The sequence below is a fragment of the Triturus cristatus genome, chromosome 6, assembly GCF_964204655.1.
Source record: "Triturus cristatus chromosome 6, aTriCri1.1, whole genome shotgun sequence".
NCBI classification, from domain to species: domain Eukaryota; kingdom Metazoa; phylum Chordata; class Amphibia; order Caudata; family Salamandridae; genus Triturus; species Triturus cristatus.
The window spans coordinates 565,309,387-565,381,475 of NC_140589.1; positions in this window are offsets into that span (position 1 = coordinate 565,309,387).

Consider the following 72,089-nt stretch of genomic DNA (forward strand, 5'->3'; position numbering starts at 1 on the left):
CTAATAAGTATATACAACACACATACATTGTTTTCTAATTATAAGTGAGTTAATGTTACTGTGTCACTGCTCATTTTTAGGTCTTGCCTAGGCAGCGCTTGCGCTGTCTCTTCGAGACATGCTGTATTGAGGTATAGATTTGAAGCTGCATCTTCTCTCTGCCCCTATTTTGCATTGGCTTTTGTGACTGTCCTTTGTAAATGTTGGGCTTTGATTTGTTAATAGGCTTATTAGTTCCTCCTTAGTACCTCCCTGTCTCCTGTTGTTACCTCCCATCAGGACTGGCCCTCTTACATGTGTCCCTGCACTCTATATTCCATTAATAGGTTGGATGCACTATTTACTTAATTCCCGTCTTGCTGAAACAGGCTCGACAGAGCGCATAGAAATGGTGCCCTTCTCGTTTGTACTTGCAGCAGCGCGCCATGCAGCTATCGCTTTAATAATGCTTGCCTCTTACTTTAAGTACACTAGTGGAACACCAGCTTCGAGGCCAGTGGTCCGTTGTTTTGCGCCCTCCCAGCCGGCTTTGGCAATGGCGGCTGTGTTTATATTTGAATCACGCTTTCACTTTAACAATAGCTGCCTCCCCACCCAGCTAGTGCTCTGTGGGGTGACAGCTATTGTTAAAGTGAAAGTGTGATGCAAATATAAACAAGCGGCTACCTTTGCGCAATGGCGACAGTCTTCACTTTAAGGCGAGAGTACTGTGGGCGGCAGCTACTGTTGAAGTGAAAGCTCGCATGGCACGCTACAAATACAAACATACGGCTGCTCTTGCTGAAACCTTCATAAACTGTGATACGGGGAAGACGGTTCGGATAAATTCTTTCAAATAGGATGCGCTGTATCCAATCAACTCTGACCGGAGACACCACAAAATGGCTGGGTGAGGCAGTATGTGCGTTACTCTGCAGCCGTGTCAGAGGTTCCTCACACAGTGCTCATCAGGGGGATAGTGTAGAAATGTGCTGAGTCAGGGGCTGTGGGAGACGGCTGCTGCTAAGGTCAGCAATATTGCAGAGCAGTGGTGAAACTCTGCTATTCACACGTTTCACCCACCCGTGCCTACAGCTGGCTTTCCTGCTTTGTGGACTATCCATGTGCAGTGCTACTGATGTTAGGAAGATGTTGTTTGCTCTTCCTAATTGCTGTTAACGGCGGCACTTTGTTCCTGCCTAATTTCATCCATGGTGGTCTGTGTGAACCAGATACAAGCACGTAGAGTCCTCCTCTTGAACAACAATCCAGATCGAAATATTGTATGTGCTACAAAATAATAACTAAATAGATAAATAGCAAATTACTGTTTGGGAGAACAACTTCCACATATTTAATGGCAGATTGCAGGTGTGGTATGGCAGGCTCTTACCAACTCTATTCAAACAAGGCGTTATGAGCTCCTTTATTACCCTATAATTTGCAGCCTTTGCATTAAATTTCATGAAAAACCCTCCTGGCCCACTCCGTTGAAACATTCACATTCCTTTGCAAACCATTTGTTGACAAAATTGAAAAGATCCAGTGCAACATAGCCTAACTAGCCAAATATCAATGGACCCATCCACACACCCTTCAGACATTTGAATCAGTTATCGACCATCAACAATCTCACCAACATCACTTCATGCCAGAAAGCATCTTCATACAAGAATGATAACCTACTATCATCAATCAAGACTTTCTCATTAAATTCTATAACACCTGTGCTTTGTATTAGTGATGTCGCCGTATTTCAAGGCATCTTTCTGTCTTCCAAGATAAAGTGTTAAATCAAATCCCTTGGAAAAAAATAGTCTTCTAGATCAAGCCAATCTCAGCTTTACTGTCCCATCACCCTTTTACTAATCCAACGAAACATATTTGAAAAGGCTGTCACTCTCCAGTCCCAGTCATTCATAGACAAGTATATCTACCTGCAGAACTTGCAGTCTCCTACAGCAGTGACAATGGGAGACTCTAATCAGCTGACGACAGCCCTCAAACAGTAAACAAGTGGAATTATTGGACATTTCTACATCCTTTAACATGTTAAATTACAAAATACTACTCTTTACCATTACCCTCTTAAAACGCATCCAGCCACATAGAGATGTTTGCATAAAGCACGCTATACAAATGCTGTGATGGAAAAGGGGAGAATGGTTGGTAAGATAAATATTCCAGACGTATTTCTCTTTGACAATGCCTCTTTGTCCACCTGGAGACCTCCAGTGTTGAATGACGAGCACAATATTTCTCAGTTTGCAGTTGAGAGATGAGCCTGTCAAAAGCCTATAAGTTTGAAAAAAGAGCCTAATTTATATGTTGTCAGTATGTATACTCCATCGCAATGGCGACAGAGTGTAGATCCCGCTAACGTAATGGTCGCTCCCCAAGTGTTAGATGCGGATGGACCATAGGTTTGGCTATGGCAGTGACTCCACTGTCACCGCCGTAGCCAAACCGATCTGAATGCCCGACGGATTAAGGGCCGTCCGAGAAATGGTTATATGTTCTCCCATCCAATCAGGATGGGCAGACATACAGCAATTTTTGTTACTGTCCGTCACCACCAAGCAAACCCTGACGGTGAGGGTCAATAACATTTAAATTATGCCTCCTTCTCCTTTGGAGATGACTCCCATGGCAGGGAGGGCATTACATTTTAATTTTTAAAAAGAAAATCCTGTTTCAGGATTTATTTTCTAAAAATAAAAAATGAAAACTGTTTGGTGCAGGGCTGCGTCATGCTGATGCAGCCCTGCACCAAAGAGCGAAATGTATTGTCAGGAATCGCCATGACACCGGTTCTGTGACAATGCATTTTAAATGATCGCCTGCCTGTTAGTCATTTATAAATTTGGTGGGCGTTCCCTCCGCCATGGGTATTTACTCAGTTTATCTGGTCCAAAATGCAGAAAAAAATCAATTTGCACCATTTTTTCTACTTGTATAAATCCATGTTTCTATAATACAGTTTTGCACTTTCGACTAACTGATTTCACACGATTTAGTAGTGCTTACTCCAAAAAAAATACAAGATATTTATATTTCAGATGTGAAAGTTGAGACATGGATTGAGGCTAAAACAGTTTGCTAAATTTTCTTTTTGTTATATATGTATCAAAGGAGAGTACAAATCTGTTTGATGTATTTTTTTTTTAGGTCTCGCCTGAGACAACGCTTTAGCGCTGCTCTGGCGAGACTTATAGTAAGCGACTTTTCTGAAGTGGAAACGAGTGCATTTCAGGCCGCCAACTACAGTGCATGTGCTCCGGGCGCGCGCACCATTTGGCAGCCTGAAAGCATTTGTTTTCTTTCAGTTTCGCGGCCGCTTTGATGTTTGATCGCGATTGCGATCACTTTCAGTTTCGCGGCCACTTGTTCTTGTTTTCACACTTACCGTCTGTATGGTGGAGCCAACAACATAATGATTAAAATGCGCACCCCGTGTTCGCACATTGTCAAAGCTGGCGGGTTTTGCCTTTAAAGGGGCACTGCTGTGTTTTGACTTCTGAAAAGGTTTACAAATCTCCTTTAACCCCTTCAGCGCTGCGCGGATTCCCCCGCGGTGCTGAAGGGTTCGAGCGCGGGCGGGGCCATGACGGAACGGTTCCGTCATGAGCACAGCTCAACCGATGCTCATGACGGAATCGTTCCGTCATGAGCATGGAAGGGGTTAAAAGCATACGTCGTTTGTTTGTTGTGCGTCTTCCACTTTATAAAACAAACCTATTCTAGTTAGTATCCTTCCCATTCTAATTCTTCTCGCTAGTGCTAATATCTCGACATATACTTCACGTTTTGTCTTCTTATGGTCACACAAAAACAGTTCCATAATTCTGACATCTTACTCTGTTGTCAGGGCTACTGTGCAAGAGCGCCATCTACTGGACACAGACATATTTTAGGAGCTCTTCATTTGTGCAAAACCGAACTTGAGTTGGGACTAGTTTACATAAAATGTTCACCGGGCAAATGTGAATTCGTTTTGGTAACTCTTATAATGAAAACATTTTAGCATGTTTGAGGCTACATCGACTTTCTCTGTTTCTTAATAATACAACATACGTGGAATTACTTTGCTTCGTGATTTTGAAAGCAAGGTATTCGTAAACCATTGCTTTTTCCGTTCACTCTGGTGCAAGAATCTATATGTAGGGCAGACTTTACTAACATTTAGCATATGCAATTGGCACTTAAACATAGCCACCATACTTCTGTAGATTATATTTTAAATGACCAAAACATTCATGGATGCAGCTTTTTTCTTTGTAAATAGTGACAAAAATGATTACAATCGCGCCAGGCGGGTACTCGCAAGCATCCGTGCTATTTCTCAATGCACTGTCCCTTCAACTCAGGCTGTGGAAATTGTCAACTTAGAAAGATATGGAAACGAAAACATTTTATGCTCTCACTCTGCTGCTCGGCTCTTTCTTTGTGCATCTCCTGTCTTCCCCCTCATAAAGTTGGTACTAAACATAAATTTGTAGACCAGCCGGCAGGCTTTTAGTCACAGCCTTTGGTTTATGGTGCAATAAGACTGGAAATTGTCGTTTTCGTGTTTTGGACATTATTTGCCACGAAACAGCAATACTAAGGGGGTAAGGCTGGTGACAGGGTTAGAGTTTAACATTGTCGTTTTCGTGTTTTGGACATTATTTGCCACGAAACAGCAATACTAAGGGGGTAAGGCTGGTGACAGGGTTAGAGTTTAACATATTTGGCTCAAAACGGCAGAAGCTTTGGTTTTGCAGTTACTAGTATTGTATTTTACCATCTACCGTGCAGTTAATGGTGCATTTATTTCTACTAGTCACTCTCAATTATTTGTCGGCTCTAGTCACCTGACCTGGGTGAAAGGGCTGCACGTGCTCTTCTCCTGGGAAAAGAGGCTGGACTCACTCTGAGAGCCCTGGTAATAGTAAACGAACGATCTGTGTTGTTGCTGAGGACTCCCTGCTCTGTTCTGCTTGTCTTGAAGAATGTGCTTCCTTGAGATAAGCACAAGTTTTATGGGGTCCCTTTGCTCGACCGAATAATTCCTTGTCTTTGCTTTTGAAGTGTAGTGGGGGCGGGGGGTTTATGACCCCTCTATCCCTTTGCTTAGCAAACTTTTTGCAGGCATGAGCTGCATCTGATGTCGCGTTAGAAGTTCTAGAGCCCAGATATTTACTCTTTGCGATAAACAAACAAGCATTTGCAATGCAATAGGTCTCGCATTTATACGAGTTTGAGCTATTGGCATTGTAAATGACAATGCTTTTTATTTAAGTTTGTTTTTTTTAAAACATAAATAAAAGGCACTGTCATTTACAATGCCAATAGCTCAAACTCGTATAAATGCGAGACCTATTGCATTGCAAATGCTTGTTTTAATTGTTAATGGACCAAGGTTTTTTTGGTAAACATCCAATCGCATCTATAAAATGGAGTACATCATATAACGGGCTAGCAATGGTTCCACAACCCACTGACACCATTTTTGCACAGTATCACTGATTTTTTTGCAATATATCTTATATCTTAAACAGTGGTACACAAACATACAACTTCCTGAAGTTGGGAAGTTTTGTCATTCTATGGCTTCTCCCATGTGCCAAACTCCAAGAAAGAAGTTATGGCCGTCATACTTTACCAAAATCTTTTTTCCATGTGAGAATCTTTCTGCACAAGTTTGTTTGCTTTGCTTCTTCTCTCATAAACCTTACTTTTTGAATAATGTTTCACTTGCTACTTTAACCTTTGCTGAGTTTGTAAAGAAATACTCCTATCTATTAAAAGAACAAGCATTTGCAATGCACTAGGTCTCGCATTTACGCTAGTTTGAGCTATTGGCATTGTAAATAGCAATGCCTTTTATTTATGTTTTGGTTTTTAAAACAAATACAATGCATTGTCATTTACAATGCCAATAGAGTAAACTCACGTAAATGCGAGACCTATTTCATTGCAAATGCTTGTTAATTGTTACTATGAGCCAGCAGTTCATTCACTTCACAGTAGACTCTAAATACAGACAAAGATATGTTTCCTACCATTGTCAGACTTATTGCCAGATCCATAATATTTTAAGGACCAACTAGCAGCATCAAATGCTAGACTTCTATATATTCACCATTGACCAGAATACTGGCTCCTGGGTTTGCCTGCAAACCTCTTTGACTTTCCTGGTCCATCTACACCTGGATGACCAATCATGGTTGAGTAGCTCATGAGAAGTGTTGTGATGGTTTAAACAAGATACCGTTTAACTTCATCATGATCTATTCATAATAAAGATAGAATGTCCAGCCAGGCATTTAACTTTGAAAAATATATAACGATTTAGAATTTGAAATTTCTGACAAATTAAAAATGAAGGCAAAAGTTGAAAAGTGGTTGTCAAATACAAACTTGTTAGGTTTTAAATTCAAATGTTAGTGTTGCGACCAGTGAACTTTTTTAAGCACTGCTTTTGTCTCAGTCAGCATTCTCAGCGATTGACCTTGACACTATTGCTTATGATACACTGATACTTCAGTATATGACACTCTTATCTGTTTTATGTCTTTTATGGCGTTAAGCCAAAATAAAGTTTGTATAAAGACAACGGATACTCTTTATTAAGAGATCTGTTGAGCTCCATTACTGAATACTGGTCTAAAGCTAGTATAAATTCCCCCACCAAAAGATACACATTTTTTGACAAATAAAGTCAAATGTCAAAACTGTACAGTTACATCTGCATTAAAAGATAAATGTTACATTTAGTGTGAGTTCCTTTATAGTTATGGTCTGTTGCAACATCTCATATCTAGTACTGGCTTAGCAGTCTAAGCTAACTACCAGAAGTCCACTAAGAATTTAACATCACCCTCATAACTGTGCTGCCCTCACCAAAAGCAAGCCCCTATAAATTCAACGTGTGATAAATGAAAGCTGTTTTAACACAAACACATGTACAATTTGAATTTGTTAGAAAATGTACAATATAAATAGGCTTGTGCTGCTTTTGACATGGTGGACTGCTAGGTACGTAAAAGAGTGCAATTCTAGTACATGCAAAACAATGCAGTGCTGTACAAAAAGGCAGAGGGAGGGTTACATAATAAGAGAGGAGGCACATGTGAGGAGATTCTAGAGGTCTGGTTAATTGATTGTGAGTGGTCAGTGCTGAGTTGTTATTGTGTAGCAAGATGCTGTGAAAAGAAGAGTGTTCATTTAATTCCCAAAATGGAGGTTGCTTGCTGGATCTGGACCATGATCTTGTTCAGGGCTGGACTGACCGTAGCGGGGTTCGCGCGTTTCCCCGGGAGGCTGGAAGGGTGATGGTCGGTTTTGCAGCAGTGGGGGCTGGCTTTGTTACTGGGGTCCGGTTTTGCAGTGGTGCAGCAATATCGCCCCCCAGTGACAAAAGCACCAGTGCTTCACACTTGGACCAGCCCCTGGGTGAGGGTGGTGCAACAAAACCGCTAGGGCTGCATTTGAGTTCCCAGTCTGGCCCTTATCTTCTATATTCTTGGAGTCTAGCAGGGAAAATATGCTGCATTGTTTTCGTCTTCGTTCATCTCATAGTCTCTAATTTTGTACACCTCTGGGAGCTGTGGATGCAGCAAGATGTTTTTACTTTAAAGGACATGTCAGAAGTGGTGTTTTTTTAAAGTCCTTTGTGAATGATGCTGTTTCTCTTGCAGGTAATGAAAGGCAAGAGGAAGAGCCTATGGAGTTGCCTCAGTGGAAGTATCCTTCTGCCAAGTTTCTAGAGACCACTAATTAGATGGCAGTGTTGCATAGTGGACATTTCGAAGGGGGGCGAGGTGGAAAAGTGAGAAAACATATAGCGGACGAGGTGAAGTTAAGAGACACTTATCAGCAGGACTTTATCTGAATCATGGTGAAAGAGTTCTAGCGCTTGTAAGGCAGCCTCAAGTTTGCTTCCAGAAGAAAGGATTTTACTTATAGCAATAGTTGGAACGCTGCATTTTTCTTCTGGACACTGTTGGTCTTGAAACTGGGGAACGTGTCAAAATGGGAATTTAGCAACTTCCCAATATTGCCCAGTTGTTCTTCTGAGCCACCTATGTTCATATGTACTAAGATTCTGGTTGCACATTGCGACATTTTTCCCGACCGACCTATGTACTAATAAGTCAATTTACAAAATGCTGAATCATGGTGGGTCGTAGATCGACCAGCCTAATTAATAATAATAAGACAGAGCAAGTTTGTGACCCATTGTGATTGGCTACATTAATAGGGATGGCTACAGTAATAGGGATGGATGGTGGCCGGCAAGGGTCAACAGACCACCATCTTTCTGATTGCATTTGAAAACTGTTGTTTATTTAAAGCAGCTCTATTATGGAAATCGGTGTGCTTTCCAACTTTGCTAGTCAGTATCCATTTCTAAAGCTATTTTCGAAGTTAGTAAAACTTTACAGGCTCCTAAAATTACATAATTACATGAAAAGTACCTTTATAGAGGTCACAACCCTTTTGGTCTTTTGATTTTGTCTACCTGATTGTTTGTGACTCCTAAAAGGTCTAATACACCTGAAAACTAAGGAGAGCCAAAATGACATGTATTAGTTAAACTCTAGAGAAATTAGGGCAAAAATTGTTTTTATTTTTTGAGTTATTGGTAACAGCCATTGGTGGTTGCTGGAAACACAGCTCTTTAGATGGTAAACAGTGTGTAGAAACAAACGTTTCAAGTACAGTATTTGTGTGTCATCAACATATTGATGTAGCTTGATGTACTTGCTGGCTAGAGTGGCTCTGGCGGCCTCCATACAGAGGTTGAATATCACTAGAGAGATAATTGAGTTTTGGGGTATACTTGAGACCACGCTGATGGATTTTGATTTAGAGGTGCCCATCTGGATGAGCTGGGCTCTGAGAGTTCGATATGAATTACTTTGGTATGGAGCCTTTGAAGACAATTCTAGTGAAGAGAATCTGATCAGAGCCAAAAAATCAGGGAAACTGAGGTTGTCATTACCTGCAATTTGGTAGTTTACTTCTGATGGTGTCTGCCTGTGTGTGATTGGGTCATGATTTCTATCACTGTATGAGGTTGTTGGTCTGATTGTCTGATGTAGCTGGCTGTACGTTGATTGGCCAATCATTGATGTTCCCCATGAATGGAAGGTAAATGTTTGAGCAGTACTTGGGTAGGTAACCTGGATCTAAATCTGATTTTTGAAGACAGGCAGGATTGTTTGCAAAATTAAAGAAGTCTGGGAAGATGCTTTCTGTAAGCGAGGCATTGATGTTGATAAGACTATGCAGAGCATTATCACATGCCTCTTTTATAATGGATGTATGGACAATGTTGTCTCTGTAGGGTGTGACTTTTAGAGACTGGAGGAGACTTGCTATGTCATCTGAGGAGAGGGCGTTGAAGATAGTCCATTTGGTGCATTGCAATGATGGATTAAGGTGATCATGATGGATGGGTCCTAGTTGATGATGTGGTGCTTGATTTTGCTGATCTTGTTTCCAAAGATCTTGTTTATGGCAGTGCATTTCTCTGGCGTATGCTGAGGGAGATGAGCTGTCTGTGAGAGATCCTGTTTTATTTTTTAAGATATGTGCAGTATCTTCTCTTATAGTCAATTGAGTTCCTTGCAATTAGTGGTTTTAATCATTGTACTAGAGGATAATAGGTAGTTGAAGAAGGAAGTCTTAATGTTAGAGTTGTGCTGTCAGGTGGTGACATTGAGAGGTTTTGTTTAGTAGATTAGTAGGGAAGCTCTTGAATGATATTATCTGAAAGAAACACGTTAGTTAGATTCCTCACCTTAGAATATCCCCAGGCGTCAGACTGGATCCGGAAGATTTTTCGTCAGCAATACCCCTTGCGCGTCGCTAGGCGTCGTCTGCGGCTCCGCGTCCGTCGTCGGCGTCGTGCGCCGGGATGACGTCGTCGGAGTACTTAGACGCCGCCCTCGCGCGCTGACGTCAGTTCTTCTTTTTTCCGCGCCAGTAAGCGCAGATCCGGGAGAGCTACCCCTTTTAGTCTTTTTTGACTAAATCTTTTTTGATCATTTTTGATCCTTGTCTGTCGACATCTGGTGCCAGTAGGATGCCTGGGTTCAAGGCTTGCGAGGATTGTCATCGACTGATGTCGGTGACCGATCACCACCGCCGGTGCCTCTACTGCTTAGGCCCCGACCACGACGCGGAGTCGTGCAACGACTGTCAGGCCCTGACTTCGAATGCTAGGTGGGAGCGGTCCCGCAAGCTTCTCGAGCTTCGCCACTCGGCTCCGCGTCGTGCGCGATCCCGGTCCAGGAGGAGGTCCAAGGATCGCTCGCGGAGCCCTAGCCGACGCCATCGCTCGTCCGGCTCCAAGTCGTCGGGTAAGTCCAAACGCTCAAAGAAGTCCAAGAGGCGACATCGCTCTTCGGACTCCCCTCGCCGGTCGCGCGACTCGGCCGAGGGTCAGGGTGGTTCCACCCCCGCGGCTCCGGCGGAGCCGCAGGTGCCGCGTCCGCCCCCATACCTTCCGGTCCCTGGGGCTGACGCGGCGCCGGCGGAGATCAGTGCCTTCCTCTCGGCCATGAGGAGCCTGGCCCCGCCGTCGACGCCCGCTGGCGCGCCTTCGGGCCCCGCGGACTCGACTGGGCGACCTCGCGTGCCGGCGGCTCCGGCCCCGGCGCCGTCGACGACTCCGGTCTCGACGCCGCAGGTCCCCGCGGGGCCCTTGCCTGGGCCCCAGTCGACGCCGGTTGACCTAGTCACTCCTCCACCGGCGCCGACGCCTGAACCACCGACGCCGTCACCGGCGCCGCCGACGCCTGTGACGCCGACACCCCAGTTTAGCCCTCATCCGGACCCGACGCCGGCACGGCGTCCGCCGACGCCGCATCCGACGCCGCTTGAGTCCTACCATCTCTACAGTCCGGTTCCGATCATTCCTCCTGTTTATCAGGAATCGGAAGAAGGGGGCGACTGGGAGGGGTTCGAGGACCCTCTGGCTGTTCAGTCACAGCTTTCTCAGGACTGGGCAGATGAACTGGGGGAGGCCAGTGGGCTGGACACCTCGCCAGACACTGGATTCACTTCTCCTCCGACCGTGGCTTCGGAGGAGGGTGCAGCATTTTCTGTGGTGCTGCGCAAGGCGGCCGAGGCCCTTGGGCTCGAGTTGCCTGCCGTGGCTGTGAGGACTAACATCCTCACTGAGGTGCTTCAAACCTCAGCAAGCTCCACTGAGCCTCTGCTGCCGTTCAACGAGGCCCTCACTGACGTTCTGCAGGGCACCTGGTCCAAGCCCTCCACAGTTCCTCCTGTGGATAGGAACGTTGCCAGGCGCCACCGCCCTGCTCCGGGCGACCCCAGTTTCCTGTCCCAACACCCCACCCCCGAGAGTCTGGTTATCCAGGCCTCTACCTCCCAATCCTCCTTCCCGACCGCTCCGCCGGATCGGGATTCCAAGAGACTCGAGCAGTTTGGCAAGAAACTGTTTTCGTCCCTTAGTTTGGGCCTGCGGTCCTTAAATACCGCCTGTCTCTTGGACCGTTATTCCCATTCCCTGTGGGATACGGTGGAGGACGTGCTGCCCCTGTGTCCGGAGGAGGTCCGGACGCGTCTTACCCAGGCTTTGGCCGATGGGAGGGATGCAGCACGGCACGCCATACGATGTGGGCTTGACACCACGGACTCGCTGGGTCGGGCGATTTCGACCACGGTGGCGCTCCGCCGCCACGCCTGGATGCGGTCCACGTCATTTTCCGGGGATGTCCAGACCACCCTCATGGACATGCCCTTTGATGGCACTCGCCTGTTTGGTGAGAAGGCGGACAGTGCGCTGAACCGCTTTAAGGACTCCCGGGCTACGGCCAAGTCCTTGGGCCTCTCGGCTCCGCGGGCGCACACCTCCGCTTTTCGCCCCTTTCGTGGCCAAGGAAGGGGCGCCTCCTCACGTCCGCAAAGCCACCAGCCGCAGAACCAACCTGCGCGCGGTCGCGGACGTGGCTTCCGCCGTGGCGGAAATGGAGGCCGACGTGGTCAGCCCACTTCCACCCCTGCAGCATCCGCCTCAAAGCCCTCCTAGTCCGAGCTTTCAGGCCCATACCACGCCAGTGGGCGGCAGAGTTCGCCATCACCTGCTCCACTGGCGGTCCATAACATCGGACAGGTGGGTGCTGCAAATCGTCCGAAGGGGCTACTCCCTCCCCTTCGAGACGACCCCTCCAGCCATGCCACCGCAGCACCACCGTATCTCGGGGGATCATTTGCATCTTCTCCGCGAGGAAGTTTCGGCTCTCTTGGCCAAGGGGGCCGTCGAGCGCGTTCCGAGTCCAGAAGTAGGTCGTGGTTGTTATTACCACTACTTTCTGGTTCCCAAGAAGGGCAAAGGGGGCCTACGCCCTATCTTGGACCTCCGGAACGTCAATGCCTTCCTCCGAAAGGAAAGGTTCAAGATGCTCACGTTGGCTCAGGTTTTAGCTGCCCTAGACCCTGGAGACTGGATGGTAGCGTTGGACTTGCAGGACGCATATTTCCATATCCCCGTCCTGCCGGCCCACCGGCGTTACCTGCGGTTCACGGTGGGCCAAGAGCACTTTCAGTTTACCGTGCTCCCCTTCGGCCTCACCAGTGCCCCTCGGGTGTTCACGAAAGTGATGGCGGTGGTCGCAGCTCATCTGCGCAGATCAGGGGTTCCAGTCTTCCCCTATCTCGACGACTGGTTGTTGAAGGCGGGCTCGCCCCAGGCAGTCGTCTCCCACCTCCAGACTACGGCGGATCTCCTGCATTTGCTGGGGTTTTCCATCAACGTGCCGAAGTCACACTTGAGTCCCTCTCAGAAGCTCCTCTTCATCGGAGCGGTTCTCGATTCGGCGCAGTTCCGGGTCCATCCACCGGAACAGCGGGTCCGGGATATACGGGCCCTGATTCCCATCTTTCGGCCTCTATCCCGGGTTTCGGTCAGGCTAGTGTTGCGGCTTCTGGGGCTGATGGCTTCCTGCATCCTACTAGTGCATCACGCCAGGCGGCGCATGCGGGCTCTGCAGTGGGACCTGAAGTTTCAGTGGGCCCAGCATCACGGCAACCTGTCCGACCATGTCTTGATCTCGGAGGGCACTGCACAGCAGTTGCAGTGGTGGCTCACGGACCGCGAGTGGGTCAAGGGCAAGAGCCTCTCCCTTCCCCAACCAGAGCATGTCGTAGTGACGGATGCGTCCCTCCTGGGATGGGGTGGCCATATGGGAGAGGCGGAGATCAGAGGCCTCTGGTCTCCGGCGGAGTCTCGTCTCCACATCAACCTGTTGGAGTTGAGAGCGATCCGGCTTGCACTGAAAGCCTTCCTTCCCTCTGTCAGGGGAAGTGTCGTGCAGGTGTTCAACACCACCGCCATGTGGTACTGCAACAAACAGGGCGGGGTGGGCTCGTGGACCCTTTGTCAGGAGGCTCTGCGCCTCTGGACATGGCTGGAACACCAGGGCGTCACCCTGGTGGTTCAACATCTGGCGGGCTCTCTGTACGCCAGAGCAGACGAACTCAGCCGCCGGTGCATGATGGATCACGAATGGCGTCTGAACTCCGAAGTGGCGCAAGGCCTCTTTCAGCAGTGGGGAGAGCCTTGGTTAGATCTATTCGCCACCGAAGAGAACGCGCAATGTCAGCAGTTCTGCGCGTTGGAATTTCCAAGGCGGCACTCGCTCGGCGACGCTTTTCGTCACGAGTGGAGTTGCGGTCTGTTGTACGCCTTTCCGCCTATACCACTTCTGCCCAGAGTGCTGAAGAAGATCAGGCACGACCGGGCCCAAGTCATCTTGGTGGCTCCGGATTGGGCACGAAGATACTGGTATCCCGAGCTACTCAGTCTGTTGACCGATCCCCCGATACGTCTGCCCCTTCGGGAGGATCTTCTGTCGCAGCAGCAGGGGACGGTCCTCCACCCGAACCTGTCCAGCCTCCACCTCCATGCGTGGAGATTGAGCGGCGGCAGTTGATGCCATTTGACTTGCCTCCTGAAGTCTGTGATATCATTCTGGCAGCCAGGCGTCCCTCCACAAAGTCGGTATACGCCTGCCGGTGGAACAAATTTGTGGCATGGTGCACAGCAAAGGCTGTGGATCCCCTTTCCGCCCCTCTTTCTGAGGTTCTCCTCTTCCTTCTTTCTCTGGCCCAGCAGGGCTCTGCCCTGGGCACCCTGAAAGGTTATCTTGCTGCCATCTCCGCCTTCTTGCGGCTTCCTGATCAGCCTTCTCTTTTCAAGTCCCCTGTGGTTACACGCTTTCTCAAAGGCATTACACATACGTTCCCTCCTGTCCCTTTTGTAATGCCTCAGTGGGACTTGAATCTGGTCTTGACATTCCTGATGTGCGCTCCCTTCGAGCCTCTTCACAATTGCCCTCTTCGTCTTCTGACTCTTAAGACTGCTTTTCTGGTAGCCATCACCTCGGCTAGACGGGTGAGTGAGCTCCAGGCTTTATCTTCAAAGCCTCCTTTTCTATCTGTTCATCCGGACAAGGTTGTCCTTCGGCCTCGTCCCTCCTTTCTTCCTAAAGTGGTGACTCCTTTTCACCTTGGGCAGTCTGTCACCTTGCCCACCTTCTTTCCGCCTCCGCATCCTTCCAAAGAGGAAGAGAGGCTCCACCGTCTGGACCCAAAACGTGCGCTCTCCTTTTATCTGGACCGCACAAAACAGTTCCGGGTGGACGACCAGCTTTTTGTTGGCTACGTGGGCGCTAAGAAGGGGAAAGCTGTGCACAAACGGACCATCTCTCGGTGGGTCGTTTTGTGTATAAAACTTTGCTATTCCTTGGCTAAAAAAGACCCTCCTGTTGGGCTGCGCGCCCATTCTACTCGGGCCACTGCGGCTACTACTGCCTTGGGACGGGGAGTCCCTTTGCAGGACATCTGTCAGGCGGCGACGTGGGCCTCGCTACACACGTTTGCCAGGCATTATTGCCTTGACAGCCAAGTCCGGAGGGATGGCTTCTTTGGCCGTTCTGTCCTCCAGGACTTTCTGGTGTGATCTTGGTTCGCAGACCCACCACCGGGGATGGTATTGCTTGGGTATCTATTCTAAGGTGAGGAATCTAACTAACGTGTTTCTTTCAGATGAACAAGTTACTTACCTTCGGTAACGATGTATCTGTAAGAAACATTAGTTAGTTAGATTCCTCACCGACCCTCCCATCCTCCCCGTTCTGCGAACTGACATCTAGGGTTAAGGTTATCCTTTTCAGGCCCCTAGATTTTATTTTTGGCACCAGTGTCGGTCTTTGCATGGCTCTGCGTTCCTGGCGCGGAAGGCTATGTACAAGAACTGACGTCAGCGCGCGAGGGCGGCGTCTAAGTACTCCGACGTCATCCCGGCGCACGACGCCGACGACGGACGCGGAGCCGCAGACGACGCCTAGCGACGCGCAAGGGGTATTGCTGACGAAAAATCTTCCGGATCCAGTCTGACGCCTGGGGATATTCTAAGGTGAGGAATCTAACTAACTAATGTTTCTTACAGATACATCGTTACCGAAGGTAAGTAACTTGTTCTTCAGGAGCTTAGACACAACCTCTGTTGTCCATTGGGTGTGGGAGAGATGGAATGGAGGTTAAACATGATTGTTGCATGTTCTAACTAGTCCACTTGTGATTGAGAGTGATGGTATTTGGAACAGATGAAGTCAAACTTGATTTATTTGGGATGTGTTGGTAGTGTAATGTACTGGATGATGTTGGTGGGCTTCAGTAGTCAGTGGAACAAGGTTTTCACTGTCCTGATTAGAGGTTAAGGTCATCAAAGAAGATATTGATTTGTAAGGGGGAAGATTGTTGTAAGCATGTCGGGCATGTTGGTCAGGAGACCGGGGTTGTATCGGGAGGTCAGTAGATGATATGGAGACTTAGGGTCTAAGATGCTGCCAAAGGGAGGCCCCAAGACTAGAGCTAAAAGAAGCTGAAAGCTGGTTGTGAGATTCCAGAAGAAAAGCCCGAATGATTGATGGATCATTGCAATGCCCCCTTTTGCCTTGTTTGGTCTGTAGTGATATTCAGCGCTGTAGCATTGTGAGAGCAGGATGGCTAATCTTCTGGACAATCTCCCTTCAGTTGTATTATATTGGTTGGTTTCTTTTGGCCTCACTACTTCTCATGTTACATTTCACATTCACATTTGTTGTGTAACCAACATTAATATTGCAATTCTTCTGTGGATTTCACTACCACCACGTACTGATTATTCACAAATCTTGTTTCTCTTTCTTAAGTAGTGCTTTGAAGTTCCAATTCAACCGAGCCAAAGTTTCAGGTTGTCCCTGAAACACATACTCACTTTGCCCAAAAAGACGAGTGTGAAAACCCAGGGAACTTGTGTCAATGTCAACTGGGGGCCATGCATCTTTAAAAAGAGAACACACAATTATGTTCCTTCCCACAGATGAGGAATCGATGCACTTGTGTCTTTAGGTTTTGTCTAGCACAGGGCCTTTCACTGCCAAAGCCTCCAATTGATTTAAAAAAAAAAAATCTGGTTGTTGGTTCCTATCCCAGCTTGCTCCACAACTCCGGAATGATATTTCCCTGCGGATGAAATCCATTACGTGCCATTTATCTTTTAGGAAGGCGTTGAAGGCTTTTCATTCTGTGAATTGAACCTTGCGCACTTGCTGAAATGTTATTAGAAAAGTTGATTTTTAGCACAAACATACTTCTGTTGGTAAACGTGTGCTTAATACATTCATTCAGTACATTCCATTTCAAGACTGATCTTCCCATTTTCCTTATGTATACTTGACCTCTCTTTTCGATTACCCCAATAATTTCCTTACCCCACCCATCTTTTTGATATCTTATGTTATCTTCCATCCCTAGTGTTCTTATCTGCTTTCATCTCTGTTCTTGCTTGCTTTGATATCATATTCATCCTTTCACACCCTAATTACTGCAGCTCTGTCTTTCTCAATCTCCCTTCCTATTCTTATAACCATCTTCAAACTTACATGGTTCAGGACAGCTATAACCTTTATTGCTTTGCTGACATTCACTCTCTTCTAGTGGATACTTCAAACCTGCATATTCCTCATCTCTTGAATCTCATCCAGGCCCCAGACTGGATCCAAGCAAGTTTAGAAAGCTCTCCTGCACCAGTAGGTGGTATTGTAGTGCCTACCCTATTCTGATGGCTAGTTGATGTGATGTCACCAAGCTGTGTTTGGCGCTGTGATGTCAGCTTCACTTCTTTCCTGCTCCATTCACTGTGGGTTAGACCTTATTTTCCATTCCAAAATAATCCTGTACATTTTTCAGTCTTGCAGCACCTAGGGATAATGCCACCAAACAAGAGGTCAGATTGCCATTGGAGCTGTTCCGCCCTTTCCCAGCACCCTTCTTCAGGTTCACATGACATTTGTCCATGGAGTCTGCACTGTGAGTCTGCCTTGGGGTACCATCCTGCTCGCACTTGCTTTTCTTTGAAATCCATTGTGGGCCCGGAAGGACTTTAAAGCATTATTTGTCTGCATTACTAGGTATGGTGAAGGACATTTTTTCCAAGGAAATCTTCCTGCTCTAAGTGGCTTACCATGCAGAGGAATTTTCTTCATCTGCTGCATACCAAACCCACTCAAGGGACAGTTCTTTGAGTGAGCAGATTTGTTGTTCAACCCCAGTGATGTCTTCTGGACAATGTCCCACTCTGGTACACAAAAGCACAATATTGGTGCCCTGCTCTTTTCTGTCGCTTCACCTATCATTTCCAGCACCTGGTGCCAACCCTGCTGAGGTGGTGATTTTCACCCAGACTCTGTTTACTATGCTCTGCCTCCTCCTGTTCCTTCTGATGTGCCTTTTTGACCCCAAGGTGACTCACTCTACTTTAACCATGCATTGCTTAAGACTTCTTCTCCACTAATGGTATACTTCACCCATGAGCCAGATAAAGGCTTTGGCATCAGCAGATATTCTTTTGCCACTGATGGCATTGCCATCTACTTAATGTTTGGTTAGAGACTGGTGCCCTCTATGATGCTGTCTCTGACTCCATTCTCAGGACATATAGGGCACTATTCTTTTGAAACAGACAGATGTGGATTCGCTCTGTTCTTATCCAGACGCCGCAGAAGGTTTGCAGTTTGGGTCCCAGAACCTACATGGTCTTGTCTCCTTTTGTGCAGTTCTTCCTGATTACCACCCAACGATCCCTTCAATGGACTTTGCCTTCGAGGGCTAGGTTGAACAAGGCACCTGATGTGCTGGAATTGCCTCTAACCTTGACAGAGGTTACAACCAGCATTTCGAGTGAAATTCTGCAGACTGGTTTCCTATGTCAAAATTCCTATTGTCTTTTAATGAAATACTGTTTGACTCTGTCATATACATCTGGATGGGACTCAAGGTCACCCACCAGATCCTGGCGATCTGACTGATTTGTTCTCTCACCTGACCCCAGACGGTCTTGGGTTACTGACTCCCAAATTTATGAGTGTTAAGGCTGGTCCTTCGCCATCTTCCTCATCTGATGGGAAGTGTTTATAGATCGATTTGATGAAAATAAAATTATTTTGGCTCTTGTAGCACCAATTGCCTACTGGTGTGTCTTTCCAACTGTCTCCAGGCTGTGGCATGGTTGGTGATTTTTCGTTTGGTTGATCATAAGAGTGGTCACTTTGCTCTGTAGCGCATGGTTGTTTTAGGGGTTTTTAGACAACTATTTGATTGAATTGATTGGAAATTTCTAGAGTGAAACAAATGCCCATGGGCCTCAAGGCACTGTAGTCTTACTAGGCTTCTAGTCAGGAGGTGAAAACAGGAAACAGATGGGAAAAGATTCCCAGAATTACTAAAGTGTGAAGAGCTAAGTTTTTAACACCTTTCTAAAAAGGAAAATGTGGCTTTATGGAGGTAAGATAGAGGAGAAGATTGCTCCACAGCCTTGTAGCCGTGACCGAAAGGGCTCTACCTCCCATTTCTTCCTGAGGACTCTGGAAACGATCAAGTGATTGCGAGCTGCAGAGCTGAGATTCCTGGCTAGTACATACCATTGGAACATGGCTTTAATATATATAAGTAGAGGACTTTATGAACAATGTAGAGTGCCCTAAACGAAATGCGCTTTTCGGCCAAGAGCCAGTGCAGATCACAGGTCCTTTTGATGCCGACTGTCGCTTAGGTATATCCAGCAAGAGTCTAGCTGCTACATTCTGCACCTATAGCAACTTTGCAATGGTCGTCTTCTTGGCCTGGAGGTAGAGTGTGTTACAATGATCTATACTCGACGTCTTGAGTCTGTTCTTGAGACCAAGAAATTATTAGGCAGATCTATGGGCTCCTTGGTAGTCCTTTATAGACATGCCTGGTCAAATGCACTAGAAGTAACCTTTGATGGTTCTCACCACTTTAATGAGCAGACTTCCATAGTTTTAAACTACCAAATGACTTAAGTTACAATATTACTCTTCTGCTGCTCCTTGAGGGAGAGAGTAGACACAGTAAGTAACTTAACTGTCAAACACACAAAAGGTGATCGGAGGAATACTTGAAATTTGTCTAATCTGATCGAGACTTCTAGCCACAGATTACTACCATATGATATTCCCTAGGCGAAGAACTAGCTCTGGAGATTTTTAAGCAGTACTCCTTCGTGCCTGTAGGTGGCGTAGTTCATCTCGGCATTGTCTGCGCCAGAAGTGATGTCTCTATTGCCTATGTAGGCGCCACCCCAGCACCCTGACATCGGTTCTTTTATTCCCACGCCAGTCCCGCGCCAGTAAGCACAGATCTGGAGAGAGCTACCCCCAAGTAAATTTTTTACTGACTTTTGTTGAGGCTTTTTCTACATTTATATCTCCTATAAGTGACTCAAGATCTCTTTTGAGTGGGAAGCGCCCTGGTTAGATTTGTTCACCGGCGCAGAGTACGTACAATGTCAGCAGTTTTGCATGCTGGAGTTTCCAAAGTGTCTCTTATTCAGAGACGTTTTTAGTCTAAAGTGGAACTCCAGCCTCCTGTACACCTTTCCGCTGATGCCACTCCTGCCCAAAGTTCTCAAGAAGATGAAGAACAACCGGCCCAAGTCATTCTTGTGGCTCTGGATTGGGCAAGGAGAGTTTGGTATCCTGAACATGAGCATATGTCCTCCGATTGGGCTTCCCCTTCAAGAAGATCTTCTGTCTCAGCAACAGGAGAAGGGTTCTGCACCCAAACCTCAGCAATCTCCGCTTTCATGCTTCGAGATTGAGTGACAACAGATGACCGCTTTCGATCTTCTCCCAAAGTCTGTAATGTTATTCTGGCAGCCAGGCGGTACTGCACCAAGACAGAATATGCCTGCTGCTGGGGTACATTTGTGACATGGTGTGCATCCTTTTTGCACCCTTATCCAAAGTTCTTTTTTTTTTTTTTTTTCACAAGCCCAGCTGGGCTGTGCTTTGGGCATGGTTAAAGTTTCTATCTGCCATTTTGGCATTCTTGTGGTTGCCGAACCAACCTTCTCTGTGAAAGTCAACCGTTGTGATGAGGTTCCTGAAAGGGCTTAAACATGTGTTCCCCTCCATCAAAACCATTTATTATGCCCCAGTGGGATCTTATCCTGTTCCTTACCTTCCTCATGTGTGCGCCCTTTCAGCCGTTACACAACTGCCCACTTCGCTTGCTGACTACCAAACGTCCTTTTTACTGGCTGGTACAGCATCCAGGGGGGTCAGTGAACTGCAGGCCCTCCATGTACATCCTCGCTATACTACCTTTTACCCAGACAAGCTGGATCTGAGGACTTGTGCTTTCTTCCTTCCGAAGGTTGGGGCTCCCTCTCATGTAACCCAAAACACCACCTTGCCTACCTTTTTTGCTCTGCCTCACCTTTCTAAAGAAGGGAGAGACTCCACTGTCTGGACCCAAAAAGAGCATTCTAGGTTGACGATCAACTCTTTGTGAGTTATATGTTGAAGCTAAGAAAGGAAAGGCAGAGCAGAAATGGATCATCTCACAATGGATAATGCTCTGCATAGAGATGATCTACGAATTGGCAAAAAGCAACCCCATGAGAGCTTGCGCGCTCATTCAACCAGAGCCAAGGCTGCGAACATTGCGTTAGCTCGCTGAGTCCTTGTTTTGGACATCTGTCAGGCAGCGATATGGGCATCATTACACATGTTAATGAAGAACATGTCTAGATGGTCAGGTCTGTTGTGGCGGACGCTTCTCCCATTTGGTCCTGCAGGACTTTCAGATTTTTTTTTAATAACAGATATTATTGATATTTTTGGCCGTACATCATGGCTGGGATGGGCAATCACATACATCAAATTAGAATATGTTACAGAATAGTACATATTTTTCAAAACATCAGCAAAGGCATGAAGGAAAACTAAAAAGGCAACTCTAGCACAGGCAATGCCCCTCACCCCACCCGCTGGGAATATCTGTTGAGTTCATTCGGGTGGCAGGGTCTGCTAGTCGTGGGAATGTCTGTGGCCATATGAGTGTATTTCCTGTTCAATGGAGGATTCTAGGGATTGTGTGGAGGGCAGGACCATAACCCTGTATTTTACTCAGCGTGACCAGATCTTTTTATGTTTCTGTGGGCAGCCCAATGCCTTTAACCCTGCTATTTCTGTCCCCATACACTTGTCCATGGCACATTTCCAACCACCCACCGATGGTGGAGAGGTCCCCTTCCAGTGTTGAGCTACGTCCCGCTTGGCCAATGTGAGCACCAGGAATAAGAGGTATTGCTTATATCTGTTTCCCCCAATCCCATCTGTGCTATGTAAGAGGAACAATTTGTGATCCAGGGCAAGTTGCCAGGATAGGACCTGTTCTAGGCAGGAGGTTACCTTCCGCCAAAAGGGCTGAAGTCCCCTACAGCTCCGTACTGTATGTAGAAGGGTCTCCTCCTCTTCCCCACATCTGAGGCACGTGGGGGACGGAATAATACCCATATGCCAGAGGCGGGACCTCGTAGTATGCTCTATGGATATACTTAAACTGGACTAGGCGGTATTGTGTTGTGATAGTGGCACCACAAAGGCTTGCCAGGGCCTCTGTCCAGTCTGTGAGATCTGAAATGTCCGCTTCCCATGTCGTGTGTAATGTGCCTAATGTAGTTTGGTTATGCATGATTAGTGTTTGCTAAATGTGTCTAATTTTGTGGGCCCCCAGGTCTCCCATCAGCAAACACCCTTCCAGTGGGTGAAACTCTGGCAAATCCACCAGGGACCGGAGATGTGGTGTCAATGCATGCCTAAGCTGTATATATATATATATATATATAGAATTGGCTGCAGTGAAGATGATATTCTGTTTGTAGTTGTTGAATGGACTTAAGTACTGTCCCCTGCATTATGTCACCTAGTGTAGAGATCCCAGAGAAGTCCCGAAATCCTGTTAATGTGGCAACCTTTTGGAGGTAGGTTCCATGGCAGAGTGGGGTCATCTGCGTCAGTTGCCCTCCACAGTTCATCCCCTTAACTGTGCATCACCATAATTGTATTACCACTTGACACGCTGGAGGCAGGTGATCTAGGTTTGTCACACTATAAAGGAGGTCCAACAAAGTCTGGGAACTCGTCGTTTGACTGCAAACACCGGATCCGTCTGTGCACTATACCACCACTCATTAATGACGAGTAAGTGAGAGGCGGACTAGTAGGCGTATACGTCGGCTGCGGGGATTCCCCCACAATAGGTGGACTACGTGCAGGTCTCCAGAGCCACCGTGGTGGCGCCGCCCGCCCATAGAAAGTGGTTAAGCAGTGCATTGACCTGTTGGAACCACGATTGTGGGATAGCATAAGGGAAGTTTTGAAGTCGGTATAGCATTTGCAGTAGGGAGACCATTTTGAAAATGGCAGACCACCCAAATAAGGATAAGGGTAGAGGTGACCACACCTTTATCTCTTCTCGGAGACGTGGTAATACTGGATGAATACTATGTGACCAGGAGACAATAGTTCATGGCAAAATGAACACCCCCAGGTATTGGAATCTGCCCGTAGCATGGGTCAGTTAGGTCGCCCATGTTCCCCTCACCTGGTTTCCTCAGACTAGGAATAACACCGACTTCGCCAGGTTAGTTCCAAGTCCAGAGGTTTTCACAAATAAACAGAGTATCTGCAAGATTCGCGGGCCGGAAAAACCCAGGGTCTGTAAGGAAAAACAAGACTTCGTCCGCGTATAATGCAATCCTGTCGGATGCCTCCACGGACCATTCGTATCCCCGCACCAGGGGGTCCCACCTCACCTACATTGCTAGGGGCTCGTGTGAATAATAGCGGGGAAAGCGGGCATCCCTGTCTTGTGCCAGGTGGATTGGGAATCGATCTGAGTGTACCCCCGCCACCTGTACTGAGGCAGAGAGGTCTGTGTCGAGGAGATGAATATATGAGAGAAATTGTAGACTGAAATTGAGGGTTCGTAGGAGAAGTAGTTCTAGCTAAGTGTGTCTAATGGCTTATCAATATCGGCTAGTAAGAGGGCTGCAGGACGGGCGAGTTCTGGGGCCTTTGCAATGGCATTATGAACTCGTCTGATATTATGTCACATGGATCTGTGTAGCATGAAGCCTGCCTGGTCTGAGTGGACGAGCTCATGGATATGTGCGTGAAGATGATTAGCGAGGACGTTGCCCAGGAGTTTAGATTCAAAATTTAGAAGTGAGATAGGGCGATATGAGGGTTCCTTGGGAGGACGGCCAGGCTTGAGGAACACTACAATTTCCACATGCCACCAGTCCGAGGGGAGGATTTGTTGTTCCAGGACTTCATGGAGTACATTTAGGAGGTATGGGCCTAATTGGATCATATGAGATCGTAGATATTCACTTGGGAATCCATTAGGGCCTGGTGCACTGCCGGGGCATACGCCCAATAGGGCATTACCGAGTTCTTCTACTGTGATTGGCTCTTCGAGTTGCTCACGGATATGGTCAGACAGTGATTTTGGTGGTATATCTCACAAGAATTCACCAATTTGATCTGGGGATATAGCTTCCTGTTTTGCCTACAAGGTCGAGTAATAAGATGCGAACACCTGAGCGACGGAGCAGGAGTAATGCATAGGATCCCCTCTGCGTTTCGCAATACAGGCACCGGGGTGGGCTACTGCGCCGCTTGACAGAGGCAGTGTAACATCCTGCTTGATTTGTCTCCCCATTGATATATTCTGGATCGGGTCGTTTGCCACACGCATTGGGCCTCGTTTGTAAGCAACAGGGGCAGTTGCTGTTGTGCGAGGAGGAGACAGCGCTTGGCTGTGGCTCCCTTGCCCTCACTCATTTCGGCCTCGAGAGCACTTGAGCAAGGTGGCTGCATTTTTCTCCCGCACGATAGCTGATGTCCATATGCCATAGGTTTAAGGGCTTCCCATAATATTGTACATGAAGGGGCAGTGTTGACATTGGACTCCAGGTAGTCTGTGATCGCTTGCCAAAGGGTGGTTTGACAAGCTGGGTCTCGCAAGTACCAGTGCGACATTCGCCATCTACAGGGGGGTTTTTAAGGTCCTATGTGTAGCCGTAGTGTTACGGGGAATGGTCTGAAAGCTCCCTGGGCAGGATGGAGACCGCCGTGACTATGGAGAGCGACCCGTGCACCACCGAGAGGAAGGTGAAGCGTGAGTCCACTGGATGATAGGTATGCCATGCATCTGACAATCCCAGGGCGGAGACCATGTAGTGTAGTTTAGATTCTCCCGCTCAGTGTCCTGGGCCCGACTCTCGCCAACGATTAATGGGTACCTCAGTGTCATTCCAGTCGCCCCCCATTACTGATAAACCATCTGGGAGATCCCCCCCATAGTTGTACGAATCTGTATACAAATGTTTGCCCCAGGAGAGGGGGGGGCGTAGATACTTCCCAGCATCAGTGGTTCCCCATACAGTGTGCCTGCTACAATGGTGTACCTCGCACCTGGGTCGACTATACTTTGGAGGATCTATATGGCTGGGTCTAACCTGAGGTGGCATGGTGACAAACACTGGGTTGGAGTGCTACCTTGTGTGACTACCCGTGGTTAGACAGATTGCAAGGAATCCTCCCATCACCTTTTTTGTGTTTGATGGAATGGCCTAATTAGCCACGGGTATGCCCAGACATGGGTCCCCTGCTCACTGTGTCACTGGAGCCAAGCTACACCCGACTGATGAGCCCCAATCAGGGCAAAATCTGACTTTGGTTGTTTTATTTCCAGTTCAGAGAGGACCTGGATGGCAGTTCAGGCTGGACGGTTCCTTTGCATATGGCTGGGTCTAAGCTGAGGTGTCATGGTGGTTGAAAGAATGATAGGTTGGAATGCTACCCTAAGTAATTGCAAGCATTCCTCCCATTTCTTTTTGTGTTTTAGTGATAGCTTTTCTGACTTGTAGTGGGGACACATGCTGGGATACTTATCTTCATGGCTTGTAGAGTACCTGTCTGTAGGAACTGAGTTGAGTCTTTGGCCCTACCTTGGTGTAATCTGTCAGGATTTGACTTTTCAGGAACAGTGCATCCCATGTTACACTTTTCAGCAGCACCGACTCTGTGATATTGTAACATCAGCAGATCAGTGTAGCTAAATGATGGGAATGGTTTTAAGGAGGAGTACTGCAGGGAAGGGGATCTGAAATTAGATGAGGGGGTAATGGTAAGCGATTATGTTGACATTCTTGCCTGTTTTAGTACTCAAAATAATTATGAAAGCATTTCCAATAATTAATTTTTCAACTGTGAAATGCACCCCCATAAAGTGATTTCCAAAAGGACGTAGTCCATCAAGTCAGTTTCATATCCAGAATATCCTTTAGTCTTCACTGAAATCCTTTAAAAACCAACCAACGCATTTCGTCTACCTCTGTGGACTTAGTCAGGTCTGTAAAGCATACAAAATATAAGGTGTATAATACAAACATAGAAAACAACCTGGACAGACAACATCACATTTATATGCACCAAGACAATCCAATGTTAAAAATCTAAAAACGGACAAAGTCAAAAAACAAACATGAATATTTACATCAGGGACAGTATCTACATATAAAAAACAATGTCAACAAGACTAGTCTAAACCCTACCAGGTTTTAACTGTGAGGTGAAAAATTACATGATTCTATCAAAGAACATTCTCCATAATCACATGGTAGTCCATCATTATTATTTCCAATAGGTAAATCTATCCCTATGGTTTGCTCCTTGAATCTATACTTTCATTCCTGATACAACAGAACTGGTCAAACCGTAACCAAAATGGAGAAGGGGAAGAGGAGGGGCAGAAGTAAAGGCCCCCCTGATCCTGCATAAAAACATAAGTTTGATAATGCAATTTAATCCTAAGAAACCGAACGTGCATCCAGATATTAAATATAGCATACCGTATTTATTGGCGAGATTCTTTAACGCTTCTGATAATAATTCCAAAAGTATCGTTATTCACAACACAACCGCAATGTTTATACACATTCCTTTCCTCCTACCATCCCAAAGTGATAGGTGGATGGATATTACAACCAAACCTATAAATAACGAGAATCCCCTAAAAATTAGGATATAATATGCCCTTGTCCTCAACCACATATAAATAAGTTTCTCGAAATATAACACATGCGAGTTCACAGATCCTACATGAGTGTATAGGTATATTAGGGGCCATTTGTTAATTGCTAACCCACCATCCGACAACATTATTGCCGACCAAGTGGGAGCCCCTTGAGGTCGTAAATTTAGGATAACACAATCCATCCTCCTGGGTAAACAAATGCCAAGAGGGGATGAGATTTAAATTGCTACCCACCAGGAGCGGAAACGTAGAACCCATAGAATACGTACAAATTCGAGGGTAAGCTTCGACATCAAATTCATGTGAAGATTTGTGCATATGAAATCACAACTCCGCAAGTATCATTTTAACCTTCATGGCAAATTTCCAGTGTTAAAGGTAAAATCTTACCTAAGGTCTTCAATATTGCAGTACCTCAGAGTCCACCTCCAAACAATGCTTCAGAACAATGTCATTCTTCCTTGGAGAACTCCTTCACAACTACCTACAGGATCAATCCTCAATCTACAATGCAATAAGGGTGCTGTACCCTTTAATATTGAGGATCTTCAAATTGGCTGCAGAGATTTTACTGTGATCTCACAAGAGTTCCTTCTTCAAGAGATCTTGTGCTAACCTTACACACACAAAATCTTTACTTACTGTCTTTTTGACACTTGGCATTGCTTTGCTTGCCACCAAGAATAAACTTCCATACAGACTCACAGTTCTCTTGTTACCTGTATTGAGTGCAGTGAGCGACACACTTTGGCAAAAAGCAAGGTGGCCGTCAACGCCCTAGTGATCCTAATATATCTTTGAGAAGGGAATCAATCAGTTTTCCTGCAGTTTTTTTAATGCTGGAATTTCTGCTCAGATAGTCCTCATTTCTTTCTATGCAATTGCATTCCTTTCTGATGGCTACATCTAAATGCAGATCCCTTACCTCTTGAATATTCTCAGGTGCCAGACCGGATGTGGGAAGTGGTGCCATTGAATTCCTCATTTAGGGCACAGCCTGTGTGCGCTGATGTCAGTTCCTTACTTTACACAACCTTCAACATGGATCCAGAGCTCTCCTCCTTGATTGTCGTTTTTTTGGGTGACATCAAAATCTCCTTTTTACATCATGCTGTGACTGCAAGAATCAGCTATCGTAATGCGCCCCCATGATGGTGTTTTGGTCTAGGCATGGCTCAGTTGTGCGACAAATGCTTCCTTTTATTTTTTTACAGGTAATTCTTTATTAGCAATTAAGCATACACATTGAACAGATGGAGCAAACATTAAATAAACAATGTGATGATTATGTAGTAAATACGAGGTAGTCATAAGCCTGTACCATGTTGTAGTGCCGGCCAAGTATTCTATAACAATAGAATGCACTTGCAATGTCTGTCTAGCCTGTCTTTTAATGACACGTCCTAGTGGGTACTGTGGCTATCTATATCCCTGGAGCAAAACCAAAGGGGATGTTGGACGAAGTGTTGAACAATGCAAACACTCACCCCTAGTCAACTGATCTGGGTTTAATCCATCATCATTCTTTAGCTCACTCCGCCACCCCAGTTCAGACATGGCCATATGCAAATCAGTATGACCCTGTGCCTCATGGGAACAGTCTAGCCCGAACTGCCGAGCCATGTCTTCCCTGGACCGGAAACAAGCATCCTGGGACCGGTTTCGGGTTCATAACCCTCCTCAGACAGGCTGTCTTGAATCCAGTGGCAAAGTGAGCAAGGGACCCACGTCTGGGCATACCCTGCCAACTTAGGGCGAACAAAGCAAAACCAAAGGGGATGATGGACGGAGTGTTGAACAATGCAAGCACTCCCCCAGTCAACTGATCTGGGTTTAATCCATCATCATTCTTTAGCTCACTCCGCCACCCCAGTTCAGACATGGCCATATGCAAATCAGTCTGACCCTGTGCCTCATGGGAACAGTCCAGCCCGAACTGCCAAGCCATGTCTTCCCTGGACCGGAAACAAGCATCCTGGGACCGGTTTCGGGTTCATAACCCTCCTCAGCCAGGCTATCTTGAATCCAATGGCAAAGTGAGCAAGGGACCCACGTCTCCATGCCACTGGAGTCAAGCTATCCTGGCTGAAGAGGGGTGAAACCCCGAAACCGGTCCTAGGATGCTTATTTCCAGTCCAGGGAGGACCTGGCTTGGCAGTTCGGGCTGGACTGTTCCCATGAGGCACAGGGTCAAGACTGATTTGCATATGGCTGGGTTCAAACTGGAACGGCATGGTGAGCAAAAAAACAATGGATTTAGGCCCAGATCTCTGTACTGGGGTGAATGAATGACATTGTTCTGTATTTTGTCCATCAACTGTTGTTTTTGCGTTTGTTACTCCGAGTGGGAAGGGTATGCCCAGACGTGGGTCTCGTGCTCTCAATGCCACTGGAATCAAGCTATCCTGGCTGAAGAGGGGTGAAACCCCGAAACCGGTCCTAGGATGCTTCTTTCCAGTCCAGGGAGGACCTGGCTTAGCAGTTCGGGCTGGACTGTTCCCTTGAGGCACAGGGTCAAGACTGATTTGCATATGGCTGGGTTCAAACTGGAATAGCATTGTGAGCAAAAAAACAATGGATTTAGGCCTAGATCTCTGTACTGGGGTGAATGTATGACATTGTTCTGCATTCTGTCCATCAACTGTTTTTTTTGCATTTATCTATATCCCTGGACAGGAGCCCACCATCACTGGTCCATAAGCTTAATCCAGGGCTGAGACAACACAACATGGAGAACGGAAGAGCTACTACAGTACCTGTGCAGTCGGTGTGACAGATCTCCCAGGACACATTGCCCATCTACCAGCTGGAAGAAGCTGTAGTGTTGCAGTGAGTCATGCTAAGAACCACACTGGGCAACTAAGAATATGGGGTGAGAGGGGCTAGGGCTGTTCAGGGGGGGGGGGGTCATGAAAACCCCTCTGCAAGAAGCCATGGGGCAAGCAACTTCCATATATTTGACACCAGGGTGTGGTGTGAGAGGCCAGATCATGATCTCCACTGGCCAGACCCGAAGGCTGGGGGAAGGGGTATAGTAGAGTTCATGGGGTTCTGACACCAAATTTAGCTGTAATTTTTCTAGGTGTCTAAATGTTGTGCATCACTCTGATTTGAAATCTGAGTGTGCCAGGCTGCGACCTCCACTTTTGCCCAATTGAGCAGGTCTTGAAGCCAGAGTCCCTGAAGGGGGTCCTCTGGAGATTTCCAAGTCATAGCAATGCACCTTTTTGCTAGGCAATGCACCAAGTTGTTGAACGTAATGCATACTTGTTTCTGCATGTGCGTGCTGTGATTCCCAGGAGGCACCACAGGGGCCTGATCAGCGGCGTCCAGCCGGTGATGTCCGTCACCACTGATGATACCGCCCCCAGATTTGCCTGATAATGGAGCAGAACCATACCATGTGAAAAAAGTCTACCTCCGAGTACAGACATCAGGGGTCTTCATCAGAAACATCTGATGTATGTGTACAGGAGTGAGGTATGTCCAGTGTAGTTAGATGATTTGGGTGTATTTCAGTCAGGGATTCCTGGATACTCACATACCTGCCCAGGTGAAGTATACCACTGTCTGTCCGTAACGTCCAGCCCCGCAAAGCAGCCCAGCTGTATGAAGCTGGCTCTGTATATGATATTGCAACTAGGTGGTAATACCATGTGCAGAGTCCAGGGGTTCACCAAAAGTGTACTGGGCTCAATGTAAACCCCAAAGTGCTCTCTTTGTGGTAGGGTGGTCGAGCAGCCTTAGGCCTAACACAGAGGAGTGTTAAGACATTTATTGCACAACAGTGATCAATAATGGGCGCACTGCTCAAAAAGGAGATCCAGACCAATTTAAGAAAATTATACCTTGTGCATAGGGTCTTCGCATTGTGGTAACTACAGTTCGCATTAATAATACTATTTAGGGTTCAGAAGTTTGACGGAGCAAATTTCAGAGCAGTTCAACATTAACCTGTGGAGGAAAACAATTGTGTAGTTTAACAGGTACCTATACCACTTACAGTTCCAGTCCAGTCTTCGGGTGTCCTATGCCAACCCTGGGGGCACACAAGAGGTGCTGGATTCAGTATCTACGCCGAGGCTTGCAGCTGACTTCCAACGTAGTTACCGTTGTGGTTGCTGGCGACAGGCTGCTGTAGATAGGATGGAGAAGTTCCGCCGCCGTCAGACTGTAACAGGGAGGTCGGGCAGGCAGGCAGTGCAACAGGGGCAGGAGGAGGCTGACAGGGCCGTTTGCAGGAAGGTACCAGCACCGGGGTAGGCACAGCTTAGGTCGTGTGGCCGAGAGGATCACTCAAAGTCGTGGAGGCCGTCCTGCTACAAGTTGTTCTTCTGACCAGGTAGAGTCACATGGGCACTAGTGCTGGTCCTCTACCACCGCGGTAGGGAAGGTTTTGTTTGCAGTGAGTCGCGTCAGCCTAAGGGTTGGTCTTCTCCACTGCGGTTTCTTGGAGGCCTTGCACAGTTTCTGGAAGAACAGCAGGTCCAGTGGTCAAACCTGTTGCAGGTTGCGGTGTTCTTTACGGGTTTTGTCTGCAGCGGTTCAGTTCCTGGTCCAGCAGCGGTCGTCTTCTGTCTTTGGTCCGACAAATCTGTGGGTCTGGTCTGAGGAAGCCTCCTAAATACTATATTTAGGAGGCGTTTTAGGGAAGTAGCAGGTTGCGGCAATGGGCACCTTACCTGGGGTGGCTAAACCCTCTATTATGCTACCCTCCTGTGGGAGGGAGCAAAGACCTAGTCCTGATTGGAGGGGTCTCCCCATTTTCAAGATGGCGGGAACTGAAAGTTGTGCTTGACCTCTCTTCCCCTCACCTTAGGGGTGTGGTTGGCAGAATTAGTTTGGTACCAAATACTCCTGTATTCAGTGAAGCCATCATGAGGCTGTTGAACTCAAGTTGTCGAGTTACCAGCCCTTGTACTCTATATGACTTCCCTGGCACTATATCAGGAAATGGTGCACAATATTGTATCAGACGTGCCTTTCCGGTAGTATAGTGCACCCTGCCTTAGGGCTGTGAGGCATGCTAGAGGGATTACATACCTGTGCCACCAGGCAGTGCTAGCTGGCATGGCACCCAGGCAGGGTGCCATTTCAACCTTGATGTTTTTCTCCCTCACAGGGGCCTGCAGGCTGTGATGGCATTGGCATGGTTCCAGTGAGGGGGGTCCCAAGGGACTCTCTTCAGCTCTCAGGCCCTAGGTACCTAGGGAACCATTTACTAGGGACTACAGGGGGCAGAAGTACCACTTGGAAGTTTGTTTTGGGGAAGGAGCACTGGCACAGGGTACCTGGTTGGCAGGGACTCTTGTGCACTACATTTGAAACCACATCAAGCCAGGCTAAAAGTGGGGGGCTAACAATGCAAAAGAGGCACTTTCTCATACCAACCATCCCTCATGGTCGGGAAATGTATAATAGGTGGCCATCAACGCTCCAGTAGAGCTCTAATCGCACGCCTCATAAAGTACACAAAGTGATAAATGGAATGCTTGAATTAATCTCATCCACTGGCAATTACTTGGGGCTGCATTTCAATCCACCGTTATTTCACACACCATGTCACCTCAGTTTGGACCCAGCTATATGGAAATCAGTCTTTACCCTGCTCCAGTCGGCACAGTCCAGCCTGAACTGCCAAGCCAGGTCCTCCCTGAACCGGAAAATTAGCAACCCAGGACCGGTTTCACCCTAGCTATGGGCTGATCAGGCAGGTACTGCTTGGTTCCAATGACACAGTGATCACGGGACTGACATATGGGCATTCCCGTTCCACTTACGGCGACACATAAAGTACACAAAAAAGTGATAGATGGAATGCTTGAACTAATCTCAGCTATCGGCAATTACTCAGGACGCATCCCAATCCATTGTTATTTTGCACAACATATTACCGCAGTTTGGACCCAGCTAAATGCAAATCAGTCTTGACCCTGCTCCAATGGGCACAGAGGAGCCTGAACTGCCAAGCCAGGTCCTCTCTGAACTGAAACACAAGCACGCCTATCATGGCCATGGGGGAGCAAAGTATGTAGTGGTGAAAAGGGGTGGCCCCCATAGCGCACCCACCTCGGCAGATAGTGCATTGCAAGATTGGAACAGGCACACCTCCAGGCCATACTGCTCAAAAAGTTCCTGAAAGGAGAGCAAGGTCTTTTGTGTGTATAAGTCTCCTAGCACTGTGAGCCAGGCCCCTCTCGACAATCTGAGGTTGTGCTGTTAAGCCATCAGACGTAAAGCTGGCAGTGCCCACAATGGTAGGTTGGCGAATACAGAGCCGGGAGATGTTTGCGCTGAACATAAGTGTGCAAGCAGCACCCATCTATCTTGACCAGGCGACCAGCCTGACGTGTTCAACCAGTGGTCCATGAGCCAGAACACTATAGGGTAATCACCCAAGTCCCTCTGTATGAACAACTGTTCTGGGCTGGGGGTGTACGAGTTCCAGTGCATCTGCCATTGCGGTTTTGCAGCTGTATAATACAACTCATAGTTTGGGGCCTCAAGGCAGGGCATAGTTTGCCTAGCACCACTCTCTTCCAACCTTGTTCCCAGATCAGGTCCGAGAGGACAGATTCCAAGTCATGGAAAAACCTCCAGGGCAAGCAAACCAGGAGGGCCGAGAAGTGGCATTTTTGCTATGGACACCCTGCTCATTGGGGATAGTAGCAGGGAGTTCCAAAAAGACAGTGAGCCACAGATGCCGGCCACCACAGACCCCAGATTAGCCTGTATGAGATCATCATCAGTGTGATAAATATTTTCTCCTAGGTATTAAAAGGTGTCGGGTGCCACTCCACCGTCAGAGTGGGCAACGCATCTTGTTCCCCTTGCATAAGGGAGCACATAGGGACTAAGCAGGACTTTGCCCAGTTCAATTTCTGGCTAAAGCCTTACCTAAATTCTGTAACACTGCCATTAACCTTGCATCACAGAGGTACTCCAATGCGTCATCGGCATATAAAGATACAGATTCCCTATTGTGACCCCTGGGGACACCTCACTATGTACCCTGTAGACAGAATTGTTCCGCCAGTTGCAGTGAGAAAACGATAGGCGATAGTGGACATCCCTGTTTAGTACCCTTGTATATGTTACACAGGGCCGAGATCTCACAGCCTGTACGGTCCCTTGCAATTGTATTGGTGTAGAGAAGGACTATCCAACGCATTATATCCAGGCCATCCCCATTTTCCGCAATGCGTCCATCAAGTAGTGCCAGCCTAAGGTGTCAAATGCCTTTTCAATATCGAGCGAACGGGCAGAATGAGGTCGGGACTCCTGTGGGTTTTTCTCACTGTGACGTTGGAGGTTCAAGAATGTATTCCTCCCCAGGATAAACCTGTTCTGATCATGGTGAACTAGAGTGGGACGGTATGACAGAAGCCTATTGGCAGTGACCTTTCTGAGGGTCTAACAGTCTGTATCCAGAAGAGACACAAAGGTCTGTATGATCGCATTTCCAGCAGGATTCTTCCTGGTTTGTGCATGACTACTGTCAACGCCTCTCACCTAGACAGTGGAAATATGCCTTCTTCCCTAACCTGTCGGTACACCCAGAGAAGTTTCGGGGCGAGAGTGGCCTGGAGGTGGTATAAAACTCCACGTGAGCCAATCAATCTCATGCGTTTTAATGCGTGCCAACTGTTCGATTACCACGTGGACCTCTTCTACAGCCAGTGCCTTGTCTAGGGTATGATGCTGTAAGGGATCTAGTTGCGGGATGCGCAAAGTGTCGCTATAGTCTAGCAATGCGGGACCCCTTTGTTCTGGCTTCTCCTGGTAAAGTGCAGTATAATAGTCCAGAAAGGCCTGATTGATGGCACTCAGGGTGCACATAATTTCCCATGTGGTGGATTTAAGAGCCTTCACTTGAGGCCTAGGGGCCATGCCAAAACCAGCCCGTCCCCCTCTGCATGTTAACTGGCTACAAGCTCAGCAATGTCCAGCCTCCCAAGCCTGTCCCCTGTCTCCCTATGTAACTCCCTGCTCCCGTCCACACCTCTGCCTCCGTATAGCATCTTCAAGATCAAGGAGTTGTTTACAACGTGCGACGTACACCATAGGAGATTTTCATGCACAGACTCCATATAACTACCTTAAATGCCTCCCATTCCAGCTGTGTGCTGTAAGCCGCTCCCTTATGCTTATCAAAGTTGTGAATTACATATTTACCTATTGTGTGGCGAAATGCCTCGTCTTTCAGGGCCAGGGTGTACAATTTTCAAGTGGGTATGGTCGCCCGCCGTTTGAACCATTGCACAGTCAGTTTAAGGGGATTATGGTCAGACAGCGTGTGTCCCAGGTATTCAGAGGATAGTACCCGAGACGACATTGAAGGGTTGCCTAGGAGTAAGTCTATCCTCTTATGTAGTTGGTACATGTGACGGAAAAGGGAATATTCCCTAGTAGTGGGATGCATGATGCTCCAGATGTCTTGTAGCTGCTGGTGTGTGAACCAGTCCTTAATGGTGTTGCCGCTCTAATCACTGCTGTCCCTTGCAGGGGGGGAGGACCTGTCAAGGGATGTGTCATCTACATTAGGTTCCCACCCGATAGGCACGGAGCCTCCAGATTTTGTTATAGCATGTGAGGTAATTGTGTTAAAAACTGCTGCTGGTTACTATTGGGTGCCTGAAGCGCCACCAAGGCATTCAGCACTCCATCCAGTGTCCCTCTCCACCACCTCATATCTACCTTCTGGATCTACCTGAATCTTCCATCTGGATTCACTGCTGTTTGACTGGGAATAAATGGGACGGTTGGAGCTACCCAAATAAAAAAAGCCCTTGCGTAAGCCAAGTAGGAAGTACCAATTATTTGTTTTCTCTATCTCCGTGTAATTTTGTAATGTCTGGGGCGGTCATGCGTGTTTTCCTGTAATAGAGCAATATGTATCTGCCTACATCGTAAATAGTAAAGCCTGGCGGTGGCCATTCCCCAGCTATTTCTTGAGATTGTTATATGTGGGTATTTGTTTCAAAGTGCGTGCTGTTATGGTACATCAAAGTTCCAACTTTCATCTTCCTGAGAAGCTAAAACCCTATAAAGCCCAGTGAAGGTCTCCCCCTTGATTATGACAGTATCATGATAGTTTAGCTCTTCAGTGTGTAAACTCAAAATTAATACCCCAACTCCCCTTCCCTGGTCATGACAGTAACTATTCTGCTACCATAATGTAACCAAGCATTTATTTCCATCATAAATAGGGGGGATACATGCAATAGTAAGCAGTTTGATAAATGGGTGACCGTATCAAGTCCATGTGCAATAAGTACAGATGCCACCCTCCTTACCCAATGGGGAGAAAATTCCACCCAGCCAACCCTGTACCTGGCTGAAGAGAGCACCAAAGACAAAGGTACCAGCCCCAGGCCCTCACAGTACATGTTTAGATGACATTGGGGTAAGTTCAGGGCTCGCACGGAGTTCTGCCGGGATATGCACCATGCTGGCTAATGAGTGAGACAGACTGCGTCAAGGCTGCAGCTCTGCCACAGCCAGAGCGTGTTTCTGTGCTGCCTGCTCACTGGTGGGCCTGCTCCTGGGTGGCCTGTGCAAGCAAAGGCCTGATCCCAGTTTGCGTGAAGCGACGCCAAAACTCCTTTCGTCTCTAGCCATTCCCAGGCAGTTTCCGGTGTTTGGAAGATGTATGTAGTACCAGCATCCACTACCCGCAATGTGACCAGGAACATAAGGGAGTACTTGAGGCCCACTAGCCGCAACAACTGCTTGACTGGCATGAAGGACCCCCCTCACTCACTGCACTTCAGAAGTGCTGTCTGGATAAATGTTCACCAGCCCGTTGTCCAGATGCCAGAGGCCCTTAGTCCTTGTGACTTGCAAAATTGTCACTGTTCCTATAATTGGTCTAGGCGAGCAGCCAGGTGGAGGTGCCTCGCCAAGGACCCTGTGGGCCCTCTCCGCTGAAAAGAAAGTGCATTTCTTGCCCCCCAGTACCATCTTAAGGAGCAAGCCCTCTAGAAAGAGCTCCATATTGTGGCATTCATTCTCTTCCAGGAGGCCCACCATTCTGGTCCACCCTGTCCTTGAGGTAGGCCTGATTATCTCACAGCAGACCAATGTCAATTACCAATGCATTGGGCTTTAGACTGTTTTTCACATCCTTAAAAGTGCTAAGCAATTTATCGAAACGCTCCCCATGCGCCCTTGCAATTGGCAGGGTGGTGCCCCGTGATCTCTCCGATGGGTGGGATGAAAGGTGCACCACGCTGAAGTCCACTGAATTAAGGATTAATAATCCAAGTCGCCTCAGTCCTCAGGAACAAGCATCAGGGTAACCTACCCTCTCAGAGAAACCAAAGAGTATAGGGGGAGCTTAGTAGCCCGGGAGAGGGACCCTGTCACAGGACCCTGCACTGTTGCCCCCACCACTCAACAGCCACCTCTCCCATCCTAATATAGCTCCATTGCAGTTTTCTGGGGCTTCAGTCCTCCAGCTTGTGCAGCACCTGCCATTGTATGTGCAAGGCCAAAGTCAGGGAAACGGGTTCTATCTCTTCAGGATGGCCAGTACATGGCAATGCAGGGTCAACAAGGTCCGAGATTGTGCCACCTCTCCAGTAATTGTCTGTGGCGGGTGGGGGGAAATGTACGCTGGACAGCCACCCCTCACTGCTTGAAAGTCACTGTCGGAGGCTGGGAAACATAGGCACCACAAAAGTACAGGCGCACCTCGCCACTGTGCACACCAAGCAGCCGCCACCACAGATGTTAGGTGGTCTGCGGGGGAGAACGGTGCTTTCGCGCTGCTTCAGGTGCTGTCACTGGTGCGGTCCAGTGAGCCGTGCCGCTGATGCAGGCAGTGGGCCGTCCAACAGGCACTGTTCCAGGCCCATGCAGGCTGTTGTTTTCTCTTGCACCGTGACACGGAGGCAAAAGGGCACCGTTTTAAATTGGGACTGGTGGGGCCCTCCAGTTCAGTCTGTAGCTCAGGGATCAACCACAGGGCAAGAGGTCACAAGATGGTGACGGGTGGGCTTGAGGCATGGAGCTCTTACACTCCGCGTCCACTCTGGTCGCCAGCTTGGCCCTACCCCCATTACAAATGCTTCAAGAATGCATCCAAAGGCTGTCGAGAAGCAGAGGTAAAACTACACATTGCGAAGCACAAGAAGTGTACTAGTAAATCACACTCCGAGTGTTGCACAACTCCTGCTAAAGGCTGCTGGCCTGTTCCTTCTCCAGGTCTTGGCCCCATTGAAGTCCTAGGACGAATATAACCACATGCACAAGAAGTGCAAATGTGACTTAACTTTGTCTTGTCCCTCTCATGCTCTGAAAACTTCAAGGATCAGACTCCGAGCTGAATCCCTTGTCCAGCATGCCCTGCATTTCCTGGGTCATCGTCGACCCTGCAGCAGATTGAGGGTTTCGGGCAGGCCATGCTGCAACAATCGAAATTATTCTGACTCTCTCTTGAGTCTCTTGGAGCCCCATGGAGCCACAGGTCCGCAAACTGGGCTTGCACTGGTGGGTTAACTCCATGGTGCCTTTGCCCAGCTCTTTGATAGCTCCAGTCCTTGACTCTATTTCAACACAAGAGGCCTTGTCTGTTCTAACTGCTGTGGCATCAACCCCATTTCCAGTGGTGCCAGCACAGGATGAAGCCCTGTGGCTCAACTTTTATCAGAACTGAATTTGGCCTTCACCCGGCTTCTCTCGCTCTATAAGATCACCAGGGCACAGCTCCCACCCTGTCTCTCCACTCCAGTACCACAGAATGCTGGACGCCTTGTTCTGATTGGATTCTGCTGCCCTTTAAGAGCTCTTACATGCCCTCATACAATGAAGATGTAATGAGGAGGTAGATAACTTACTTCCCCATCATTATACCAATGCTGGCCTTTATCTAGATCTGCTGAAGGCCAGTGGACATGACACTTCCCTTGAGTCTGGACTGCCCCGCTTGGGTCCTCCGTTAAAGAGAGCACCTTCACCACTGTAGTAGTCTGTAGAGCAGCAGAAGTGCTAGACCTGCAACGATCTGCTGTATAGGGCAAGGCAAACCTTTTAACAGAGGGCTGCAGCCTCAGAGCCCTTGCTTTCCTTCAATGAGGCCCAGACCGAAACTTTGATGGTGATCTGGTCAAAGACATGTTCCACGCTACATGTAAGCTACTCTGTAGCTAGGCGCATTGATCCAGCTTTTCTGAGTGTGCACCAGACTCCCAAGAGCTTGGTAGTTAAAACATCTACTAGCAGTGAATTCAGGTACTTTCCCTACTGCGCCGCAAAACAGGCAATCAAAACTTAATTAACACATCTGGAAAAAGTGTCCTTTCCTCAGTCAGCTCAGCTTTGCAGGCCTTAAATGTTGTTTGCCTGATGAGACCGTACACTCATGCCCTGATGGATGTATACACTCCTTTGCTCAGATGATAAAATATGCATCCACACACATGGAGAAATGGCTTGGACAGATGGATTGTATTTGTCACCTGTTTGGTGATCTGGGACCATACATAGATGCATGTGACCGGATTCTCTGGATCATGCAGGCATCACTGATAAACATGCCATTCAATGCCTTAGGATTTTTCAGTAAAAAGGCTAATTCTGCATTGGAACGCTTCAAAGACAACCCTGTTAGGTCATGCTCCTTGCATATCACCTCTCTATCTCAGCAGTTCCAGCAGCAGTACCAAAGGCCAAAGGGTCACGCCTTCCGCCAGGGATAGCCCTCGCCTCCTGTGCAACACCCAGATCAACCCTTTCATGGCTCAAGGGGGCACATTTGTGTCAGAATTTGTGCACACCACCAAGGCCAATAATTTTCCTCCTTCCCTGCTTCTGCTGAGCTACTTTGATTTCTTCACTCATGTCATGCTCAGCCTGTAGGATGCAGAATACATGTTTTCCTATCTGGCTGGTGTGCCAATACATGGCATCGCTCGAAGTAACAGATTGTTTTGATAGGTTATACTGTGCCCTTAACATTGCCATCCCCCCTCATTTCTGTCACACTTCAGCTGATCATGGTGTCTTCCTTTGGCTCGAGGTTCAAGTGCTTTTGGCCACAGGAACCATAGATAGAGTCCCAGAGAAGGAGAAAGGCGAGGGGTGTTACTTTCACTATTTTTTTTATTTCATAGGGGCTATCCTTAGTTCAATGTGGTTCAAGGATTTGCCGCTTCCCCAGCAAGTTAAAAACATTCAGGTTATGAGCCTGATGTTTTGGGTTAAATCCTGGGTTCCGGTGTGCACAGTTTTCATGCTTCTTGGCCTCTTGCATGCTGCTGGTCCCACAATCAATCAATCAGGGTTTTGTAGAGCGCACTACTCACCTGTGAGGGTCTCAAGGCTCTGGGGGAGGGTGTGAGCAGCTTCAATGGAGTCATTCCAAGAGCCAAATCTTGAGGTCCTTCCTGAATCGGTGCAGTGTCGAGCTCCGTCGGAGGTGGAGGGGGAGTTTGTTTCAGGTCTTGGCTGTGAGGTAGAAGAAGAAGGATCTTCCACCTGGTCTGGTCCTGTAGAAGCGTGGGACAGTGGCTAGGAAGAGGTCTGCTGAGCGGAGGTTGCTCTTGGGGGCATGGAAGGAGATTCGGTCGTTGAGGTATTGGGGTCCAGTGCTGTGGACAGCCTTGTAGGCATGTGTGAGCAGCTTGAAAGATATTCTTCTTTTGACGGGGAGCCAGTGGAGGTTGCGGAGGTGTTGGGTGGTGTGGTTGTGCCGTGGGATATCGAGGATCATTCTGGCTGCGGCGTTCTGGATGGTCTGGAGTTTGCGGAGGAGTTTTGTTGTTGATTCCAGCGTAGAGGGCGCTGCTGCAGTCCAGTCTGCTGGTGATGAGTGTATGAGTGACATTTTACCTGGAGTTGGGGATCCACTTGAACGTCTTGCGTAGTATGCAGAGGATGTTGGAGCATGCTGAGTAGACGGCGTTGATCTGGCGATTCATGGTGGGTTATGAGTCCAGAATGATGCAGAGGTTGCGTGCGTGGTCCATAGGGGTGGGTGGATTTCCGAGGGCGGGTGGCCACCAGGTGTCATCGCATGCAGAGGGAGTGGAGCAGAGGAGAGGATGAGGACTTCTGTTTTCTCCGAGTTGAGTTTCAGGCAGCTGTTCCTCATCCAGGTTGCGACGGCTTTCATCCTTTCTTGGAAATTGTGCCTGGTGATGTTGGGTTCTGGTGAGTGAGAGGATGAGCTGGGTGTCATCAGTGTAGGAGACGATGGTGAGCCCATGGTTTCTGACGATGGTTGCTAGGGGGGCCATGTAGCCGTTGAAGAGTGTGGGACTGAGGGAGGATCCTTGGAGTACTCTGCATCTGATCTCTGTCGGTTCTGAGAGGAAGGGCGGGAGTCTTATTCTCTGTGTTTCTGCCTGAGAGGAATAATCACAGCCAGTCTAAGGCCTTTCCTTGGATGCCGGTGTCGTGGAGCCTGTTGGCTAGTGTGCGGTGGGAGACGGTGTCGAAGGCTGCTGATAGGTCCAAGAGAATGAGAGCTACCGTATGGAGTTGGTCAAGGTGGGCATGGATGTTGTCAGTGGCGGCGAGGAGGGTGGTCTGGCTGCCGTGGTTGCTCCGGAATCCGGATTGTGAGGTGCCTAGGATGTTTTTGATTTCTATTAAGTGTGTTAGCTGGGTATTGACGGTCTTTTCGAAGACTTTGGCTGCAAATGGAAGCAGTGAGATGGGCCAGAAGTTACTGAGCTCCATCAGGTCTGCAAAGGGTTTCTTTAGGAGGGGGTTGACTTCGGCATGCTTCCAGTTGTCGGGAATGTGGCTGCTTGAGGGAGCAGTTGATAGTTCGACGTAGCTTGGGTGCTATGGCAGTGGCGGCCCGGTGGAAGATGAGCGGCAGGCAGGGGTCAGATGGTGCTCTGGAGTGGATGCTCTTCATCGTCTTTTGGGTGCCTCTGTCATAAGAGGGGTCCAGGTGAAAAGGGTCAGTTGTGTGGCATCGTTGGAGGTGGAGGTTGGGGCGGTGCAGTGGTCTTGGTCGTTGAAGTTGTGGTAGACCATCTTGATCCTCAGGTGAAAGAAGGTGCTGAGTTTTTTGCAGAGGTCTTGGGAGGGAGGGACGTCAGCTATTTCGCTATTGGAATGATTATCCCCAGCACACGTAAACACTTTTTAAAACAGATATCAAAGCATTTTGTTAGCAATGTACAAGACAGTCAAATAAAGCTTAATGTCTTTCTTTCTTTTTTTTCCTTTTATTTTATTGTCACGTTCTTCTGGCAGCCTGACAGCCACAACCAACACGTGTTTTGTCGCTAATGGGCAATCTCCCGCGACTTTATCAAGGCTGTATAAAATAAACAAAACACACAATGTACCACCTCACACAATTAAAGGTGTACATAACGCTAAAACCATAGTAATGTTAGAACGTGCTCAAAAACAACCACAAGCAAGATGGTGGAAATTGCGTGGTAGGCCAGAAAAGAAACCAATTTAACAATTTGGGTTAAATGACCCAAAAGAAGATTACAGTGGCGGAAGAGAGAATCCCAGAATTAATAGCGTGATGTTGTGATTTCACCGTGACACGATCGTATAGTGGGACTATATATAGGTCAAAGGATTTTCAAGTGGTGCAGATAAAGATGATGTCCAGTCTATATATAGTGGACCCTTAAGCCCAAGATTCAGTGATAGAAGTGATGAGAGGAATCTTGTAAATATAAATACCTCTGTCTTGCTTGACAGTCTTCTAAAATTATGAAGAATGAGATTGTATAAATGAAGGTCGTGCGTGGTCAGAGTGTGTATGGATTTGTGATGCCAAACTTAAACATAAGAGACCTACTTGTATTGTGGTGATAATTCCAACCCACAATAATGGGTTCTGTTCCCCGCGACGCCAGACTATTATGCGAAAAGATGATCAGGGGTCCAATTACGTCCCTGGAGAAAAAGTTCTGTGTATCCTGAAATTAATGTTGAGTATGTGTTTAAAAGACGTGTCACAGGACGCATTGTATAATGAATCAAAACACCCAGAGTCCAAATGTGAGGTACATCAAATATTAATATAAGTGGCAGAATTCACAGAGTATGCTATCCTATTCTGATCTCTTAATCAGTAATAATGAGTGGGTGTGTTAAATATATAGACTTCGTCAGTGGATCGTAATGTATCTCAAATTCAAAGGTTACCGAGTGTAAGGATAAAATACGAGCTAGTCACCCGTATCACAAGCCACATGACACACTGGTTAAGTATCACGCTGTTGTTGGCTAGTAATAACATGCGTAATAATGCCATATGAAGTATATGGAAGCAAGTAAAGTCGCGTCCCGTGTTGCAATCAGTCTACTCTCTAGCGTGCTTCTGCCACAAAGGTAAAAAGTCCTCACATCCAAGTCAGTGCTCCAGAAAATACTGGACACTTGAAGCTTATGTGCACTGCCGACCAAATTCTATCAAGACGAAAACATCGATCCTAACTCGCTATTTTAAACGTATCGTGCCGCTATCTAGGTCCTCCAAGTTCTTACCGTTATATTGTGGTAGTCATTCTTGACGTCGCTCCTCGCGTCTTCCCGGTGTGTCGGTGCGCGGTAGCAATGCACGCCATTTCTATGAATAATAGAGACTTCCTGACATGATATGTAGACATGGAAAAGGGACTTTGTGTTACCACTACCCAGTACAGTGTAATGGAAAGAGGACTAGCTATCTATTGTATATTTGGCGGCCATGTATTTAGACCATACAGTTTCGCATATAACCAATGTGTGTTTACGGAGATCGCAACATGGCCAAGAAAAGGCAGTAGTTGAATACGTGCCATGCATCTATAATCTATAATCCGGGTTCAATAGAAAAAATGGCATGCTGGAGGATTCTTGTGGTTATAGTTCTCGTGAGATTCAAACATACAGATCTACGATGGGTGCCGGTATTAAGGAATGAATTGTGCAAGCAACGATGTGAGCTGTTCATTGGTGCTCTTATTGTTATCTTGTATCTGGGTGCCGAATTAATTTTTGGATTCTGTTAAATAAAATCTATTCCAGCCTAGGCTAAGCGTAACGAAATGGGATGTACAAGAGAATTATTGTGAGTAGTCACGCAGTCATCTGGCATGAGTCATAAGTCACATTATACATATTCACAATTAGTTCACATATAGTACAGGTACCTGTATAATGGGAAGCAAAGGACCATTGCATAAAGTCTCTGGTTCTCAGGATCATATATATTATTCAGATATTTCGCTATTGGGTTTGGCAAATTCCTGTATGATGGCGAAGAGTTCCTTGGAGTTGTGGGCGTTGGAGAGGATTCTGTCTTGGATTAAATTTTCTTTGTTGATCTGATGAGTTGGTGGTGTGCTGCGATGGCTGTTTTGTAGGCGGAGCGAGCTACCGGGGTTTTGTTGTTTCTCCACATCTTTTCCAGTCGTCTGCAGGAGCGCTTAGATTCTTGGAGAGCCATGGTGAACCAGCTGGCTTTCTTGTTGGGTGAGAGTGTTGGCACTGTTGGCAATCCATTGGTGGAGGTTGCTTGCCGCTGTGTTGGCATCTGTTGTAATTTGGGGTGGAGAGCAGGTGAAGGCGGAGGTGAGGTGTTCTTCGGAGACTTTGTACCAGATTCTGCACAGAATGCAGCATGTGTGCTTGTGTGCAGTGGATTTCGTAAAGGAGAAGTGGATGCAGTGGTGGTCGGTCCAGAGCAGGTCCGGGGTGTGGCTGAAGCGAATGTGGTTTCCTCCAGCGAAGATGGGGTCAAGTGTGTGTCCTGCTGTGTGAGTGGGGGTGGAGACAAGTTGCTTCATTCCTGAAGTTCTCTAGGAGGGCAGTGGTTTTGGGGTAGCTGTAGTTGTCTAGGTGGAAGTTCAGGTCTCCGAGTAGTATGTAGTCTGTGGAAGCTTGGGCGTGAGGTGTTATGAGGTTGGCAATGACGTTGGTGAAAGGGGTGCGGGGTCTAGGTGGTCTGTAGGTGAGTATTCCGCAGATAGTCGTTCTGGGGTTGGGCTGGATCTGGATGTGGGTGTGTTCCATAGGGGACGAGGCGTCGTCCAAGTTGGTGGTTGTCAATCGTAGGGAACTTTTGTGGATGATGGCGAGGCCTCCTCCTGGGCAGTTTTGGAGGGGTCTTTTCTCAGGATCTTGTATCTATCGGGGATGGCAGTTGCGATGTCGGGTGCGGAGCTGGCATTGTTCCAGGTCTCTGTGAGGAAGGCGACATTGGCCTTGTGGCTGTTGAGGAGGTCCCAGATGTCTACGATGTGTCTGTGCAGGGAGCATACGTTGAGGAGGATGCAGCTCAGTGGTTTGTGTGCAGTGGCATTTGGTGGGCTGGGGGTTGCTGACGGGGCCGGAGGTTGGTGAAGGTGCAGCAGCAGTGTCTGCAGAAGATCGGGCCTTGAGTGTTTCTCGGTGTCGAGAGCTGCCAGTTCTTGTAGCTGCATCTGGGGTTCAGTGAGTAGAGTGTGCTAGGGTCGTAGCGGTGGGGGGGTTTGAGGGACCAGGGTCACTGGCTCTGGTTGGTCGGGTCACGAACGGGCGCAGATGGGCCTGCTTTTGGGGCACCTTTGGCATGCCAGAGGTGCAACTGCGCAGCGGCTGCCATTAAGTAGGGGTCGGGAGGGCAATCAGCTGGGAGGAGGGAGCAATACGCCGGGGGAAGGGGCCACGGGGGTAGCAGCGGTGGGGAATGCGGGCAAGGGAGTGAGGAAGGCTTGGTCAGCAAAGAGGAAGAGGTAAAAAGAGAAAAGGTAGTGTAAGAGAGGCAAAAGAGAAAAGGTAGTGTAAGAGAGGCAAAAAGAAAAACGGCAATAAAAGTGAAGCAAAAAGAGAAAAACAGCACTAAGAGAGCGGCAAAAGAGAAAAGACAGTGAGTGAAAAGAGGCAAAAAGAGAAATACGGCAATAAAAGCGAGGCAAAAGAGAAAAGGCAGTAAAGGGAGAGAAAAAAAAGGCACAACGACACAGAACAGAGCTGAGTAGCAGAAAAGCAGGCTGCTCTTCCACTAGACCACCAGGGATGAGGCGCAGGCAGGAGCCAGAGGGTGGAGGAGGGCCTCAAACCCTTACCTGGTAGTGGCTAAGGGTCAGAGCCTTAACGGTGGAGCTGCGTGGGGGAGAGCAGTGATACTGACCAAGAAGGTCTTGCTCTTCTTGCTGCGCAGCGGACACCATTAAGTAGGGGTAAGGTGATCAGTTGGGAGGCGGGAGCAACACGCTGGTGGGGAATGGCCACGGGGACAGCAGCTGCAGGGAGCGCGGGAAAGGGAGTGAGGAGGGCTTAGTCAGCAAAGAGGAAGAGGTAAAAAGAGAAACAGACAATAAGAGGGAGGCAAAAGAGAAAAGGCAGTGAAAGAGAGGCGAAAAGGCAGTGAAAAGAGAGGTAAAAAAAGAAAAACTGCAATAAAAGCGAGGCAAAGGAGAAAAGGCAGTGACAGAGAGGCAAAAAGAGAATACAGCAAGGAATGAAAGGCAACAGAGAGAAAGGCACAAGGACACAGAACAGAGCGGATTAGCAGAAGAGCAGGCTGCTCTTCCACTAGACCACCAGGGATGAGGTGGTGGCAGGAGCCTGCGGGTGGAAGAGGGCCTTGAACACCTTCCTGGAAGGGTCTCCAGGTCAGAGCCTTAACGGTGGAGCTGTACCAAGGAGCGCAGTGACACATGCCTGCAGATCTTGAAATGGAAGCTCTGTCTCTAGTGCAGTCTTTTTGAAAGCATTCACATATCAAAGGAGTCAGCCCAAGACCTTCAGTGGTGGAAGGTGGATGACAGTCTGCTCTGTGGCAGGCTGTTCTCCCTACATCACCCAGAGCTCGTAGTTGTGATAAATGTATCATCTTTTGGACTGGGTGGCAATTTGGAAGGCACTGTCTTTGGAAGTGGCTGGACCTACAGGGGATATCCCTAGTAAGCAAACATTGGGTGAACAAGCTCAGATGATATCAGCTGGAAGTCCTCAAATTATATGTTCACCTGGAGGAAGCTCAAGGCAACTACACCTCGACTGAGGCTTCCCTTGGTTGGAACTTTTCGCCATCTCTGGGGACATGCAATATCGTGATTACTGCACACTGGAGTTCTCACTTTGAGACTCCGTCTGCAATGGGGTGTAGGTCTCCTACACACCTTCCAGCTGCTATCCCTACTCTCAGAGCTATGATGATCAGAAAAAAATAGGTTTACCTCATCTTGATGGAGCTGATTGGGCCAGGACATTATGGTACCTCGATCTGTTGAGCTTGAGCATGTGCCCTCAGATCCATCTATCTCCTCAAAAGGACCTCCTATATCACCAACAGAGGGGAGTCCTACACCCCAATCTCCACAACCTACAGCTCCATGCATAGAGACTGAGTGGCCGCAACTCAGCAGTTTCGATTTATCTTCACAAATAGATGTTCTTGCAGCTATGTGCCCATCAACTAAATCTGTTTATTTGGTCATTAGGCAATGTTTGTGACCTGGTGTGGAGAATGTCGACTTGACTCTCTGCAGGCACAATGGCCCCTTTGCGGATGTGACTGTTGAGCCAGTAGTGCCTGGTGAACATAAGAATGGATGCCTAGGTAGTAGGATGGAAGATGGCCAGTACTGGAACTCCCCACATCAATGCCGGCATGGCAGCCTGTTGGAATGAGCCTTAAGGGCTTCTTTTTTGGCCAGGTCCTAGCATGTTTCTATGCACAGGGTGATCCACCTGACAGGGGTGGCAACACGGTTCTGTAGCCAGTTAGGTGTGGTGGTGTCATAGGATGCTTGGTCCCTTAGATTGAAAGGGTACTAATATTTCAACTGTTCTGGACAAGCATATGTTTTGTGAGTCTCTACTACAAGTCTTCCAGGTAGGGATATCTACAGTAGGGGTAAATGTGGTTGTGGCCTCTTCTGGGCTACCTTCTCATCAATTCTAACAACCTTTCCTCTTTTTATTTGTACCTTGCTAGGATCTGTTTGACTCTTTTTTGTGCATTTAGTATCCTAATTTGCTGAATGGGATTACATGCTGTCTTTTCTAGGCTGTTGTTTATCAGTGCTCCGCCTATTGGAAGCTCTGTTGGGAGCAGTCTGCTTCCTGCGTGTTTCCATCTTCGTTCACTGAGATGTCATATACAGTAGGAATGTCAGTTTATCATTCCCCAGTGTTAAGCGAATCTTAAATGACCTTGCGGCACTTCAATTGGCATGCACTGTTGTTTACTGGGAGGAATTGTGTTGTTGGTTGATGGAGTTTTATCAAGCAACAGCCACAATCCCCGTCAGGGTGAACAGCAAAAGTCTCTAATTTAACCTGTACTTAACCACCTGGTAGCTTGGCACAAAAGCAATCAGTTTTAACTTAGAGGCAATGAGAAAAGTATTCATGCAGCACACAAATAACAATAAAGTGAAAACGCAATACAAGAAAAATCCCATTCCAATTTAGAAAATAGAGTACATTTTAATAAATCGACAGCAAAACAACAAAAATCCAATCAGTAAAACCGGAGTTATGAATTTTTAAAGGTAAAAACTAGCACCTAAAAGGTCGAAGTGCCAACCAAGGACATCTACAAACCGAGTCAAAGTTGAAAAATATGTCTGACTGTGATGGAGCATGAGTGGGATAAGAAAAAGGGGATTGGACCCGGTCAGCGCTTACCTGTGGACTTTAGAAGAATTTTCACACAAAAGTCTCTGAAAAGATAGAAGTTCTGTGGGGAAAGGCTGCAGGCAGTGTACGAGAAGGAAGGGTTGTCGTGTGGGAGTCACTGGACGAAGTTGTGATGAACATTTCTGCGCTCAGTCCGGCTTAGTCTCTTTTTTGGAAGTCTAAAATCTCCAGGCTGTAACCAACAAGAGTTCCACAGGACCGCCTACCCCTTTGGACAAAGGACCGTTAAGAAGGATTAACTGCTGCAGAGCAGAACGCAGTGGAAGCTGCCACGAAGTCAGACCAACCAGCGATGCACCTTGGGCGGAAAAATGAGCAGGTTGGTCTTCGTCTTCCCTCACTTCTCAGAGGAGTTTTTAGTGAAAAAATGTCCAAGTCCTAAGTTTTGGCTTTTGGCTATCTGGTCACCTTTAGCGCCTCCACGAAGGGCCCAGGACTTGAGGTGCACCATTTGGGGGGTTAGGATTCACTGAGGTTGGGTCTAGGTGTGGATTCAAGATGATTGGAGTCTTTTCTGTCCCTGAGGCTCTGACCAGGAAGCCAGCCAACTAGTGATTGAAGTCACTGGTAGTCCTGGGTTCAGGTGTAGAAGCAGGACTCAAGCAGCAGGGAAGGCCTCTGACGGTTCAAGGCAGGCTCCTGGCACCAAAGCAGTCCTTCCAGGTGAAGCAAAGCAGTCTTGTGGATTACACCACAGCAAACAGTCCTCTGAGAGTCCTTCTGCCTATCCAGGAGGTTAACTGAATAGAGTCTGAGGGACCGATTTTTGTAGCTAGTGCCTTCTTTGAAGTAGGGAGGAGTTTCTAGAGAATTTCCTTTGAAGTGTCCTGCTTCTTCTGCCCTGGCGCCTAGTTATTTGAATGAGCAATGCAGGGGCGACAAGTCCTTTGAGTGAAGGGATGCACAGCCTATTAATTTGCAAGTAGAGCTTAGCTCCGCCCCCTCATCCCCCCAATCCTGTCAGTTGATGGCTAATCCAGGCACACCTAATCTCTCGATTGTGTGGCCCTCTGGGAAGAATAAACAAAGTCCAACTGCCAGCTACACCCATTAAGGTGACCCAGGAACAGGATGTAGGCAAACAATAGGGCAGGAAAAGGTCAACTTTCTAAAACTGGCATTTTCAAAATTGTAACTTAAATCCGACTTTGTCATTAAAGGGGATTTTTAATGACAATTTCGCAGAAACTAAACATGAAGTATTTACCTGTTACCAATCAAATGTTAGTACTTATTAAGTGTAATACGTCAGCCCAATGTTCTTTATGGGAGAGGTAGGCCTCACAGAAGTGAAAAACAAATTTATGAGTTTTTCACTGCCAGATCATGTAAAACTTAAATGTACGTGGCCAACCTTTTAATTACAATTCCCCCTGCCTATGAGTTGCCTAGGGTTTACTTTAAGCGTGACTAATAGTCAATAAAAGGGGAGTTTAAGACTTGTCAAGGGGATTATATTGCCAAATTCAATTGGCAGTTTAAAACTGCATTCAGGCTCTAATGGCAGACCTGGGGAAGGTTTTAAGAGGCTACTTAAGATGATGGAACAATAAGTGCTGCAGGCCCACTAATAGCATTTAATGTACAGGCCCTGGGTATATGGGGTACTACTCTACAAGGAACTTATAAGTAAATTCAATATGCCAATCAGGTGAAAACCAATATTACTATCTCTAAGGGAGAGAGCACAAGCATTTTAGCATTTTTTAGCAGTGGTAAAGTGCACAGAATCCTAGAGCCAACAAGAACAAATTTCAGCAAAAAGTGAAGGGTGAAGGCAAACAGTTTAGAGGAAGATCACCCTGGGGCTGAAATGGCTAACATTTATAATGAGCCCTCATGGGTTGGTGGATTTTCTTGGGTCCATTTCTTTCCTTGTTCATCTGTAAAAAACAAAAACTGCTAATTAATTAAAATTTGAAGTTAGACATAAGGGGTCTATGTTATGCCCTGTATGTCATGGTTTATTTGACCTTGCAGGAGGTGGATATATTTGGCTGTCTTTGTTGGACATTTTGGTATCATCAGGTCACTTACTGGACGAGAACAATTCTTTCCTACCTTCCTATGTTTTTTCAGCTTGAGTTTGTGGGATTTCTGAGTGAGATTATTCTGTTCCTTGATGCTTGTCAGTGTTTCCAACTTGGATTTATGCACTGATCGCTTTTTTGAATTTGTAGAACACTTCTTGTGTCTCTCCTCAGACCCCCTTTTGTTTTGATTTTTTTGGTATTGATTTGGAAGGCATAGAAGTACAATTAGAAAAATAATGTACTTACTTTTGGTACGAGTGTCTCTGGTGGGCACTTAATCTCCCTTCGGATTCCTTATTGACCCTCTCTCCTCTTCGCTCTTAGAAGTATTACATATTTATTAAGGTTCTAGGTTTTGCTGTGTATTGTTATACTCTTTGGGATCTATGTGTGGTGTATGTCATGTCTTGGTTTTTAAATGAAATCATGTGCTTTTACGTGGGTAATGAGAACTATCTAATAGCATATTTTGCAGTGCCATGCATGCTGCACTTACAAATTGTTATTATTTACGTTTGTTTCTTCTTTTCTCTTTTTTGACTACAGGTCAGTGTCGGTTTTTACATATATTTTGAGGTAATGATATAGATATAAGCAATTGCCTAGTGATTGAAAATTGGGTCATTTAATAATTATGGATTCCAACCACTCGTGTAGATTACAAATTATTGGTCCTGAAGTATTGCCACCAGATGCCTTTGGGGCTGACCAGGGCAAGAAACATGTTGACTCACCAGCTATCATAAGACCATAATCTTTAGTGATAGCACATACCTTATTTTAATATAGACTAGGGGACTCATGCTTAAAAAATTTCTAGAGGACCTTCTGACCAATTTTTATTTGCACTTCACTATTAGTCACAGTAGACTAAATCACTTAACTCCAAGCTACACTTCACATCCCCACATCCAGGCTTCATACAGCTCATAACGGCATATCGAAAAGATCTCCTTTAAAGCGTGCCCTTGTCAGGCATTGAAGTGCTGGCTCGCCCAATGATGAAGCATGACACCTTTCTGGGTGTGTGAGGGCACTTGCTCCTAAAGAGTCATGCTTCCAGTGACTCTTTGGGACTTGACCGACCTGGTCACCATGCTCTGTTATTCTCTATATCGGAACTGCATACCTACTCAGTACATTCGATTTTTTGGGAGCATGTATGCAGGACCTTAAAGCGCTCCTGTTCCTCACCTCCCCTCTCCCCCCCTTGTGAGAATAATGTTGGAAGATTCTCGCTGTTTGGGGGCGTGTATTAATAAACTGTCTCTCTTCTTAAGGACTTGCTGGGCTGTTTCTTTGAGGTTCCAAAGTACTTAGACATTTTACAGCAATAGCCTTCTTATTTGCATAAAATGGTTGTATGACAAAGGCACGCATGGCTAAACCAATGCATGCCTCTACTACACGGCCCCAACAACTAATGTGTCTAAACAATACATTCCTTTACCACACATTCCTTTACCACACATGCCTTCACCACGCAATTTCATGGTAAATGCACAACCGAACCATTAAAACGAACCTGCCCCCCCGGGCCCTAAACACTATTCTGACCCCACCTCCCCCCCAGCCCTAAACACTACCCGACTCCCCCGAGCGCTAAACACTACTCCAACCCCCCCCCCAGCCCTAAAAACTACCCGAGCCCTAGAAACTACTCCCAATGCGTAAAAACGACCCCCACCCACCATAAAATGGCCCCACTTACCTCACCGCATCCTCTCCCGGTTCTTCCTGTTCCTGGGTCCGCCCATCCCAGAATTTAGACCGCGCCCTGCCTTATCCATGTACATGCATGTGTAAGGCATATGCGTGGTTGAGCTTTCAGGGAAACCGCATTGTAAAGGCCATTTCCTGCATAAAAAAGTGACAATCATGTGACTGTTGGGCCCAGTTCCGACTATTTTTAACTGGCTAAATGACATTGTGAACTGTAATGACATGGCTGATATGTATGCTGCTCTGATTCCCGTGTAGGGGAAAAAAGTGATGGTCAGTATGCTTAAATTGACTTCAGACCCTAGTAATTACTTAGACTGCATGCAAGTCCATCATTGTTTGTCCGCTATATTCTTTGAGACATGAAAGAGCCTTATACAAACCATCATTGGCCCTTCTCCAACAGCAACAGTCCACCCTGAACTACCAGACAAGGGCCCGCTAAACAGGAGTACAATAAACTACTGCCCAGTTTCGACCAATGTCAGATTTTTCTCCCTTGCTCTTCCAACTCAAGACTGTGTCTGTACCATAATAATATACCTTGAATGGCCAGAACTGTAATGTATATAACAATGTGATCTCTAATAGCTAATGTGTAGAATGCCTATTGCTGTGCCATTTAATTGGCCATAACATGAGAGCTTAAAATATTGGCATTGTATACATATACACTAACGATATTTTATGCCCTTGTGTTATGGCATTAAAGGTGAATGCTGTTGCAATTTAACAGGCAATTCTAGTAGTAGTGTTTTCTGTCCTGCAAATTGCAGTGTACTATGTTTTGACCTCTAGCATTATTACAATTCCGTTACGTAAATGTTGTAATTCACTGTGGTGTTGAATTGTTTTTTTTTTAAGTCACTGCTGATGTCAAGACTGTGACCTCTCTCTCCCAGGGCCTAACTTTCCAATTCCTTATTAGTTGAAACTGGACATTTGTTGTGTCTTTCATAGCACAGTTTTGGGAACTGCCAAGCCAGAAGGTTTAAGCAATTTTCTTCAAGGTACCAGCACTACCAGAACTTGTATACAAGCTAGACTCAGGCAAAAGTCGTGTCCTGGAGGGCAGGAACAATCTTATCAAGCCAGTCTCAAAATGTCTCGACTTCTGCAGTTTTAATTTCCTCAGTTTCTCACTCTGCTCTTTTTGATGGGACGTAAGAGGCTACAGTGGCCATATAAAGTATGGTTGCCCATCTAAAGATCTGTGACCCATAGTAAGGTTTATAATTCTCAATGTAAAGGTTTCCAGTGGGACCAACCAGCAACTTAAATCTCAACTGCATACACGTGCAAGTGGGTCTCAGGTGATGCTTGGATCCCAGTCCCCAGCATGAAGAACACCTTGTCATTGTATCACATTGCCCATAGAATAATACTTGCCATGATTTTCAGCTGCTTCCCTTAGAGGTGATGTTTGTTTTCTTTAGAATTATTGATCCCTACATCAAAATTACTTCAGTTTGTGAGACATCTCTTTCCAACCAACTTCCTTGGTACCTTTTGTATTTTTTATTTCTCTATAGCATTGAGGTCTCATTTAGGTGCAGAGTTAATACAAGCTGTTTGCTGCTTGTTAGATATTAGGTTTTTGGCGGAGGGTGATATGAACCCTCCTCAAAAAACAACTACAATCCCTTTCAGAGTGAACCAGAAAAAGTCACTAAATTAACCTGTGCTCCACCCTCTGGGAGCTTGTCACAAAAGCAGGCAAGATTAACTTGGAGGCAATGTGTAAAGTATGCAGCACACAAACAGTAATAAAGTGAAAACACAACACGAGAAAAAAGTGAAATCTAATAAAATGATAAAAATCCAAAATAACAAAAATAGCAAAAATAAAATCAGTAGATCCGGACTTATGAATTTTTAACGTCTTTAGTAAAAAAACTAGTGTCTTCACTTCCCTTTGGGTTTAGAAGAATTTTTGAAGAAAAATGTCTGAAACGGTAAAGTTTTGTGTGGCAACGCAGCCTGTGGTGTCTTAGGAGGAGGCATCATCAGGGAGCCTATAAACGGAGTCACTACGAATATTTCTACGTTTGGACTTGGTCTCTTTTTTTGGAAGCAGAAATTCTTCAGCAGGGCTGTAGCTAATGAGCTTTACGCAAAAGACAAACAATTGATGGACGGAATGCTGAACAAATCAAAACATTCATCTCCAGTCAAGAGATCTGGGTTGAATCCATCAATCTACAAGCTGGATACCCCTTCTATGAGAAGCTGCCAAACAGAATTTGCTACTGCAGAGAAGATTGTAGCAAGAGCTACAGTGAAGTTAGGCAGACTGGGGAACGCTAGGTGGCGCGCTAGCGAATGGCTGCCTTCTTGTGAGGCGCCCGCAGTCTGGCGACAATTATCCGACTTATTATCCTTATCTATTGACCCTGGGGGCTGAAACTATATGCGGAGGTTGTGATTGTGGTCCGGTGCTGTCTGCCGAAGTTTGGGCGCCGGAGGCAGAACGTGGATGGCGTAATTGGCCCCGGAGGATCTAACGGCCAGTGTGTCTGGACATCGTGAGGCGGATCGCTGGGGACGTCCTCTACGCGAGGCCGGGGATGCGGAGGTGGCCGAGGGCCGCAGGACCAAGCAGTGAGCGCGGGCCGGCACGAGAGAGCGGCGGACTGCGCAGGCCTCCCGAGTCGGGGCGACAGTGTGCAGTGCGAAGGGCGAGACTGCCCCCCCCCCCCGCGGGGGCTTTGTAGTGGCCAAATAGGTGGAAGTGCCGGTGGTGGCGGCCACGGCAGACCGGGAGCTGGTGAATCCTGCGGGCAGCGTGGAGTGCGTGCTGACAGGGCGGACGGACGCTGTAGCCCCCCTCCGCCCCGGTGACGGTCGGTCTGGGTGCGGGGCGCAGTGACCCCGGTGTGGGACACCGCGCGCTGCCCTGTCCTGTGGCGGCGGTGAGAGTGCTGGAAGCCGGCGGGATCCGGGCGGTTCGCACTGTGGCGACCGAGGCCCATATTGATGATTGTGGCACTGCTGAGGGGAAGTGCGGAGCATTGCCGGACGACAGCATATTGCCCAGATTCTGGATAGCACCGCTGGCCCCACATGTTGCCTGCCGATTGTGGTATGCTGCGGATCGTTGAGGGACGACCTTGAACCCTTTCCCCTTGCCCTGGGCGCTGGTCGTACAGTGGTGGGCACTGGAGCGGGGACGCGCTGGTGAAGAGACCTGGACGCACTGGGGATGCGATGGTGAAGACGCCTCAACTGGAGTGGCCGCTGGCGACGTGGGTGAAAGGAGGCCTGTAGGTGGGGACACAAAGGGAGTGCAGCGTACCCTCTGCTCCACCTGATGCACGCTTATTGAGTGTGGCGCGCAAGACTCTGTTGCATTGACGAAAGCAGGACGTACCGGCCACTGGAGCGACGCAGTGCCTAGATCACTGCTCACGATGGGTAAGACGGACACGAGACAGCCTAAGCTATCGTTTGACACTGGCAAGAAGGGGACTAAACATGTGGAGGGATCGCCAGTGCTGGAGGGCGTTGGTGGAGCTGCAGGGGACTCCTCGGCTGCGACGGCGAATCTACAGGAGGTGCTGCGCGAGATGCGCCAAGGATTTGCGACGATCGCTGACAAGGTGGATAAGATTTCGTCGCGTATGGATGCTGTGGTGCATAAATTGGATGCGCACGAGGAACAATTAACAGGAGCGGAACAACGGATATCGGATGCGGAGGACAAAGTGTCGCAGCACACCTCGCAGCTATCCAGAATGGACAACCTGTTGCGTGTCATAGCGTCCAAGAACGAGGATTTGGAGGCGAGAAGCAGGCGCAATAATGTTCGCATAATAGGTATACCGGAGACGACCAACATGGGCAAAATGGAGGAGTATGTGGAAAAGATGTTGCTTACGGCGATCGGGTCGGAGGTGTTTTCGCCCCACTTTATAGTGGAGAGAGCGCACCGCGCCCTGGGCCCGAGGCCCAAACCGGGAGCGCCCCCCAGACCCATCCTGGCCCGGTTACTGAACTATCGAGATCGAGACGCGGCCCTGAGGGCGGCACGTGGCACGCGGTCTCTCTCATATGAAGGCAACTCCTTTACGCTTTTCCCGGATTTCACACCGTTAGTCCAGGAGGAACGCAGGAAGTTTTTAGCCGTGAAGGCCAAGCTGCGACAATTGCCACTGGACTATGCGTTGCTGTACCCGGCTCGGCTGCGTGTCACCTACCAAGGTAAGCAGAGGTTTTTCACAACGCCCCAACAGGTAGAGGACTTCATCAAGCACTACAAACGAACTCATAAGACCGGTGTTATGGAGGATGCTGATCCGGTGCTGCTGCCTGAGGAGAGAATGGATGGAGATCAGTAAGTGGGGTAGACATGGATTGTGCATTAGCTGCCCAGGGCAAGCAACTACCCTGTAGGAAAGCTGTGATGAGGGACTTGAATAATACAGACATTGCACTCGGCGGGATATCTTGTATTACTCTATGGGCGTGAAAAGATGGAAGACTTGGGCTGGAGCATTGAGAGACTTGCTGAGAGATTCGCAGAGGGGGTGTGGGGTCCGAGGATACAGCACGTGGTTTCTGTCCACAGGTTGCAGACTGCACTGGGTGTAAATGAACACTCTAGGGTTACCTATGAATGCACCGCCAGACACCCCCTCTGGCTCGCCCAGTCAGTCCACCGGATTGGTGAGGCTCTGGGGGTGGATGAGGGGGAATTAGTGGTGCCACCTAGACTTGTTTCCCGAAGGGAATTACCCGAGCGTTTATGGGATGGTTTGTAAAGCAGTTTAGCTTTTGTTTGAGGGGCTCAGAAGGGAGGGATGGGGAGGGAAGATGGCTGGCAGGTTGGGGTTTGCTCCAGTGGGAGGGGGGAGGGAGATGGGGAAAAGCTTTAGAGTGGGGTGTTGAGAGTTTGGGATTGGGGGAGGGTGGGTGGGACTTGGGGGGAGAGTTTTGTTCATGGAGGCACGTAAGGACGGACGCTTGTTGGACGGCTGAGTTGCTTAATCAAGGGAGTGTAGCATTGCGAATGTTGTGGCTGGCGCTGAGAAATGCACGGATACATGGAGCGGTGCCGATGCGCGGCGCCATATCGCTTGCAGGGGAGTGTGTCGTTGTCGAGCGATGACTGACATGGCGAGGAAGGAGAGGGTCACGGTATTGTCCTGGAATGTTCGTGGATTAAATGATGCTAGAAAATGCAGAAAGGTGATGGCCTATTTGGAGCAGCATCAGGTACAAATTGCATTATTGCAGGAGACGCACCTTAGTCCCAGATCACATTATACACTGGCTGGCAGGTGGGCGGCTGTGCGTAGGTTCTCATCATATTCCGGGTATGCTAGAGGGGTGGCGATTTGGATTAAACAGACGGTGCCTTTTGTGCAGTTTGGGGAGCGCGTAGATGCAGACGGTAGATTTGCGGTGATATGGGGCAGGCTGGGTACTGACACAATCACGATAATCAACTGCTATGGTCCGAATGTGGACTCACCGACGTTTTTCACACAGTTATGGGGACAGGTGCTTAACATTGGCTCTATGCACATCTTGTGGGGTGGAGACTTTAATGTGGCGCTGGCCCCGGGGCTGGACAGATCAGATGGCAGTCATCAATACAACAAAAAAGCGCGAGATGCCTTAGCGGGTGTATTGGAGGAAGGGAGTCTGATAGACAGCTGGAGGTTTGTGCATGCTGGGAGGGAAGCGCGAGGGTACGCATTTCACAACGTTTGCTAACACATGGGCTAGACTGGATTACTGTTTTCTATCTCGGGGCATAGCGGCGGATTTGGGTAGAGTTGCGCATCTGCCGCAGACATATTCAGATCATTGCCCGGTTCTGGTGCAGGTGGCAATCCCGGGCTGCGGGGGTGCTACCACGCGATGGCGCATGCAGCCCACGGCCCTGCTGGACCCCTTGTTTCAAGCGGAGCTGGGGGAGGAAATCGCAGAGTTCTTTCCCCGTAATAAAGGCTCGGTAGCCAGCGTCGACACCATCTGGGAGGCGTTTAAGGTGACAGTCAGGGGCTACTACATTGCGAAGAGCTTTGGGGTCCTGAGGGACATACGGAGAACGCTTGCACAACTGGAAGAGGACCTTAAAGGGCTGGAGACTAGGATGAACCGGGAGCCGATGGGGCCCCTCCATACGGAATTCAGAGACAAGCTCTCACAGTATGAGAGAGAAGCGGATAGGGAGGCCCGCTTCCGAGGCAAATATTGACAGGCTCGCAGGTTCTGTGAGGGGGAGAGGCCAGGGCGCGCACTAGCAGAGGTTACCCGGCCAACGCGGTACACCACGCACATACTTGAGGTATGTTCGCCAGAAGGGGTTATGCATAGGGATACCAAAAGTATCTTAGAGCAGTTCACTGCGCACTATGGAGAGCTTTATACGGCACGCAGCGCTGGCGAGGTGGAGTTTGGGGACTTCCTGGATGAAGTGGCGTTATGCTGGTTAAGTGATGACCATAGGCGGTTTCTTGGGGCACCGTTTGAGCTGGATGAAATCCGGGAAGCGATTATGTCCCTCAGCAACGGTAAAGCGACAGGGCTGGATGGGCTTCCGGCGGAATTTTATAAGTGCTATATTGACATCATGGACCCGGTCCTAAAGGAGGTCTTCGAGGAATCGCTGGAAGTGGGAGTGTTGCCGGGGTCCATGAGGGAAGTGCTGATCACTTCGTTGTTGAAGCCGGGCAAAGACCCCAAGGACTGTGATGCATATAGGCCGCTCTCGCTGCTCAACTGCGACGTTAAAATTTTAGCGAAAATGTTGGCCAATAGGCTATCGCTCTTAATGACTAAACTAGTCCTCCCGGACCAGTCAGGGTTTAACCCCGGGAGATCTACGGCCCACAATCTGCGCACTCTTTTCTCACTGATAAACACAATTTCGCCGGAACTCCCAGTCGCGGCCGTATTTCTTGACGCCACTAAGGCATTCGATTCGGTGGAATGGAACTATCTATTCGCCATCTTATACAGAATGGGGTTTCCCAAAATATTTGTGGCTTGGATACGGTTGTTGTATACTGACCCGAGGGCGAGAGTATTGATTAACGGCAAATTGTCAGGCCCGATCTCCTTGACCAGAGGCACCAGACAGGGTTGTCCGCTATCCCCATTATTATTTGCTATTGCGGTTGAGCCCTTGGCGTGCTGTATCCAGCAATTGCATAAGCATAGCGCTTTGAAATGTGTTCAACGTCAGATAGATGTCTCATTGTATGCGGATGATCTGACGTTATACGTGGTAGATCCGGTGTGGAATCTCAACCCATTGCTCCGAGAATTCTTGGTGTTTGGTCGGATGTCTGGGGTGCAGATTAATTGGAGGAAATCGCAGTTTTTTCCCTTGACTCCTGCAGTGCACCGCTTCTTATTGGATTATCCACTAGAATGGTGTGACTCGGACTTGCGTTACTTGGGGATCCAGGTATCGAGGCTTAAGGAGGAGACAGTGCGATTAAATTATGGCACTGCCATTGCTAAGCTATCTGAGGATGTAACGCGCTGGGTTTCGCTGCCTTTCACCATGGCTGGGAGGGCCTCACTCATCAAAATGGTGGTGCTGCCCCGGTTTTTATATCTGTTCCAGAACGTGCCGTATTACCCGGGGGCCTTTTTTTCCGTGCACTTCGCACGGAGTTAATAAGGTTGTTCTGGGCTGGGAAGCAGCCTCGATTGGCGTGGTCCATTATTACCCAGCCCTATAGTGCAGGGGGATTTGATGTCCCTGATTTTATGGTCTACTTTCTTAGTGCTCAGGCCCAGTTTGCGTACCACTGGTTTGCGCCTACGCCCTACATGCCACAGCTGGCTGTGGAAGATTGGATAGTTCAACCGCTGCCACTGAGAGGCGTTATTCAGGGTCCGGTGAGTGTGCTCGACACCCCGGCCGCTACGGTGGCATGCACGGTAGACGCGTGGCAACGAATACTACGTAAAGTTGCACTCCCGTTTTTATATGCGCCAACACTCCCGTTGGCTTACCACCCGGGGCTATCTTTGCTGCTGGAAAAGGGATTCCAAGGAATGTGCGCTGGACTGGCGGTCCGCTGCTGGGGTGATCTATTCCTGAATGGTCGGTTCAAAACAAAAGATCAATGGTTTCGCGAGGCTCCACACACACCGCTGGATGTTTTTTATTACATTCGGCTGAGGCAGGGACTGAGGGCTGTTTTACCGCAGTTCCCAGAGGAACCTGCGGTAGTGGTACCTCTACAAGTCTTGCTTACGTCTGAGGATGGCAGGCATCTAGTGTCGCACTTATACCGGAGCATTCGAGAGCACAGTGGTGGTGAGGAGTGTAGAGCACTCAGACAGTGGAATGAGGATCTAGGGAGAGAAATAACGGAAGCGCAATGGGCATATTGTTGCGGTTTAACCTCACAGATTTCGGCCAGCTGCAGATTGCGAATTATTCACTATAAATTTCTGCAACAAATGTATTGCACGCCCGCGAGGAAGTTGCGATGCCGCCTGACGGATAATGACAGGTGTGAACGTTGTCATTCGGAAGGGGCTGGCTTTTTACACTTAGCGTGGCAGTGTCCGGTAGTGGCTGAGTACTGGACGCAGGTTCACAAGGCGCTTACGGTTATGATAGGGGACACGATCGAATGCGATCCGCTAATGATGCTGTTGGGCCATACTATGGGCATACCTAAAGCACACCGGAAATTTGGAGATATTGCATTATTGATGGCAAAGAGACGGGTGGCATGCAGGTGGGGGAGGGGTCGTGCACCGAAATTTAAGGAATGGGTGGATGATTTATTATACTGTCAGGAACAGAATGTACTATACGCGGAGACACAGCCAGTGAGTAGTAGAGCCAAGGACATATGGGATCCGTTCAGAGCGTATTTAGCGACGGCAGCTACTTCAGGGGGGAATGGTGATCTGGGGGTAGACGGTGCTGACCTAGCAGCTGCTACATCAGGGCAGGAATAGAGTAATGGGGATCCGGGGGGATGCCGCGCCTGGTTGGAGGATGAATGCTGACGGAGTGGGGCTTGGTTTATCCTGGAAGACGTTGAGGCTGAGATAACTCGCACGCTGATGCATGGCTGATTGGCGGTATTGCCAATAGGATAGCTCTTGAGGAGTGGGAAGGAGGACAGGTTATTACGTAGCTCTAGCGGTGTGGGTGGTACCGCATAGATTGCGGGTGCGGGAGTGGTCGGTTGGGGTGCACCGGTCGGGGAGGATCTCACTGGAGGTCTGTCCCTCACTACAGATTATACCTGAGGAAGCTGGGATGTGGATGCACTCAGTTAGAACCCGCAGTAGGTCATAGGTGCCTGGGGCATGGAGGGACTCAGACTACGCATCGGACATGGAGGGGGGAAGCTGTGAACTCCTGAATTGCAAGGGGCTGTTCGGTTAGTATCCTTCAGATTGCCTCTGCCGCTAATACACAATGAGAAAGTGAGACTGTGAATGAAGGGCGTCGGTATGGCCGTGAGAGGGATGAGCACAGAGCTGCATTGATAAGGGGAAGATGTTGCATCCTCTCACCACCGAACCTCAGGGATGTCGGAGAAATGGCTGTGTATTCTACGGCTGATAGCAGGGGGAATGATGTACGGTAGCCGGCCCGTGGGGTTGTAGGCGTGAGGATGTATGATTATCGCAACTTGTAAATAAAGGTTTTTTAAAAAATAAAAATAAAAGTTAGGCAGACTGGAAATGCACCTTGGGCAGATTGTCAAGCAAGCAGGTCCCTGTCTCCTCTCGGGTCTCAAGGCACTTTCTGTATAAAAATGCTCTAGGTCCTAGGTTTTAGGCAGTTTGGGCCTTTTTAGTACCACTTCCAAGGGTCCAGAACAAAGTGAGCAACAACTTGGAGGGTAGGTCTCACTTTAGACAGGGTCCAGGTGCAGGGTTCTAGATGTTGGAACTGTGTGTGTCCCTGTAGCTCAGAGCAGGAGGCCAGCCAACAAGCCCTTGGAGTCACTATGACAGTCCTGGGTTCAAGCGGCAAGTCAGTCCTCTAGCAGCAGGCCATTCCTCTGATGTGCACAGCAGGCCTTCTGAGTGTCCTCCGCAGGCCCAGGAGTGAACTGAGATGGGTCTGAACTGAAGGTCCCATTTTTATACCTGGTGGCGGCTTTGAAGTGGAGGAGACTTCTGGAGTCTCTCCTGCCACCCCTAACTCTCCCCCCCCCAAACACAGATGGTTCTGCAACTTCCTCCGTCGCTACCCAGGCTCCAAGGGGTCTCTCTAATGGCAAAAGGGTGATATGGTATTGTAAGTATGCCGAGGCAGCTCCTTCGGAATGTAAGTGGGTCTGTGAACAGCTCCGCCCCACACATCCTGGCAGGATGGCACACCCTGCCAACACCTAGTCCCCCTGTGGCTAACTGTTTAAGAGAAACACACTAAGGCCAACTGGCATTCTAATTACAGTCATGTCCTCTATAGGGGAGAGGAGTTGGCATAACCGCTAGGGCGCTCGACCTCGGACCTGGGGAACTGGGTTCGAATCTTGGTAATGACGCTGAACATCCTGGGATTCTGGGCAAATCACTTAATCTCCCCGTGCCTAACAAAAAATGAATGTGTGTCCTCATGTAACGCAACTGGTGCTATGTAAAGTGCTCTGATACCCGATTGGATTCGGGTCAAGTTTGCGCTATATAAAACTCTGCAAAAAAAAAAAAAAAAAAAAATGTGACTCAGGATACAGGCACCAAGTGACTAGGAAAAGAAAATGTCAACTTTCCGAAAGTGGTATTTACGAAATTGTGACTTAAAATCTGACTTTACCATTAAAGATGATTTTAAATTGCAATTTTTTAGAGACCAAACATAACATTTCTACCTGAACAAAAGTTAGCACTTACTAAATGTAATAAGGTAACCCAATGTTATCCTATGGGAGTGGTAGGCCTCAAAGTAGTGAAAAACGAATGTAGGAGTTTTTCACTACTAGGACGTGTAAAACTTAAAGGTACATGCCCAACTCTTGAATTACAATGCACTATGCCCAATGCGCTGTTTAGGGCCTACCCTTAGGGGTGACTTGTATGTTTTAAAAAGAGAGGTTTAGGTGGTGTAGCCAGGCGGTCAGGATGGGGGTTACAGGTTAACGCTGTGCCCGGCCGTCTTCAACATCCATCGACATCCTCGACCTCTAATCATGCCTGGGGGACCCCCTCTGACCAGGGTGTTGGCTGTTGCTGTGGCAGGGACCTGCGGGACTGGGTTTTGATCACCTGGCTAGATCTGGTGGTGTGGTTCAGGGCCTGCAAAGATGGGAGGTCTCCCTAAGATGGCAGCCTGGTTCCAGGGCGCCCTCGGCAGCGCTGCGGAGGTATCAACACAGGCACAGGGCGGGTAGTTGTCATTCTCTCCCACCAGGGGTTCTAATTGTCTATGTGGCTGGGCTTGGAGGGCCGGGAACTGCCTGTCCAGTGCAGCCTGGAGAATCTGTGATGGTGAGGAGTGGTGGCAAAAGGGGCCCTCTGTAGGAGATGGCTGGAGAGGTGCTGCAGTGGCTCCCGCTGAGGTGCTGAGAGACATGCGCCTGCCCTGGGGGCCCTAGGCAGAGTTGGAGTGACAACTGGGAACATTAGGAGAGCGGCCTCCAATGGGCACTGGAGGCCATCAGTCCCTCCCCCCGTGGGAACTGGGACTGGCCCCTTCTTTTCCTGGCCTGACTTGCTGGAGGCGGCAGCCTTTGAGTGCTCGAACAGACCACGTAGAGAGGTCCTGGCTCACTGGAGGGACAGGAGCGGGACGAGATCTATCACTTTGGTGCCCACCTGGGTAGTGGGTGAGTTACCTTCTCCTCCCCACTTACTCACCCCTTTCCAGTGCCCTGGGTGAGTGGGGGTGCCTTGACATGGGGGCATGGCATCTTGGGATGTGAGAGAGGATCTCCCTGGTGGAGGTGGTATGCCTGTGAGGAATGTCGCCCCTCCACTGAACTTCTGAACGGAGATTGGATTGGATACCCAAAGGGCTCCACCTGACTAGGGCTCCTATTCTATGTCCCTAGCTGCTCGTGAGGGCAAGTGGGCCGCGGCCCTATGAGAGACCTGCAGAGCGGACTGGCCATGGAGATTGTAGTGAGCCATGCTCACTCCCTCCCACACCTGTGATGATTGACCAGGGAGCTCTGGTGGATGTGCAAGGGTGGTGCAGGTTGGGCTCTGGGGTCCGGGCTGTTCGTTCTACCCCTGTTGGTTCAGGCAGGCCGGGACTTACCATCACTTTGCCACTAGTTGGGGTCAAACTGGACAGACTCAGGTTCTTCTAAGGGGGAACCCCCTCCCCTGTCTGTGGATCCTTATTGGTGAGACTAGTGGCCCTGTTGGATAAGTGTTGACTACGTGAGCCGTAGTGGATCGTATGTGCATTAGACTTGGGTCAAAATGTGCCCCATAGTCCCTGAGCCTGGTGCGGCTTCCCTTTGATCATGGAACAGGCTGCCGTCTGCGCAGACGCAAACAAGATGGACACATTTACCTCCATAGCCCCGGAGGGCACTTACTCTGCCCAAATTCCCCCTGGGCGACAGTAGGGACAAGACCACCCTGACTTCACGACTATTCTTCGGGCAATCTAGGATTCAAGGGAGGCGGTGGAGTCTAATGTGGGTGAGGTCTTTATTGATGTTTCTCTTCTATTCCAGGACCTTCGAAATGTGTCTCACCATGGTACAGGAGCAAAGACCTGTGTTTCATCGGTGGAGGATGAAGTTGAGATGCTAAAAAAGCAGGTGTCTAAGCTGCTTTCCTTTATGCCGGTCCTAGAGGCCCGGGCAGAAGGCTAGGAGAACAGATCGCGGAGGAACAATCTCTGCTTTGTGGGGTGTGTGAAGGGGTTAGAGGCGACCGATGCTGAGGCGTTCCTGGAGAAATTGTTGCGATCTTAGTTCCCCAATACTACACACTCTCCTTGGTTTGCTGTGGAGAAATATCATAGATCACTTCCTCGAAAACCCCCTCCGAGGGCGCCCACTGATTACTTGACTGTTAATTACTGAGATAGGCCTGCCATCCTCTGTGGAGCCCAAAAACTGCCAGACTTACGTTTTGAGAATACTGTGTCATGATCCTCCCGGACTATACAAAGGGGCTGCAACAATGACTGCATTCCTTTGGTAACATTAAACAGAAGCTCCGAGCCCTCAACCTCCCATACATATTGTGGTTTCCAGCCAGTTTCAAAGTACTTTTTAACTCTATGGCTCATTTCTTTGACAGATTTAATAAAATATCTCAAAAAGAGTGGGGGTCTAAGGGATGTGGTTTAAGGACTCAAACAGTTTACAATCCCCAATTCAAATCATGTATACAAAAAGAAAACTGTGAGTCAAAAAAAGTTTTGTGACCGTAACATAACCACTCAGTATGTACTGATCCAGATATAAATGCTGTCAACAAGGTGCAAAATGTGTCAATAGGTGTGTGTATGCGTGAGAAAGATTCCCATCACCCACAACAAGTGGCTCGCTTCATCATTTGGGAACCTGGGAGCTTCACCAAAGAACCATCCTCTACCAGATGAACGTAGATACTGGTTCAATGTGTGTCCCAAATGTATCTGTTGGTATATTCTTTGAATCGAGGGAACCACAATGATAGTGATAAGGAGTGATGTATGCAGTGCACGTGGTAAGTAAGTGATGGTTAAAATTGGTTGTCAAGGTACAAATATGTATTTATTCTAGTGATACCTTGATACCAAAATAAAACAAAACAGTGCTGTAACAGTTTGCACAAATAACTGTGTTGGAAAAGACTGGTCTACATGTTTCAGCTCTTGGATAAGTTATATCCCAGCTTTCGTCAGGACCAGGACGCTACTGCAAAATTACGGTGTAATTAATACAAAAAACTCGAAAAACATACAACCTGGACCTTGTTCTCGGTACAGGGGAAATACCCGAATAATTCTGGGTATGTGCCTCACCCCACCTGGCAACTGCTCAGGTATAGGAGGCACCGCTCTCTCCGTCGGTACCTCTCGCGGTTTCTGAGCGTTTCAGAAACCGCGAGAGTTACCGACGGAGAGAGCGGTGCCTCCTATACCTGAGCAGTTGCCAGGTGGGGTGAGGCACATACCCAGAATTATTCGGGTATTTCCCCTGTACCAAGAACAAGGTCCAGGTTGTATGTTTTTCGAGTTTTTTGTATTAATTACACCGTAATTTTGCAGTAGCTTCCTGGTCCTGACGAAAGCTGGGATATAACTTATCCAAGAGCTGAAACATGTAGACCAGTCTTTTCCAACACAGTTATTTGTTCAAACTGTTACAGCACTGTTTTGTTTTATTTTGGTATCAAGGTAGCACTAGAATAAATACATATTTGTACCTTGACAACCAATTTTAACCATCACTTACTTACCACGTGCACTGCATACATCACTCCTTATCACTATCATTGTGGTTCCCTCGATTCAAAGAATATACCAACAGATACATTTGGGACACACATTGAACCAGTATCTACGTTCATCTGGTAGAGGATGGTTCTTTGGTGAAGCTCCCAGGTTCCCAAATGATGAAGCGAGCCACTTGTTGTGGGTGATGGGAATCTTTCTCACGCATACACACACCTATTGACACATTTTGCACCTTGTTGACAGCATTTATATCTGGATCAGTACATACTGAGTGGTTATGTTACGGTCACGAAACTTTTTTTGACTCACAGTTTTCTTTTTATATACATCATTTCTTTGAGATGCTTGAACAAGCCTGGGAGTTTGAGAGTATGGCGCCACAGGGTAGTCCCTGTTAGGGCCCACGCTCACAATGAAGGAGGCGTACGTCATCACAAAAGACCCGCGCTACTACCTGTGAGGGTGGGACCTCTTTAGAATTCGAGGTGGAGCAGGGGCCAGCTGGCAACGATTGGGAGGTGGGTGAAGCACAAGCCGAGTTGGAGACTGAGAGGGCCCCAGGAGACCCGCGGCCCATCCTGCCATGATACTTCCTTCATGCGCTGTTGTGCGGGGTACAGTTAACCGAAGAGGGGAACCCCCAAATATTTTGATGTCATTATTTACTGTCTGTATTAGAGGCTGATTCAGGATCTTGGGCTAAAGGAGGCCCCTTGGCATTAACTGACATCTGTCTTTTTTTCCCTTTTTAGGTCTCGGCTAGCGAAGGCTGCGCTTGCGCAGTCTCGCTCGCGAGTTTTAACGTTTTAGGAGTGGGGCTTTAACCCGCCCCTTTTTTTCCCTCTTCTCCATTGGCTGGCCTCTTAAATGCTGGTCAGCCATTGGAGAAGAGCTTTGTCGCTCCAAACAAGCCCCGTCTTTTTGCGATTCGGGGGCGTGTTTTTTCGATTATTTCTCTCCTCTGGAATGTAAACATTCAAGCCAATGGCAAGAGGTGAGAAAGAAAAACACGCCCCCGAATCCGAAAACGCCGCTGCGTTTCTCCGAAGCATTTCTGCTTGACCTCGGAGAAAGGCGGCGGAGCTGGGACTGATTTCTTTAGGTGGTCGGCAATCGTCTTGTCCCGTGGAATGCATTGTATCGTGCAGTGCGCGGCAAAAGAAACCTTTACCTGGGTCAATGCGCAGAAAAATAGAGGATTTCCACTAAGAGGATTTTCTATGGGCAGTGCGCGTCAAAAATGCTCCCTCCCTCGTTCCAAAAAATCCCTGCGCTCCTCCGGCCCCTCACCCTTGCCTTCCTCTAACCCCACTCCTCCTCTAGTGACGCCGGCTCCTTCCTCCTCCTCTGAAGTGCGCGTCTCTCCGTGAGCCGCTGTTCCGTGCGTTGGCGAGCCGCTGCTCCGTGCGTTGGCTGCGGGCTGGGGACAGGGAACGGCGGCGGGACTGTGCTCCAGAAGGAGGCGGATGGCAGCAGCATGCCAGTGCGGTGCTGAGGGGGCGCCGCCAGCCCTCCGGCTGCCTGTGTGAGCTGAGCCGCCATGGAGCACGGGAGACTGTGAGGAAAGCAGGGGGACTGCTAAGACGAAGGGAACCAAAGATCGAGAGGTAAGTGGCCGCCGTAGCCTGCCCAATGTTCCCCTGCTCGAGCCATTAAATCAGCGTGGGGTCCGTTCCATCCCCACGCAGAGCATCCCTCAAGCTCCCTGAAGGGGCAAGCAGCGCTAGAAGGTGTCCGCGGCTTTCCTCGGGCACGCTGCCTGCTGGCGCACAGCAGGACTGCCCTTGCCCGCTGCCATAATCTGATTGTATTTGTTCTAGGAAAAGTACACCTGTTGCTCCCACCCTTTCTTATATATTCAAAAGCGTGTTGCCGCATGGCATATTTATTTAGATTTAACCGCTACATGTATTTCAGTTTAATGCGTTGCACCTACTTTACCCAACACCCATTCTTTAGACTGTGGCATTGGTTCACTTGTTTGTTTAGCAACCATACGCCCCCGCCCCTCACCGCACCAAAAATGTCCCGCGTGACGACTTTCTACTTTCGGTTTCTATTTTATGTTAATTGTGCTGATCGAGGGAGGAAGAGAGAGCAGCGAAGAAAGCCCACAAACACTACTAATTACCCTCTGCAAACTCTAATCTTTTTTCAATTAAAACTCTTTCCTTCCCTCTTATGAAGGGGAGGGAGGAGGACAGAGATTGGAAGGGAGCAAAAAAGCAGGAGGGGATGGAAGAAGGAGGAGGGGGCGAGAGAGCACTGGATGCCGCTCTAGCTGACACAGAAAGCAGGGCCTGCCTCTTTTCCTCCTCTTCCTCCTCTAGCAGTGTGTGGTTTGTGTTTATGCCAGGCCGTGGTCAGTCCCTCTCGATGTCTTGTTCACCCAGGGGGAGGGGAAACTGCAGCCAGGAGGAGGGGATTGAGAGAGAGCGAGAGACAGCCGCAAACCAAAAAAAAAAGCCCTGTGATTTTTTTTTTATCTTCCCAATATGCACTACACAAAAAAGGAGAAACAAGCATTTACAGTGCAATGGGCTCGGCATTGGTAAAGTTAGAGCTATTGGCATTGCTCATGACATTATTTTTGTTTGTTTTTGTTTTTAAAACATTTAAAGAAACGGCATTGTTATTTACAATGTCAATAGCTTAATCACTCTCAAATGCGAGACCTATTGCATTTGCACCCACACACAGAGCCACGTACACACACACTGATTAAGCTATTGACATTGTAAATAACAATGCTGTTTCTTTACATGTTTTAAAAACAAAAACATAAACAAAAATAATCTCATGAGCAATGCCAATAGCTCTAACTTTAACAATGCCGAGACCGTTGCATTGTAAACGCTTGTTTAGTTAGTTGTTGGTGCAAGTTGTGAGGGTGAGGAGGGTGTATGTGATGTGAATATGTGGGTGGGTGGGGTGGGCAATCAACCTTTCCCAAGTTGGGGTAGTGGGTCGTTCAGAACCAATTAGCGGAAATGTGGGGTGGGGGAATGGATGGGGGAGTTTTGTTTGGATTGTCACAGTTGGGTTTGGTGAGTCATACTTTTGCCTGATGCTGCCTTGGTGTGAACCGGGAGGGAGGCCTGGATGGGACACCTGCCACCAGTTACCTGTGAGAATACCACTTTCCACTTAGATGACCCAGCCCGATAGTGATGCAGTCACATTCCTCTCTAGGAACATCGATGAGTTTGGCTGTAAGATCAAAAAGGAAGTGGTCATACAGTACATTCATAGACACTCTCCTGACTTTGTACTCCTCCAGGAAGCACACTTACTAGCCAACAGGTGCCACTGCCCTCAGAGGAATAAATACACAGTATTAGTGCATGCGAGGTTCACAAAGGGCTCCTGTGGAGTGGCGATCCTGGCCATAATGTACCCACTGTTTGAGATTGAGCGTCAGTGGGCAGACTCAGAAGGCTGTAACATAACAGTGCGCGGTACGTGGTGCAGGATTATTGTTAATGTCTGTGCCCCGCCACAGGTGCTAGATGCGTTGGACCCTAGCCTTTTGGACACTGCCTGTGATTTGCATGTCACTGGGGTGAATTCAGTGCTGTTATGAACTGAGATTTTGATGGGCATCCACTCCGACCGTCGCAACCGGGGGCTTGTCGGTGTTGGTGCGTTTCGCCAGTGTTCTGGGATTTTAGGATGTGTGGCGATACCTAAATCCAGCCGAGAGGCAATATTCCTTCCTTTCCGGTGTTCGCAGGATGCTGACTTGTCTCGACTACGTATTCCTCCCTTTGCCGTAGAGGGTGTGGGTGAGAGAGGCGCAATATCTGGCCCATAGGGTATCAGACCACTGGCCCCTGTTTGTCCGGCTAGGGGCTCAATCAGGGAGTCTGCCGCAGAGTCGGCAGCTTGATGCCTGGGCCTTGTGAGATAAGGAGGTCTCCAAGGCCCTAAGGGTGGACACTCGCCTCTACTTTGAAGAAAACGAGGGGTTGGTGGCCTTTCCTATCAACCTGTGGGAGGTTTACAAGACAGTTTTCAGAAGTAGGGCTCTGAACAAGATAGCCCAAAGGAAGAAAAGTAGGGAGGAGCAAGCACTCCAGTTAGAGCAAAGGAACCTTCAGTTAGAGGCTGCTTGGGTGGAGAGGTGTGAGCAGGCAATATATTTGAAACTGGACGGTAGTATCACAATTTGGTGACTCAGGTGGCGCACAAACAGTAATGAGGGGGGTCATCGTAAACTGTATTATACGGGGGACAAAGCTAGCTGCTTCTTAGCCTGGTTGGGCACGAGGGAGAGAGCTGTGCGCTGGGTGTCTGAGGTGCGGACAGAGAGAGGAGGCCCTTGCGCGATCGGATACGGCAATAGCCCAGGCATTCACTGACTTAACGGGCACTGTATGCCCCCGTCGGGACCGATCGGAGGAGGACATTGAGGCTTTCCCTGGGTGGTCCGGGTTCAGGATGGGGTTAGCCATGGAGACCTATAGGAGGATTTCACAGTGGAGTGAATGTGGATGGTGGTGCAGGCAATGTTGCCAGAGAAGACTCCTGGAGCAAATGGCTTTCCAGTTGTTTTTTTAACGATTCGGCACACTGCTGACTGTGCACCTCCTCAGGTTATTTGAGGCTGCATGTGATGAGGGGCTATTGCCACCATACCTCAATCACGCAATTGTTGTGGTGATTCCGAAGGAAGGAAGGAAGGACGGACGGAGGATTCCTCCTCTTCATATCAGCCTATTTTTTGCTGAATATGGAGCATAAGATTCTGGCCAAAATTCTGGCCATCCGAATCCTGGGGGTGAATACAGGCTTGGTTCACCCGGACCAGACGGGCTTCATCCCAGGATTGTCGACGTGGTTTAACCTGCTTCAACTGCAGCTGTGGTGAGAATAATAATAGTTTATTAGTCAATTAAAATCATATGCATAACTCAATCATACAGTAAAGAGCAATTAAAAAAAGAATACAAAAGAATATAAAATGTCCTAGCTATCGTGAAGGAAAACAAAACAACCATAGAGATAGTCCCATATAAACAATATCAAAGGACAGCACATCCTCTTTTTTCGGGCGAAACAACAGATCCCGCATTTCCATTAGTAGTCTTGTTTCTGCTCAGATCCTGCAAAGACAAGAAGATGGCATCAGAGAAGGGGAAACATCTAGTATCCCTGTACGAACAATAAAGAGGCAGGTTAATCAACTAACAATAGTCATTGATACACTAAGCATTAAAGCTGTATCTAAGCATTACCCCGAAACTCTCCTAAAATAAGATACTTAGCCAACACGTAGACTGCAACTATCAGGGAGGGACGGGATTCGAGTCTAATGGGTGGGATAATCCTCGCCTCCGCGTCCTTAATAGAATTGAAACTTTCCTTCACAATAGCTAGGAAATGTTATTTTCTATGTCAGGACCGGAGGCTCAGATTATGCAAGTTCAAAGCTGATCGACCACCAGAGAAGCCATGCCCAAGATGGGTTTAAAATAGAATGCCTTAAAGGTAGACTCTGAGGACCAATCCGCCGCTCTAAGAATGTCCTCTTATTGCCCACCAAGGGCAAAGGCCTTGGAAGCCATGGTTCCCTGCGTTGAATGGGCTCCGAAGGCCGTTGTATCAATACCACCTTCTTGGAGCACCCATCTCACCCAGCGGGCAATTGTGGCGGCCGTCACCGCTTTGAAAGGTTTCTTGAGTGAAATAAGAAGTTGAGAGACCCCTGGAGGCCTGTATTCTTCCGTCATCATTTTGTATGCTCTAAGGCAGCGGACCACACACCATTCAGCGGACCATGCATTCTGAACACCTTTCTTACTCAATGACAAGCACTGTGAGAAACTTGCACTTTCTTCAGCCTCAACTTTATAGATCTCAATCGTGGCTTGTTCGAAACGCCTGGAGGTGATTCAATTTGAAGTATGCATTATATAAGAGTAATATACCACATG